General features: G+C 38.5%; 5 protein-coding genes and 2 pseudogenes across 5 annotated transcripts in view; 2 read left to right on the top strand and 5 right to left on the bottom strand.

Annotated features, from left to right (window-relative positions):
* Positions 1 to 5572: 5572 nt before the first annotated feature.
* LOC125245296 lies at positions 5573 to 6270 on the bottom strand (annotated as a pseudogene).
* A 5741-nt stretch (positions 6271 to 12011) lies between these two features.
* LOC125245252 (tripartite motif-containing protein 16-like) lies at positions 12012 to 26044 on the bottom strand. Its single transcript, XM_048155792.1, has 6 exons — positions 25416 to 26044; positions 15344 to 15439; positions 15024 to 15257; positions 14057 to 14240; positions 13879 to 13914; positions 12012 to 12733 (listed from the first exon to the last, which is right to left on the bottom strand). Exons 1-6 carry the CDS (start codon positions 25992 to 25994, stop codon positions 12213 to 12215), a joined length of 1650 nt encoding a protein of 549 aa, XP_048011749.1. The 5' UTR covers positions 25995 to 26044; the 3' UTR covers positions 12012 to 12212.
* Positions 26045 to 35032: 8988 nt separating this feature from the next.
* On the bottom strand, positions 35033 to 37010 carry LOC125245285. The gene is made up of 4 exons (XM_048155822.1): positions 36724 to 37010; positions 36521 to 36608; positions 36013 to 36408; positions 35033 to 35588 (listed from the first exon to the last, which is right to left on the bottom strand). Exons 1-4 carry the CDS (start codon positions 36928 to 36930, stop codon positions 35572 to 35574), a joined length of 708 nt encoding a protein of 235 aa, XP_048011779.1. The 5' UTR covers positions 36931 to 37010; the 3' UTR covers positions 35033 to 35571.
* A 2452-nt stretch (positions 37011 to 39462) lies between these two features.
* On the bottom strand, positions 39463 to 42381 carry LOC125244485 (gremlin-2-like). The gene is made up of 3 exons (XM_048154562.1): positions 42176 to 42381; positions 42045 to 42114; positions 39463 to 39837 (listed from the first exon to the last, which is right to left on the bottom strand). Exons 1-3 carry the CDS (start codon positions 42379 to 42381, stop codon positions 39463 to 39465), a joined length of 651 nt encoding a protein of 216 aa, XP_048010519.1.
* Positions 42382 to 46772: 4391 nt separating this feature from the next.
* LOC125244484 (tripartite motif-containing protein 16-like) lies at positions 46773 to 52770 on the bottom strand. The gene is made up of 6 exons (XM_048154560.1): positions 52133 to 52770; positions 49876 to 49971; positions 49557 to 49790; positions 48644 to 48803; positions 48443 to 48490; positions 46773 to 47299 (listed from the first exon to the last, which is right to left on the bottom strand). The coding sequence occupies exons 1-6, from the start codon at positions 52703 to 52705 to the stop codon at positions 46773 to 46775; spliced, it is 1638 nt and encodes a 545-aa protein (XP_048010517.1). The 5' UTR covers positions 52706 to 52770.
* A 7405-nt stretch (positions 52771 to 60175) lies between these two features.
* On the top strand, positions 60176 to 60997 carry LOC125244483 (annotated as a pseudogene).
* Positions 60998 to 63931: 2934 nt separating this feature from the next.
* Positions 63932 to 72089, top strand: part of LOC125244482 (tripartite motif-containing protein 16-like) — an 8501-nt gene continuing 343 nt past the window's right edge. The window contains exons 1-6 of the mRNA XM_048154559.1: positions 63932 to 64558; positions 66908 to 67003; positions 67090 to 67323; positions 69686 to 69845; positions 69995 to 70042; positions 71912 to 72089. The exon at positions 71912 to 72089 is cut by the window's right edge and continues 343 nt beyond it. Coding sequence (XP_048010516.1) covers positions 63986 to 64558; positions 66908 to 67003; positions 67090 to 67323; positions 69686 to 69845; positions 69995 to 70042; positions 71912 to 72089 — 1289 coding nt within the window. The 5' untranslated portion in view covers positions 63932 to 63985. The remainder of the gene's footprint in view (positions 64559 to 66907; positions 67004 to 67089; positions 67324 to 69685; positions 69846 to 69994; positions 70043 to 71911) is intronic.

Raw genomic sequence — 72089 nt, 5'->3', positions numbered from 1 at the left:
ATGCGTCAGAGGGACACTCTTCAGGGAAGGGCCTTATGACAGCTTATAACATGCATTTGTCTGCAACATTCAGCTTCTTGTGCTTCTTTTTTACTCTCAGCCGGTTGAGCAGCTCAGCATATGCAAGATCATCTTTCTGTCTCATGATCTGTTTAAGAGTTATCATTTGTAAATTATCTTTCCAGAAATCCAGCACATGGTCCTCATACACACAGAGTGGTTTTGCTCTTCCCACAGGCGGTAATTGATTAAAATCACCAACAGCTAATAAAGATAATCCACCAAAAGGTTTCTGGTTTCCTTTAATCTGTTGCAGTCTCCAGTTCACATAGGCAAATAAATCTTTTGACACCATAGATATTTTGTCAATATTTAATGTGTGCATTTGAAAAGTCTGCCCTGATTTCATCCAAGCTGTTTCCCAGGGGTTGGTATGGAGGCTTCAAGCTTCTTGGGAGTTTCATGTTTTACCTGAGATGTTAAAGGCAGCAGTACCAGTGAATGCTGTTAAAAGAACAGTTGGATTGGAAATGTCAGTATGCTCTCGAATGCATGGATGCCTACGCAAAATCTTGGTTGCTTCTGCATAAATATATTTAATAACATGTGATTTACCAACTCCTGCTCCTCCATTCAAGAAATATGAAAACTGTTGTGGGTTTTCACCAGAGACACACCTTTTGCACCAGTGTCGAACTGCATAAAATATGGAAGCTTGTGTTTGATTCAAGCTTTGATACATTTTGTGAATCTGTGCAGGATTCGGTTGGGCAGTTTCCATTACCGGTATAGCTATGTTACTGACAGAGGCAGATGCTGTGTATTCAGGAATATCTTTTTGCTCGTTCACTTCATTATGATCAGTGGGTTCACGTTCCAATATACTTTTCAGTCTGATTAGTTCATTTGCCGGTGCCAGTGTAGTCCATGCATCTTCAACTGGACTATTTTGTTCAAAATCCTCAGTTGCCTTTTCTATAGCCTCGTTATGTTTTTGTGTTGTTGTATTTCTCAATGTTTTCATTTACAATCTTGCACACATGCTGAACTTCATTAGTTCCTGGTAGTTTTGCTGAAGCAAATTAATAAAATGATTCATATGTCTGGAATCTGGCCGACTTCAGCTGCTCATCTGAGTGATATGGCAAGTAAAGTTCCATAGAAGCATTCCATAGAATTTTTCTGGATGTTTTTGCTCTGAGAAACGGGCATATCTAATAACAGCAGGTTTTCCCTTTGTTCTTTTCTGTATGTGTCCCATATCATTTTGGAGTCACAATACATTTTTACCATTTTTCTGTCTTCCATAGACAATCCGGTATTCACTTGCAAATTCAGCCATGCACATGTTCCCAAATTCAGGTCTATTTGGTCTGGCCTTGTACTTGTCTGGCAATCCAGTCATCCACACATTCTCTATGTCATCATCCATGGCCTGCAAGCACTTCATGGGTAAACTCATCTTTACAGCATTGTCATCAGTTGGTATGAATATGACAGCACGTGATGATGATGATTTAAATTCCAGGCTGCATGTGCGAGCGACTGTCTCTTGAGCACTGACTTCTCTGTTCTTTGAATATGCGTTCATGACCGGCTTCATGCTCTCGCGGTCAGACAGGTTATCATTGCTTGAGTCTTTTATCACTAACTTTAGGTAATCTCTCATCTCATGTTCAGCTTTTGAGATGTATGAGAGAATGTACATGATACAGCTGTATGGGTTCAGAATGAACTGAATGTCCATGTTTGCATTCCAAGCTCTTAGTAACAATGGATTATAGCCATTTACCCAGCAGTCCTGTGGTCGTTTCTGCATATTAAGCTTGATGTAGACACAGTGTCAATATAATTTTCATACTGTTCATAAGTCATATTTACGTTATGAAGTAGCTGTGTAATATTATCAAAACTCTGAGTTGAGTCATTCAGTAGATCCCACACTTTCTGTAGCTGTTCTTTTGCAACACTGGCATAATTTCTTTCCTCGGATTCATTCCCTTCATCAGACTGGTCTACAGGAGGCGGCCTGGGGCGGGATATCATTGTCCTGTTAATGAGTGGTTTAGGAAATCCAAACCTGCAGTGCTTCTGTTCTTTCTACAGGATTTGGAGTTACCCAAAAATCAGGAGTTACGACTGTGCATCTGTACTTCACTTACAATTTTATGTAGCTCTGGGTCTTTGTTTGGGTCTGGTAATTTGCATGAGATGTATTTATCAATGAAATCACACACATCCTGGTCTTGATCTTTTTCAGCTGGATATAAATACTAGAGTTCACCATATGAATCTCTGTAACAAATTGGGAAAGGAAGATGTAGCTTGTGTCTCTTGCACAACGATTATCTACAGAGAACAGTCTTGTGTTGAATTATCGGCTCGGGGAAACATCAAATCAAATGTTTTCCTGTTCACATCAAATGTGTTCCTGCCATCGGAAAACTGCACTGGAAATGCCATAGACTCAAGTTTAGGAATTTTAAAAATGCTCACAGAAATACCCAGATGTAATTGCACAGTACATGAAAGGCTCTGTAGATGGTAATCCTGGAGGCTGTCAGGCTGTTAATTAACAGTAATTTGAACAAATTTCTGAATGGTTGTATAGTGTTACCAATAAATATATTTTTTTCTAATAAATCCAGCACACTCTTCTTTTTTTTTTTCTTTTTTACTGTTTATGTAATGTTTTACAATGTCACTTACCTAGATGGACAAGACGTCCTGTCTACTGTATAAAATACCCCAAAACAAACAAAAGACAAATTAGCTTTGTTCACAGTTCACACGAGGTCTGCGTGATCACACACACACACACACACACACACACACATACATATATATAAATACATATTATAATCTTTCTACAACTTTAATCTTGATCTTAATGAAGTGCACACATATACCTGCACTGCAAACAAATTAACAATATTGTAGTACTTACATGCTGAGCTTCAGCAGATATGAATAGCACTGATGAAAAAAAGACAACAAAAACTATCAACATTTTTTCATAACCAAAAAAAGTGTTAAATCTGAAATGTTTAATGTTACATAGATTGACAAGACCAATCTACTGTGAAATAAATAAATTATGAAGACAAATTAGATTTGTTCACAACTCAAACACATAAGCTGTTGTGTGCACCATAACGATGATAGGTTAAAAATGAGATCAGTCACCTGTGATTTTGGAAAAATAACAAGTAAATAATGTTTTTGGAACTTCCAAAATGGCCACTGAACAGTAGTAGTACATGGTCCAAATAACATACAAACAAAACATTTGAATGACTCCAAATAAAAAGTAAAATGACAGCAACAAATATGTACACACCTGTGATGCAGGGTAATATGTACCCCCCCAATATTTGCATATGCCAGCCCATGTTCAAGGCATTACACAAGCCAGTATTAACTTCTGGATCTGTGCACAGCTGAATCATCAGACTAGGTAAGCAAGCAAGAACAACAGCGAAAAATGGCAGATGGAGCAATAATAACTGACATGATTCATGATTACATGATATTTTTAGTGATATTTGTAAATTGTCTTTATAAATGTACTGTACTCTAATGTACTGTTAAATGTGGTTAAAGTTACCATTGTTTATTACTGTATTCACTGAGACAAGACTCGGTATTTTCATTATTAAATACTTTCAGTCTGTATAATGCACAAACACAACTTCATTCTTTATAAATCTCTCCAACAGTGTGTAATGTTAGCTTTAGCCACGGAGCACAGCCTCAAATTCATTCAGAATCAAATGTAAACATCCAAATAAATACTCACATGATCTGAAGCATGCATACAGCATGCATGACGAACATCTTGTAAAGATCCATTTGAGGGTTATATTAGCTGTGTAAACTTTATGCACTGTATTATAGTTGAGAGCTCGGGGGGTGGGGAGCAGGAGAATTTAAAGGGGCTGCAGCCTGAATCGGTGCATAGTTAATGATGCCCCAAAATAGGCAGTTAAAAAAATTAATTAAAAAAATAATTGCCCAATAATTGCAGTTTTTGGAGTTCCTCCTGCTGATGGCTTGTACAACAAGCGTTATGCTGATATTATTACTTTTGCTTCATTGGTAGCCAGAAGACCAATATTGTTAGACTGTTAATCCTCATCACCCCCTCCTAACTTTTCTTGGTTGAAGGACTTCATGTCCTTTCTACACCTGGAAAAAATTAAATACTCCATCAGAGACTCTATTAACTCATTTTATGAAATGTGCAACCCTGTCCTTTCCTTTACTGAGACTGTATGTCATTATACAAATTTGTATCCTGATATGTCACAAAAACGTGCACCTGCCCTAAAGAGAGAGAGCTGTTTCTCTCAGCACATTTAGTTCATATTCACGGTGTCTCAAAATAGCACAGTCGAGTACACTTAGATGTTCCTAAGATTATCTTAAGAGTTACTAAAGAAGAACTTTTAGTATATTAAGTACAATATTACATTCATAATCAGCCTTACAATCATTAAGTGTGTCCCCGGCTTCAAACACTAGTTGTAGCTGAGAATGGAAGAGTTTGTGTAACCCACATTAAAGGGTTAGTTCACCCAAAAATGAAAATTATGTCATTAATGACTCACCCTCATGTCAAACCCGTAAGACCTCCTTTCAACTTCGAAACACAGTTTAAGATATTTTAGATTTAGTCCGAGAGCTTTCTGTCCCTCCATTGAAAATGTATGTACGGTAGACTGTCCATGTCCAGAAAGGTAATAAAAACATCATCAAAGTAGTCCATGTGACATCAGTGGGTTAGTTAGAAGTTTTTGATGCATCGAAAATACATTTTGGTCCAAAAATAACAAAAACTAGGACTTTATTCAGCATTGTCTTCTCTTCCGGGTCTGTTGTTCATCCGGATTCATGACTCGGGTTCAGTGAACCGCAGCGCACTGCTGACGCAAGACGCTGCTGACGTGTTATCTGGTGCGTCAGAGTTTCGTTTACAGTCTGAGGGAGACGCACGCTGTATTCAAGCTATTTTTTAAAATGGTGCGTAAGTGTGCATGTCGCGGATGTCCTAATCACCAAAAACAACGACGTAAAAGTGCATTACCAACGCCGACAGATGAAAGGATTCAATGGAATCAATTCAATGGAAAGGATTCTGGAAGAGAATACAATGCTGAATAAAGTTGCATTTTTTATTATTTTTGTACCAAAATCTATATAAGATGCTTCAAAAACTTCTAACTAACCCACTGATGTCACATGGACTACTTTGATGATGTTTTTATTACCTTTCTGGACATGGACAGTATACAGTACAAACACTTTCAATGGAGGGACAGAAAGCTCTCGGACTAAATCTAAAATATCTTAAACTGTGTTCAGAAGATGAACGGAGGTCTTACGGGTTTGGAACGACATGAGGGTGAGTCATTAATGACATAATTTTCATTTTTGGGTGAACTAACCCTTTAAAATATGGTATAAATAAATAAATAGATAACTGCAATAATTCATAATATTATAAGAGATAATAAATTTTTCATAGTTAATAATTAAATGGATTAAAAATAAACGTTTCATTAATATTTAATGGCAGAAACAAGCTTCCATAGAAACCCCTTCTGGAGCCTTTATTCTTCAGAGGCTCTATTTATGAAAGGCCTGACAGGATCCTTTAAGGTTTTGTATAGGTTTCTTCTAGTGTTTTCTGCATGTTTTCTGTTAACCAGCACTGAAGGTCATGCCTGGATCACGTCTGTCTTTGAAGAGTCTCTCAAACACCATCAGTCTTCCTCTCTCCGTCTGAAGACACTGTGGTGTTTTCAGTCTTTCAGCTCAGATTAGCAGCGGTTGTCTAAGCATCGTCCTCTCACTGTTTCCAGACTTGGACACGCTGACGGACATGCAGTGGCACTGCTTGACGCTCTGGATCTGTCGGTGAGGCTGGTGAAGCGGTTCGGCCGGCAGAAGACACATGACTGGAACGACTCCTGCTCCTTCTTGACGTGTCGAGGGATGAAGAAGAAGTTGCACTGGCCGTAGCAGAAGCGGTTGATGACCGTCCGGCTCCTGCAGTCCTCCTGACTGACCGTCTGCCGCAGTGGCTGGGTCTTGCACCAGTCGCTCTTCAGGTACTTGCACCCCATCACCACCAACACTTCCTGGCTGGAGACCAGCACTTCCTGTTTGTGAACGCACCGGTCCGGAATACAGTTTGGTGAGTCTTGGCTCATTTTGTTGAATTCTTTTGATTGTATATGCTGTTCATTAAAAGATTGAGACACTTAAGCCATGGCTTCAAACGGCTCTTTTTTTAAGAGCCACCAATTAATAATAGTGATAATAATAAAAGATTTCCATAAATTATATATCAAGTGTGACAACACACACTCTCCTCTACATGTGTTCAATATGATATGATAGATTTGTAATAATATAAAACACATATAAACAGAAATGTTGACAATATTTTATTGCCAGTATATCAACTTCAAAATAAAAAATACTTTCAGTGATATGAATGTTTGTGTATGTGAGGAGGAGCTCAAGGTGCAGTTGAACATGAATGAACAAATACTTTCATTTAGAGCAGTTTTGAACTCTGTTTTCATAGCTGCACATTCAGTCCAACATATGCTGCTATGACAAGTCAAGGCTTCTTGTGTGTGAAAGAGAAAGCACGAGGTGCAGCTAACAAGAAGCTTACAAACACCTCACAGACTCATCATCTGCCCCGTTACTCTCTCCCCAGTGTTCAGTGTGTTCAGCCTCCAGACATTTTGCCTCATACATGAGTCTGTACATTTGAAACTTTAAGTCCTGTCTGGTCCTCAAAGACAGTGTCCTGAAATCCTCCAGGACGCTTTTAAAACAAATGTCACTGACCTCCTGAGGAGTGGTAGCTCTTCTCTTTCCTCTGGGGTCAGGGCTTCCCCTACCACATTACTGGCAGTTATTATATCTTCTAGGAAGGAGTTGAGGAAGCCCATCACCCCACTGTGGCGACATGGCCGTATACTGCTCACCCCTGCTCCACTCCTCTTCCTCTCTGCCTCCTTCCTCCTCTCTTTTCTGTAGGTGTCTCTATGAGACTTCCATCTTTTTCTGCCTCATCTGCTAGTGAGTTCAGAAAAAAAGTTTTTTACAGTACAACAGCTCTGTGTCATCTCTGTTTCTGTTAGATATGCCATAAAGAGTGCTGCTTTCTGCCCACTAGTTGCAGAACCATTAATGTCCACAGGAGGGGAGCCTTTGAATACCAATGAATACAAATATTTTATAGAATTCACATATATAAACACTATTACACATATAAAGTCTAAAGATAGAGCTCTAGTTTCCACCCAATCCACAAGTTCCCCTCTCGTGTCATCAAATCAAGGTTAAACCACTGGAGTCACATGGGTTACTTGTATGACGTCTTTACCACCTTCTGTTTTGTTCTGAAGATGAACAAAAGTCTTACAAGTTTGGAGTGACACGAGGGTGAGTGATTGCCAACAGTGGAAAGTCCTTTCAGGTTTTGGCCAAAATAAGAGCTTGATAGTTTAATGTTTAGAAATGAAGAAATTCATAAATAAATATTTTCTAGAATGATTAATTATTCCAAATATAACTATTCAAGTATTTTTTTGAAAAAATTTTCATAGCAAAATATGTGACAGAAAAACAAAATATTGTACTTATGTCATGTATTTTCTAAGGGAACATGGTGGTGTTTGCTCACAAAACCTTTGCATTCCCTAGCAAAACTTTTGTATTCTTTGTGAGTGAAAGCAAAATTTTTGGGGTTAATGTGGGAATCTTGACCATGAGATGCTTTGGCCACACAGTTTGGACTCCTTTATGCTTTGAACATTGATTATCCCAAAGAGCTTTGATACACCTTTGAGCTGAGGCTGGTGGGGAGAGCTGCACTGCAAAGATTCAAGGACTAAAAAAGCAGTTAGGAAACACTGGAGTCAATAACCTCTTTTTTTGTGGTGTTTATTTTCATTGAGGTTGAGCGCTCACACATTGAGTTAAAATGTCGAAGCCAATTCAGAGATGATTAACAATCTTCTCTATCTTTTTGAAAGGAAAGGTCTGAACAAAGAACATTTATATAATGTATATTGTGGGGTAATCTTGTTAATTTTTCACAGCAAATTAATCCAACTTTAAGTGATGATATATGTTGTTATTGTTATATTTAGAAACTAAGGAAGGCATAAGATGTCTTTCTATTGTTTGTATTTTCAATAAATGTAATTGTGTATTGAAATGTGCAAGGAGAAAATGACAACAAACTCCCAAGCACAAGGGAGAAATGCGAAAGAATATTTAAAAGGGCTGATAATACTTTTATTACGTTTACGAGCACTGCAGTCTCATTAAAAACGACACATAGTTTAACACAGAAAGAATAAAGACATAGTTTAATTTTGTCCATTCTCTAAGTCTTTTTGTTCATCAGAATAATCGTGTCATCATGTTCAGATATATGTATCAGTGTCCAGTTTGCACATATATTTAATTTGAAGAAGACTTGATGAAATATGTGTGCATACACCGTGCTGGTTAATGGTTGGTGCAGGAGAATGTGTGAAATATGTCTATAAAAACTTTAAAAATGGATACTTTATTCTGTATATGATCTATAATCCATGTGGCTAGTGTTGTTAAACACAACGCGGAGATCCGTGCTGAAAACGATCATATGCATGTTCGTATTCAAACTCCAGTTCTGACCGCATCGCGGATAAAATACAAACAACACTCATGTGCTGTTGTGCTGAGGGAAACATACACACGGCTCGCGTGTCCGAACGCAGAGGTGAATGAGCCGCACTTTTTTTTACATTTGAATTCTCCGCTGTAATATGATTTTATGCAAACATATTTTCCATTTGTGCTGGTAGATTACAGCAAAACAATCCACCTGCACCCAAATGTCTGCTCTGGTCACGTTGCAGGAAAACACATTTGTGTTGTAGCACTGAGGAAACAAACACAACTATACGACCCATGTCTCTGAATGACAAGAGACAGAGGCAAGAGAGGTGATACTTCCTCATGCATAATACCACAATTATAAACTTATACATACTACAGCGCAGTGATTGGATTGAATGAGCTTTAAGTCATGAATAAATGCAGAAACTGTTGACGTCCGCATGTTCGACCAGCCCATACTTGGAGCCAACCAGCACTCCGGATCTTGCCGGTGGTAAACGATGACGTCAGATTTTGTGACGTTGCTCCGACTTTGCTTTTCAAACCGGAAGACAGAAATTGCTCTGAAAAATGCAAAAATGACTAATTTCAAATTATAAATAAAAATATTAAGTACCTTTTGTGTTTTCAATGATGTGCAGCCTATACAAATCTGTTCACAGCTCAAAAATTGTGTTCTGGGGTTTCATGACCCTTTAAAGCAGCTTTGCAGCTACAAGTTCTTAAAGTTCAGCTAACTAAAGAAATTGTCATAACTCTTCAATTTAAGTTCATCTAACTAAAGTGAAGTTTACAACTAAGTATGCGTTCACACTTGTAGTTTGGTTCGTTTGGTTCATTTGGTCCGGACCAAAAAAGAAAAAAAAAAACATTTAGTCCTGGTCCAATTAGCGTTCAGATTGGCAATTTTATCACAGAACCAAAAGATACCGAACCTAAAGGCATAGGGATACATTCACAATGTGATTGGTCGGATTTTATGATGTATTGCCTATTTTGAAACAGAACTTACCAAACATCCGAAACAATGCTGTTTGCTGAGGTAAATGCAATTGTGGTGTGTGAGTAGCGGTGCCTAGCCTGCATGTGATGGTATTTTGGCCAGCTGGGAACTCGTGAAGAGCTTATAAAATGTGTAAAGGAGTCACAACAGCGGCGGGAATCCATCCGTCACACACAAACGATCTGCTGCGTGGAGACGCACATCTGATGCCTGTCATGGGCAAATTTGCGACTATGACAAGTAAAACCGACGTGCGTGAGGATTCTGTCCTTTTTAGGGTCTCTTCTTCCTGTTTTTGGTTCGTTTACATGTCTTTGGTCCGTGTTGCATTCATATATCATTCGAACCGCACCAGAGTTCATTTGGAAGCGGACCGAGACCCATCTTTTCAGCAGTCTTGGTCCACTTGTTTGGTGCGCACCAGGGTTTGGATGGCAGCGCACTAACAGAGCAATCGCAGCAGGGTTCATTTTAATCGAACAAAACATGACAAGTGTGAATGCACCCTAAATGTAATCAGTCCGGATTGCTTTATACTGAGAATCGCATTTTCAAATGAGTTAAACTAAAATAAGCCAATGCAAAAAGGAACAAAATACAAACCCGATTCCAAAAAAGTTGGGACACTGTACAAATTGTGAATAAAAAAGGAATGCAATAATTTACAAATCTCATAAACTTATATTTTATTCTCAGTAGAATATAGATAACATATCAAATGTTGAAAGTGAGACATTTTGAAATGTCATGCCAAATATTGGCTCATTTTGGATTTCATGAGAGCTACACATTCCAAAAAAGTTGGGACAGGTAGCAATAAGAGGCCGGAAAAGTTAAATGTACATATAAGGAACAGCTGGAGGACCAATTTGCAACTTATTAGGTCAATTGGCAACATGATTGGGTATAAAAAGAGCCTCTCAGAGTGGCAGTGTCTCTCAGAAGTCAAGATGGGCAGAGGATCACCAATTCCCCCCAATGCCTTCCTTAATTCCCCCAAAGAGTTTGAAGTTATCATCTTCTACAGTGCATAATATCATCCAAAGATTCAGAGAATCTGGAACAATCTCTGTGCGTAAGGGTCAAGGCTGGAAAACCATATTGGATGCCCGTGATCTTCAGGCCCTTAGACGGCACTGCATCACATACAGGAATGCTACTGTAATGGAAATCACAACATGGGCTCAAGAATACTTCCAGAAAACATTGTTGGTGAACAAAATCCACTGTGCCATTCGCCGTTGCCGGCTAAAACGCTATAGGTCAAAAAAGAAGCCATATCTAAACATGATCCAGAAGCGCAGGCGTTTTCTCTGGGCCAAGGCTCATTTAAAATGGACTGTGGCAAAGTGGAAAACTGTTCTGTGGTCAGACGAATCAAAATTTGAAGTTCTTTCTGGAAAACTGGAACCCCATGTCATTCGGACTAAAGAGGACAAGGACAACCCGTTGTTATCAGCACTCAATTCAGAAGCCTGCATCTCTGATGGTATGGGGTTGCATGAGTGCGTGTGGCATGGGCAGCTTACACATCTGGAAAGGCACCATCAATGCTGAAAGGTATATCCAAGTTCTAGAACAACATATGCTCCCATCCAGACGTCGTCTTTCAGGGAAGACCTTGCATTTTCCAACATGACAATGCCAGACCACATACTGCATCAATTACAACATCATGGCTGCATAGAAGAAGGATCCGGGTATTGAAATGGCCAGCCTGCTGTCCAGATGTTTCACCCATAGAAAACATTTGGCGCATCATAAAGAGGAAGATGCAACAAAGAAGACCTAAGACAGTTGAGCAAGTAGAAGCCTGTATTAGACAAGAATGGGACAACATTCCTATTTCTAAACTTGAGCAACTTGTCTCCTCAGTCCACAGACGTTTGCAGACTGTTATAAAAAGAAGAGGGGATGCCACACAGTGGTAAACATGGCCTTGTCCCAACTTTTTTGAGATGTGTTGATGCCATGAAATTTAAAATCAACTTATTTTTCCCATAAAATGATACATTTTCTCAGTTTAAACATTTGATATGTCATCTATGTTGTATTCTGAATAAAATATTGAAATTTGAAATTTCCACATCATTGCATTCTGTTTTTATTCACAATTTGTACAGTGTCCCAACTTTTTTGGAATCGGGTTTGTATAATGAGTTGTCAACAAAAGATTTTTTAGTGTTGGATTAGCTCACCTGTAAATATTATTTTAACTTAATTGTAAAATTCTCTCTCTTTACTGCCTTTAAAATTAAGATTATAAACATGGAAACAAATATATTTCTGTTGTAATAATACATTTGTACTGTAAAATTATATAATTAATTTTATTTTTGTGCCCCATGTTTTTATTTTGAATTGAAAATGGGTTTCCTGAAATAAAAGGGAAAACAAGAAAGAGCAAGGGCTCGTAACAGCTAAAATGGGCTACACACACACTAAGTGTTACTGATTCATCATGAGCTCAAAGCATTATGGGTAGAATCTCTCTACAGTCTATTCTGATTCATCAACACAGTTTCACTGATGATTTATAACAAACCCTAAACCCAGGATAAAGCGGTTGAGTGAATGTGGTCTGGACTGTGTGGATGAGGCTCATTGTGTCTCCAGAGACGCTGTAGAAGGACAGAGTTCCTGCACTGTGATCCACATACACTCCTATTCTCCTGCTGATGGACTTTACTGGGAGTTTAGTCTCTTTGTCATTGTGCCAGAATGAGTAACTGGAGGAAGAACAGATCAAACTCCAGGATTGATCACTAGATCCAAACCCACACTCATAACCCCATCCCTTCCTGCTGATGCTCTTATATGACACCGATATATACACATCACCACTCCTCTCAATCTCCCAGTAACAGCGTCCACACACACTCTCTCTACACAACACCTGAATATAACAATCAAATCTGTCTGGATGATCAGGATACGACTGTGCTGTGTTAGTGTTAGTAATCACTCTGTTCCTCTCAGACAGACGGAGGTTTTTATTCACTGTGTTCAGATCCAGATTGAGCTGATGGGAATCTGATGGAGATAAAACACATCAGAATCAAGGAATTATCAATCTGTCTGATATCCTGTGCAAATCATCATTATCCATCATCTAGGTCCTTTACCCAACCCAAGAATATGGTTCTTTAAAATCATAGTGATATTTAACAATATTACTGTTTTTACTGTATTTTGGATCAAATAGCAGAAGAGACTTATTTCAAAAACACAAAAAAACTTACCAACCCCAAATTATCTGTCATGATATATTATATATATATTTGTTTCTTTATAATAATTCATTTTGTGTGATTACTATTATTATTCACCTAAATATCATTTAAAATGAATGTCACTGAATGCCACATAACAGATTTGACTGGATAGTTTAAATATTATCATTAGTTTCCCAAGGATCAAAAAAAGCCAAGTGAATCAAATTATATTTATGAATGTTAAATAAATCCTTTAAAATTTGGCACTGAAACCTTAATTACGTAGATCATCACAAACTGCAGCCAATCAGCAAACAGGAGCATTCATAATTTTTTTTTTTTTTTTTTTCATTGGAAAACAAGAAAAAACATTGAAAAACATATTGTGTTATATTGTGTCTGAATGCTAAACGCAGAAGTTGTTTTCACTGGAAGTTCAGCAGCTGCACTACAGAAAGCTGACAGAAACACTGAAGTAAACAGTCGTGATGGAAATGAAACACTGTCTATTCTGGGTCTGTTCTTTATATGTGGATTACTCCATTAGCTGGATTTCAATGTTGACTTTTAGAAAGTATAATGCATTAAAACACATGACAAACAACCAATTTCAGAATCTGCAAATATTATAATGCATTTTAACTTTGGTTATAATTATTTATGAAAAGATTATATACATTATAAATATATTTATAATGCTTTATACATAAGGGCTTTAAGTATTACCAAAATGTCTTCTGCAAGTAATTACAAGTTTCATCTTGTAAGTATTTGGCATTTATGTGCTTAAACGCCTCAACACCTTTTGAAGATATTGCTTCCAGTGACCGCCGATGTTCTCTGAACGCCCCGTTAAGAAACACTAATTCACATTAAAACTCTTCTGTCATGTTTTCTTTACCTTCTACAGGAAGAACATGAACACATTCAGTGATTTTTCTGCTTGTTTTCTTAGTGACTTACATTGTAGGAAGTCGTTCCTGGTTCTGGGGAACAATGTTGGTTAAAGTGACTGTGGAAATCAACAGACATGAAGAGTGTGATTATCATGTCAAGAGAAAATGATCCCTGCATCCATTCCTTAGACATTTCTAATATGATCTTCTACATGATATGAGATGATGGAGGATCATTTCTGACAGCAGATGAATCTCCAGGACTTTACCTCTGTCAGAGATCTTCTTCAGCTCCTCTTTGCAGAAATCCTCCAGTTTGTCTCTCAGCTGATGGATAGATTCTCTCACAACATCAAAAGAGGAGAGAGAACTGAAGGGATCGTCATTTACGTCTGTAGATTCAGGAGGAGCTGAGAGAGACTGGAAACTCTACAGAAAACAGAAATCAAAGCTCATCACCTCCACACTTCAGCCAATAACCTGCACTACTGTCAGATTTAAGCAGCTCTTGTTGATCTTTAGTAACTTTCCTCAATCCAGCACTATCACAGCATCAGATTCATTCTTCTCATGTTCATTATATCATGTTAGAGCTGTAAGTTCAAGTGTTTGACTCTTAAACTATATGTGAACTTTCTAGGAAAACACTTTGATGATCAAACATCTGCCAATAACATAAATGTAACAGATCAAGTGCATCAATGGAGTCACATGACAGGGTTGAGTAGATTTGATCAGGAAAAGCAGTTGAAAAGCAACGATTAGATTGACCATTATTTATAACTTTTAAGCAGTTAGTGGCTCTGAAATTCACAAGGACTCTTAGGACACGATCCAAAGGTCAGGTTTTGTGGTTTAAATACACTAAAGCAGAGGTAATATACAGCCTCGCTTCCTGTTTGAGGACTAAATATTTAAAATATTAGTGACTGTTGCTGTCTGGAAGCTCAATGTATCTTTCAGGAAAATGTTTCCTAAGAGATTTCCAGAGTTGTCTAAGACATTTCACTGCCTAAGACATAAATCACTGCATTTGTAAGAGCATCTCTTTCAAAAGAAGAAGATCAGATGAGAGTCTGACTGATGATTATATAATAACCGAACACACAGATCAACACTTCAGTCAACGGCTCATTCTGCTCTCATGAAATGTTTCTCTGTGAGTCTCTTGCTCAAGTCCACTATGATCCTGTTCTTCTAGATCTCTGTTACCTGCAGGAAATGGATGTGATCCTGTGTGTGTGAAAGCTGCTCCAGCTCAGCGTCTCTCCTCCTCAGATCATTGATCTCCTGCTCCAGTCGCTCCAGTCGTCCTTCAGCTCGACTCACTGCAGTCTTTTCCTGATCTCTGATCCGCTGTGTGGCCTCAGAGCGGCTTCTCTCAATGGAGCGGATGAGCTCAGTGAAGATCCTCTCACTGTCCTCCACTGCTGTCTGTGCAGAGCGCTGTTAGGACACACATCACAATCACACAGTGGCTTCAGTGAGTCCTGACTGAGACTTCTCAAACTTCTCTTCTTCTCCAGACTCACCTTATGAGACTCCACAGCCTCTCTCAGCTGCTGAAGATCTTTCTCTCTCTGCTGGATCCTCTGCTGGAACGACCTCTGCATCTCCTTCAGCTGGTGCTAAAGGACAAACCAATGACAGGAGAAACATCACATAAATCATCAAATAAACAGATATGAATCCAGTGTCAGTGAAGTGCTAAGATTGAGGGTTAAAGATCTTTCATGATAAGGTTATAGGTTCAGTCATAACTGTCAGCATTATTTCATCAAAGTCTAGTTTTATAGGGATAGTTCACCCAGAAATGTACATTCTTTCATTGTTTACTCATCCTCATGTCTTTCCAAACTTGTATGATTTTCTCTTGCAGAACGCAAATAAGATATTCTGAATAATGTCTCTGTTTCTAGAGCCCAAATCAAATAAGGCAACATGTCAATAACATCAAACCTCACTGGCTCATGTGTTTCACATGACTAAACATGCAAACATATTTGACTTTTCCTATCACTTAAGAAGATTTATGTTTTGTCTCAATTTGCATATTATGGTCCTAAATAATATTCAAAATCCAAATTACTGTGTCCAAAATCGTAATATGATTATTCCAAAGATACCCGGATGATCTACTATTACTGTTTAGATTCCGAAGTGAATATTGCCGCAGACTCTAACGGATAATATTGACCACAACCCACTGTGCGATGGATGAGAATTTGATTATAACTAAAAAACATGAATAAAAAGTGTTAAAAAACTACAATCATGGTGGATGGACGAGTCCGATGGTAGGGCTGGATGATTATGGCCTAAAATCAAAACCTTTAATTTTGATTAATTGAACCTTTCACCTCGATTACGATTAATGAACGATTATTTTGTTTCTGTTTTTTTTTTTTTGCCCTCATAGTTCACTGACAAGGTTTGTACTGTAAATATGACTATTAAAAGGTGGGATATTTTTTTCCTATTTAAAGAGTGATCTAACATAACAGCTCAATTTCAACAGTTATTTTATCTATGCTTCATAACATTTCTTACAGATTTCTGCTCGTTGTAAATCAGATAAAGATGAATTAGCACAGTAGGCTACCAGTACAAGTGGTTGCGTGTGAATTAGTCATACCGTCTCTCTGTTCATTGTGAAGCTGTGGGTTGTTAATGGTTACTCCAAAACTAAGTAGACAAAAGACGTTTTGAGTTTCTAAGCTACTTTAGTGAAATCACTGGACAGAGCTGACTAGTTTCTCCGTTCCTCTCTGTGCGCGCGATCTTTACGTTTTAAGCAGCTACTGTTTGTATGAGTGTTCGTGCAACACTGCAGCTGCGCAAGCGCGGTAGCTCGGAATAATAATACATCTGTTCGTCTAATCACTAGAATGTAGGCTACAAACCTTAAAACAAATACAACTGACAAAGTTTAGTGAAGACGCAAGGCTCACCGCTCACGCGCCATCGCTATGTGTTGAACTGGCGTTCACCTCCGTGTTTTGCTTTTATGCCACCGACTGGACGGGGCGGAGTCATGTGGCTACACACGCGGTAATGTTTTTAAGGGTAAAGTATTAACAGGATTAAAAAAAACGAAATAACCGACATGGTAAAATTACGTTGGTTAGAGGTTCTGAATTTCGGTTTCGGTTGCTTTTCGATTAATCGTCCAGCCCTATCCGATGGTCAAGCAGAAAAGTTTAGATAAATAAGTTTGAGTGATTAAATTACCTGACAAAATTTATTTATCATTTATTCAATGTTATCCACATTATTTTTCATCTACAACAACATTGTGAACTTTGTAATCATACTGTCACAGACACGTCAGGTTCCAACCTCAACCAATCCCAGCGCACACTATCCCCAGAGTACTGATCACCGCCACCTGCACCTCATTACCACACTCATCAGCAGCACCATAAAGAGCACACACACACAGCACTCCATGTCCGGTCTCGTTTGCATATACATCAGTTAATGCTTACCTCAAGGACTCCTCGCTCCATACCTACCTGTCTCCAGCATGTCTCCTTCCCTCTGTGTGCCTCGTCTTCTGTGTGGGTGTGCTCCTATCTACTCCAGTCACCTCCAGCGATCTCCAAGCTCCAGCGTGTACATATCTGAAAGGAAAAGGACAGTAACTACCTCCATCATTATCTTCTAATCATCCATTGACTCTACTCTGCTTACCTGTTTCATGCTCAATGCTCTACTGGTGTCAATAAACGCAAGTTACCTGTTTACATCTGTGTCTGCCTCCTGTGTACCGTAACAGAAGACCGGACCAACACCGCAGACCCAGTATGAGCCAACCGGATCCATTTCAGGCCCTGGTGGATGCGCTTCGGCGAACCCTCACCACCAATCCACCGCCACCATCTCCAGTCACTTCTCCCTCACCTGCACCAGCGAACACCACCGCCAGCACCACAGGATCTTCTTCACCGCCACCGTACGCCAGTCCCATGGCTAAACCGGCGCCCTACTCAGGATCGGCGGAGGATTGCAGCGGTTTCCTGCTGAAGGGGGCGTAACACGCTCCTGGGCATGCGATTGCGGCGTGCCCCACACGACCTCCTCGACCCATGGTGAGTGCCATCATTCCTTCTACTCAAAAGATGAAACCACTCACCACTGTCGTCAATCTTACTGCTGCTGATATCTCCCTTACAGTGGTCGCGCTCCTCGACTCAGGGTCAGCTGGCAACTTCGTCTCCGGCGCCCTCTGCTGGCAGCTACGCCTCAAGACCTCTCCGTCTCCGACGATCTACCAGATCAACTCCATAACTGGCAAGCCTCTCAGCCGTAAGTATGTCCGCACAGTAGCTGGGCCCCTCACGCTTCAAGTCGGTCTTCTTCATCAAGAGGAATTACATCTGCTGGTTCTGGAGGATTCCACCGCTGACGTGGTTCTAGGGCGCCCCTGGTTGGAGCAGCACAACCCGACCATCTCCTGGAAGACGGGCGAAATCCTCAAGTGGGGTGACACCTGTTTCTCTCGCTGTCTAACTGAACTTCCTTTGCCACCTTCTCCATCTTCTGATCTCTCCCTCTGTGCAACATCCATCGAGAGTCCAGTTGAACAACGCTCCATCGACATCCCCAAGTGTTACGCCCCCTTCAGCGACGTCTTCTGCCCACAGAGGGCTTCCAAGCTGCCTCCACACCGGCCATGGGACTGTGCCATCGACCTGCTTCCGGGTGAACCAGTGCCGAAGGGTAAGATCTACCCACTTTCCATCCCGGAGGAGATGGCCATGGAGGATTACATCAAGGAAGCCCTAGCCCAAGGATACATCAGGCAGTCTACTTCCCCTGCTGCTTCCAGTTTCTTCTTTGTGGCAAAAAAGGACGGAGGCTTGCGGCCATGCATTGATTATCGCTCTCTCAACAAAATCACCGTCAAATTCAGGTACCCCCTTCCTCTCGTCCCAGCGGCCCTGGAACATCTCCGTGGTGCCACTGTGTTTACGAAGTTGGACCTCCGCAGCGCGTACAACCTCATCCGGATACGTGAGGGGGACGAGTGGAAGACCGCCTTCATCACTCCTACTGGTCACTATGAGTACCTTGTACCTTGGGCCTGGTCAACGCCCCCTCCGTATTCCAGGATTTCATACACGAGGTGCTCCGGGAGTTCCTCAACCGCTTTGTCCTAGTCTACATCGATGATATACTCATCTACTCCCGGAGCCAGGCCGAACATCGCTGACACGTTGCGGAGGTCCTCACCCGTCTACGCCAGTTCCATCTATTCCTCAAAGCAGAAAAGTGTTCATTCCATCAACCCACCGTCTAATTCCTCAGATACATCATTGACCACAGTGGCATCCGGATGGACGAGAGGAAGGTGGAGTCCATCACCAACTGGCCAGAACCCACTACCATCAAAGAGTTGCAACGCTTCCTTGGATTCTCAAACTTCTGCCGTCGATTCATCAAAGACTACAGCTCCATCACCCATCCACTCACCAGCCTTCTCCGAAACAAGCCCAAGTCTCTGTCCTGGAACCCAGCAGCCACCAACGCCTTTAACCATCTCAAGGAAGCCTTCACCACCGCTCCCTTACTCGTTCACCCCGATCCAGAACAACCCTTCGTCGTAGAGGTGGAAGCCTTCACCACCGCTCCCTTACTCGTTCACCCCGATCCAGAACAACCCTTCGTCGTAGAGGTGGACGCCTCTACCACCGGAGTGGGAGCGGTGTTGTCACAGCAGCAGGGGACGCCAAGTAGACTCCATCCATGCGCCTTCTTCTCCCGCAAGCTCAGCCCGGCGGAAGTCAACTACTCCATCGGTGACAGGGAACTCCTAGCTGTCAAGCTTGCCTTGGAAGAGTGGAGGCATTGGCTGGAGGGAGCCAAACATGCGTTCCTGGTGCTAACAGACCACAAAAACCTGGAGTATCTTCGTTCTGCCAAGAGGTTAAATCCTAGACAAGCCCGCTGGGCCATGTTCTTCTCCCGATTCAACTACACCATCTCCTATCGTCCAGGTTCAAAGAACATCAAAGCCGACGCTCTCTCCCGTCTACATGCTCCTGAAGAAAGGACAGAAGAACCCGAGCCTATCATCCTGAGCTCACTCATTGTAAGCCCCATCACTTGGTCAGAGGAGACCATTCCCTCCTCCAATGCCTCCACAAACCCTCCGCCGGGCTGTCCACCTGGCTTGCTATACATCACCCGGACACGACGCACTCCAACCATCCACTCAGCTCACACGTCACTAGGCACTGGTCACCCGGGGGTCAATGAAACCCTCTCGTTGCTGAAAGAGCGCTTCTGGTGGCCAGGGATGGCATCTGATGTCAGAAGGTACGTGCAGGGCTGTCGGGAGTGCACCATCTCCAAGAGTCCTCGTCATCTGCCAGCTGGGAAACTCCTTCCTCTGCCTGTTCCCAACCGACCATGGTCACATCTAGGAGTGGACTTCACTGATCACTGATCTCCCTGTTTCTGATGGAAATACCTGCATCCTAGTCATCATAGACCGTTTCTCCAAATCTTGTCGTCTCATTCCACTACGAGGATTGCCCACTGCCATGGAGACCTCTTCAACCACGTGTTCAGGTATTTCGGGATACCAGAGGATATTGTATCAGACAGAGGACCCCAGTTCATCTCCAGAGTGTGGAAAGCATTCCATTCCCTCCTAGGTGTGGCTGTCAGCCTAACTTCGGGATACCATCCGCAGTCGAACGGGCAGACGGAAAGGAAGGTCCAGGAGATCGGCCGCTTCCTCCGTACCTTCTGCCATGACCACCAGGACTCTTGGAACCAGTTCCTGGGTTGGGCCGAGTACGCCCAGAACTCTCTCCGGCAGTCGACTACAGGACTCACACCATTCCAGTGCGTACTCGGCTACCAACCCCCACTGTTCCCCTGGACCGGGGAACCCTCTAACGTTCCTGCAGTGGATTACTGGTTCCGAGAGAGCGAGAGGGTCTGGGACTCAGCGCACCATCAGCTGCAACGAGCCCTGCGCAGACGCAGAATGACAGCTGACCTTCGACGTTCCGACACCCCTGTCTTCCAGCCCGGTCAGAAGGTTTGGCTGTCCACCCGGGACATCAGACTGCGTCTGCCCTGCAGAAAGCTGAGTCCCAGGTTCATTGGCCCATTTCCCATCATCAAGCAGGTCAACCCAGTCACTTACCAACTCCAGCTGCCACAAGGTTACCGCATTCACTCCACTTTCCACGTCTCACTCCTCAACCCTTACCATCCCTCTGCTCTCTCCACAAGACCTGACGTGGCTCCCGCCAAACCCCCCCTTCCACTCATCCTGGAGGACGGCGCGGCATATGAGGTTCATGAGATTTTGGACTCCAGTTACCTGTTTACATCTGTGTCTGCCTCCTGTGTACCATAACACTTACGTTTGTCATTAACTTTTAAATGCATCATTATGCACACGAGGAGAGTCTACTTGTGAAAGACCCACTGCTGACAGATCAACCTGCTACTACATTTCTCCCTGAAATGGTTGGAAATTAAATTAAACTAAATGCAGAGGACATTAACTGAGACAAGATGATTGACAGGACAGTTTAAACTGTGACAGGATGTGTGTAACTAAGTGATAGAGATGTCCGTTAAAGGTGTACATAGTGTCCTCCACAAATATTGGCACCCTTAGTAAATATGAGCAAAGGTGGCTGTGAAAATAAATCTGCATTGTTTATCCTTTTGATCTTTCATTAAAAAATTCACAATATTCTAACCTTTCATCGAAGTTAAACAATTGAAAATGGGGGAAAAGCTCATGAAATAAATGTTTTTCTCCAAAACATGTTGGACACAATTATTGGCACCCAATTATTGCAACCTCCTTTTCCCAACATAACAGCATTTGATGTTTGTTTTGGATCATGATTGAAGATCCAACCACAGGCCATTATTGGATTTCTAGCAGAAGTGGTCAGGTTTTGATTTTTTATCTGTTAGTATTTGATAGATTCCATGATGCCATGTATCTAAACAAGATGTCCAGGACCTCCAGCAGAAAAATATGCTCACAACATTAAAGATCCAGCAGTATATTTAACCGTGGGCATGGGGTACTTTTTATCCCTGTGTGCACCAAACCCATCTGGTGGGTTTGCTGCCAAAAAGCTCTTTTTTTTAGTTTCATCTGACCATAGAAGCTGGTCCCGTTTGAAGTTCCAGTCGTGTTTGACACATGAATATGCTGGAGATTGTTTCTGGATGAGAGCAGAGGATTTTACTTGAAACCATCCCAAACAACTTGTGGGGATGTAGGTGCTGTCTGATCATTTGTTTTAGGCTTTCTGAGACTCAAGACTCAACTAATCTCTGTAAATTCTCCAGCTGTGATCCTTGGAGAGTCTTTGACCACTCAAACTTTCCTCCTCACTGCGCATTAGGATGATTTAGACACACGTCCTCTTCCAGGCAGATTTGTAACATCTTTAGTTGATTGGCTTCTTAATTATTGCCCTGATAGTGGAAATGGGGATTTTCAATGCTTTAGCTATTTCCTTACAGCCACTTTCTATTTTGTGAAGCTCAACAATCTTTTGCTGCACATCAGAACGATATTCTTTGGTTTTACTCATTGTGATGAATGATTAACACTCTGAGGTCTAAAAACGCGCCGGCGCGTTTTGCAGGTTTTTTTTCACATTGCAGCAAAACAGACTTAAAATACTCCGTCATTTCTTGTCATAGAGACATAAGTAATATATCAATTGAAACTATAGAATATCTTCTTTTATTTGTATACACTCAGAGTAAAAACACAATGTTGTGCTTTTTGTAAAATAAAGAAAACTAACATGATGCGTGATTTCTCCTCTCCCTCTGAACGAAGTCCAATCTGATAGTTCTCAGAAAATGAACTGTAACTTAGTGAATACTAATCACAGAAAAATTAAACTTATGTCTAAAAAAACGTTAAGATGTCAGGTTTTAAATCATGTAAGTCAAATCGAAAACAAACCTTCTGTGTTTATGTAATCTGTATGAAAAGAGAGCCATGTCAGAAATCCGTGATTCAGCTCATTACCTGCTAATGCGGCCACGCCCACGGAGCCAGCGCTATTCAGACGCAAATTCAGAGGCAATACATGCATTCATCATCTCAATCGTGTATTTATTGTCTTGAAAAGTGTTTATCTGAATGTAAAAGTCATGGTTAGGGAGCTCTAGAAGACATGCAGTTAGTTCCTGTTTTCTTTTCTTCTATTTATGAATTTTAGATGAGTTTTTGTTTCTTTAGCGCCCTCCGGCTGCAGTATGAATTGGAAACTCCATTCATGGAATAGCCTCTTCTTCTTTTAGATGAATTTGTGGACTAAAAATGCACAGAGAGCGCCCTCCGACTTCAAGGATGAATTGAAAACACCAGCGCTCATAGTAATGACAATGAATATTAAATAAATATAACTCCTCTGTATAGAAAATTGACATAAGCATATGAGAATCCAATATTTCTCCAAATGTGCATGCTTTTAAACTAAAAGCCTATATTCAGACTCTTTGCATCACAGAAATACATTATATTTTAAAGTATAATATAAAACCATTACTTTATATTGTAATAATATTTTTCTGTATGTTTCATATATCATGATGAGCTTGAGACATCACAGAAGGTTTTTTTCACAGCCTACCTGACTGAAATGCCTCATTAATATGCAAGTCATTTCAGCTCATTACTATCCAATTCTTTTGTCTTCTCAGGTGAGAATGGCCCATTTTTCAGTGGTGATTCACGCCTCCATGCATACTGTGTTTCTTGACAAAAAGTGTCTTACAAAAACTAAATCAATATATTGTTTTATATGAAGGAGTAGGCAGCATAATTTTTACATAATTTTGAAGCAAAAACTCTAGTCTACAACCTCCAATACCCAAAAGTCTTGTGAACACAGATTTAATATACTTATTTTGGCCTTATTTCAGTGACTTAAGTTTTTTGTTTTTTCAGTAACCACGCATAAACATTATTCCTTCAAAAACACAAACATGTACATACATGTTCCTCACATATTATTGTAGCCTAGTTTGTGCTGAATACAGTGTAATGACACTTTTGTCATTTATATGTTTATGAACAACTGAAAAAAGCACAAATGTCAGGGCATGTCAAAACTTCTCCAGGCCCCAAATCAGCCTCAGACTCCAGAGGGTTAAGGGAATTTGGCCTTTGTGTTTCCTCATGTTTATACTCCTGTGGAACAGGAAGTCATAACTGGACAATTTCATGTTCATGATCACCCTGGTGTGCTAAAAGAAATGTAAATATGAATGGTAATATACTTCAGAGATATTTTACTCATAAAAAATCTAGGGGTGCCAATAATTGTGGCCAACATGTATTAGAGAAAAACATTTATTTCATAATGTGATTTTGCCCCCACTTTCATTTGTTTTACTTTGATGAAAGATTAGATTTTTGTGAATTGTTTTAATAAAAGATCAAAAGGAAAGACAATGCAGATTTATTTTCATAGCCACCTTTGCTCATATTTACTAAGGGTGCCAATAATTGTGGAGGACACTGTATGATATAGTATGTCCAAAAGCGTGCCTATTCTTCTGCTACACATTCAGAAGTCTGTACTGTTTTTTTTTTCTTTCTTAAAAAAAACAGGTCATATTTTAGGGCACAGTGTAAGTAGGTGAATTGGGACACAGCATTAGATTACCCCCCTTGGAGTTATATGGATTTCATTTAATGTGCTTTTTGAAGATGGAAACGTTTGGACCCTAATGACTTTCAGTAAATGGAGAAATGAGATATTCCTTAACCTTTTTAGCGGTACGATCCCACATATGGGATTTAGAACGTTCAGTGACATCACATAACTGCCAGATTCAAACTGTGCTTTCGCGCTTTGGTTGTGAAGCGCGAAAGCACATGATGCGCTCAGTGCTTGTCATTTATCACAACCATGCAGTGTTTTCAACCACATAATGCTTATTTTAGGTTTCAGACCTTTAAATACACAAACACTAGTAAAATAATACATTTAAAGTTTGCAAAATGCACACTGATGTCTATGGAAGCAGTAATAACTATCCATTCAAATATAATCTGCTGATGTCTTTTATTCATAAATGGGCTATGTAACTATAAAGTTTACTCTATTCTTCTCCTAGTACACCGGCCACTTACATGTATTTCAGAAGAAAGTGATGAATTCATCTGCTGTAAATCCGACTGACATAACTCTCTGAACTGTGCCACAAACTAAAGATTATCATTAATAAAGGTTTTTAAATGACAAAACACACTCACACGTATTTGAGAAGTGGAATATCAGATAGTTGATGACATGGTAAGCAAGTTTGTGAATATTTTAAATAAAAAAGGAAAAAAACAAAATAAAAGTGATACATCATATAGTTATTGTGGCTGTGTTGTGTCATGTGACAAGCATGACGCGTCGCTATAGAAACAATAAGGGGAAATGTTCTAAAATATCGGATGCCTTAAAAAAACTAACCTTGGGGGTCAGCTAGAATATTTTAAACTTACGCTTGAAAGGGTTAAAATATCTTATTTTGTGTTCCTCAGAAAAGAAAATCATACCAGTTTGGAATAACATGAGTAATAATGGGACTTCATACCTGTTTCTCTGTCCTCTGTGCTGCAGCTGATACAGTGTCGTGGTTTTTATGTTCATCCATCGTACACAGCACACATATACACTTCTGATCAGTGCGGCAGAAAACCTCAAGGATCTTGTCGTGTTTCAGGCAGATCATCTCCTGCAGTCGTCCAGTGGCTTCAGTCACTTTATGTGGCTTACGTGAGTGAAATTCCTCATGACGATCAAAATGAGTTTGACAGTAAGAGTTCAGACACACCAGACAGGACTTGACAGCTTTGTGTTTTCTTCCAGTACAGACGTCACACTGCACATCTCCAGCTCCAGCGTAACAGTCAGCAGGAAGTTTAATCTTCTTCAGTTTCTCCACCATTTCAGCCAGAATGGTGTTTTTACCTAAAGCAGGTCTTGGACTGAAGGTCTGTCTGCACTGAGGACAGCTGTAGACTCTCATCTGATCCTCCTGATCCCAGCAGCCTGTAATACAGATCTTACAGTAACTGTGTCCACAGGGAATGGCCACTGGATCCTTCAGGAGATCCAGACACACTGGACACCTAAACTCATCCTGATCCACTGAAATTCTGGCTTCTGCCATTTTACAGCATGAACACAGAGACACAAACACACAACAGCTCAACTACACTTCAGATTTAGTTTCTTTGAACTCAGGTGATTCCTGTTTCCTGGTTCTGTGTTTGAGTGACGTGTGTAAAACAGGCGTGTCTGTAAAGCAGCTTGCTCATTCCTGGTCCTGAAGAGCCTCATTCCTGCTAAGTTTCTAGTTTAGTTCCTACACACATTGTTTAATCAGTCTTACAAACACTATAAGTTAGAGAAAAACAAGACAGAAATATTGTTCCTTATAGTCTCCATGAAATCAAAGTTGTCAAATCTTTTTCTTTTTATTATTGAATATTGCAGTATTTATTATATATGATTTATCCATTCACATAATTTTGTTAAATTCATGTGTGCTTGTAATGTTGAATCAAAATAACTTCCCCTCCCTCTTGCAGCGACGTCTCTTCTCTGATGATGTGTTTACTGGCGTGAGGGCGGGGCAACCTGTCACTCATATGAGATCCACCAATAACAAACCACAACCATACAATCAGTTCCCCATGGACAAAATCAAGCCCCGCCCTACATTTGTTCTTGTTCCAGAAGCTGTTTCACTCAGATATGTCACAAGAGCAAATAAATTACTGTCATAACTTATATTTCATTCTGACATTAATACCTCATGAATGTTTTCACTTTATCATCAAATATTTAGTCTTTTAAATGATAAATAGGGATTATTTTTACTGCGAGTCATGTTTTCATACATTTAATCAAAGTTTGGAGTCTCGGATTATCAGAAAATTTACAGTTAATTCAATATACTTGACATATATTTTTAAGTGATGAACAAAGAAAGAAATATGATTCTTTCTGGTTGTCTTTGACAACCAGAAAGAATTCATAATGCCATAATGCAATAAAGAATCATAATGAGAATCATAATGCCATAATGCAATAAAGTAGAGCATACTTTGTGGTGGTGTTATTAATAAATAAACTGTTGCAAATGTCTAAAGGCAGGAACACACCAAGCCAACGCCAACAAACTAGTGGCGCTGAAAGCAGACTGCGGGGTTGGCTCACATCGGTAGTGCCTCTGTGCAAAGTTGCCCTGACACACCAAACCGATGCCCGACACCTGACGGCCAAGTAGCACGTCCGTGCTGCACCTGCATAAGATGAAATGCCTTTCTGTACCAGCAGGTGGCAGTAGCTAAACAGCCGAATGATCAGATGGCCTGACTGACCGATGCCGATTCAACATGTCGCATCGGCTGAAAAAAGCTGATGAAGACCAACTTCATCCCACGGTGCGGAACACACTGAGAAAACTTAGTTGGCCGACAAAAAAAAACTGCCTGATGGCCGACCGTTGGCTTGGTGTGTTCCTGTTCTTATGATGTAACAGTAACCAGGGCCTGCTGGAATATTTTGAAGCTGGGACTTCTGGGGCACATGGTCACTGTCATGGAGGCTGAGCAGAGAAAGGAGATCTAAACAGCTTGTTTTTGTTCAACACTTGCACATTATTATTATGTAGGAACCGTAGACGAACCAGACAAATGAATCATTCTTTCAAAACATAATTCCAGAAACTCATGGTTGGGTTTAGCTCTCAGAGAATCTAATTTTTGGCTCCAGTCCGTCAACAGAAAATAACCCTGCTAGGTACTTTTATGACACCCATGCTTCCTGACTGAAGGAAAGGTGACAAACCAAATGGTTGAAAAGAAGATAAAGAGTCTTTGATCTCCAGATCAAAAGAGACGGAGACAATGCAAGCCTGTTGAGTGACCTAACTTTACAGAAAACCCACAGAGACTCTTTCTACAAATAAAACTGCATCAAATTGTTCCAAACAATTTGAAATGGACTTATCAAACATCTTTCAACTGCCTATATTTTATATCATATCTATAGACCTTATGTAGCCCCGCCCCTTTTCAGCGCTGCGCTCGTTGTCTTTTGACTTCCGGCTTGTATTTCCACAGCGATCTTGTATTTATGAATGAACTGCTCATTTTAAAATCTTCCCGGTCTACTGACATTTGTTAAGACATCTGCTTTAAACATAACAATGCTCATGATAACTTTCATTGACTCTACAACAGGTAAATCCACTTCACCAGTTAATTATTCTTATTCTTATTTCCATAGAAATATACAGGGCTACCGCAAAACCGGAAGTTCAAAGACAATATTCTAAAGATGGCGGTGCGCTTGTTTCTCTGGAAAATAAGGTCTATACATACTACTTGTGACCAGTTATGCTTTAGAACACCCACAATTCATGTAAATGTGATAACTTTTGAATGGTTGAAAGAAAGTATATCATGTTTGTAATGCATTTAAATCTCTAATGTATGGCTAAATCATGGCTTGAATGAAATCTGTGTAAAATGTATCATATTCCATTTAACAGAAATCATGTCTAAATGATACTCTCTGCCAAAGCATAACGCTTATTTTATGATTGGAGGTGGAGAAAAGCCACCTTTTGAAACAAGATGATATCTGATTGGTCAGAACTCCTCAGAGAGGTGGGACAAACACCTAAATTTAAATAGTCACATCAGAACAAAGTAACTAGTAAGAAGAAGAACAAAACGAAGACAAGACTAAGCTAACAAAAAGACAGACAAGCAGCTCATTCAAGCCATCCAACTTTACTCACTTTTCGTTTCTTTTACTTAATTTTCTTTTCCGTTGAGAGTCTCGTGTTCTAGGTTTTGCCACAAAGTTTAACCAACGACTTTTGCCGCCTCAACTTTAACTCCATCCACGACAAAAGACTTCCTTTCATTTTGCCAGCATGCTCAAACGGGATTGGTTTTTACCTAAGCACCGGAAAAGACCCTGCAACAAATCATCGACTCGAGAAAAAAAAAAACCTCTTCCCCAAGCCGAGGACGCCAACAAGGAGTTTTCCCATTTAAGCCTACAAACAAGTACCTCCAGATTGTAACACTGAACTGGTGCATTAAATTAATTCGTTCAGGTCAGATGTGAATGTTTATGTTAAATTAGTTTGTGTTAGAATAAATAAAGTCTCTTGTAGATTTTAAAAGAAAGTGTGTTGTATTATGTGCTTGTAAAATTTATTTATCTTAAACTGTTGATCTTAAATTTACCGCACCCTAATCAGTGTTTTCATGATAGTGGATATTCATATCCGCTACAAGAGCTTATTACAGCCCGATCAGAAGAACGCTGGACGATTCAGTTGCTCAGTTGTAAACTAAATGACTCTTTTAATTCCCTATAAATTAACTAGTTCATTTGAGCTCATTTTCTTTCAGGTTGCAATTATTTCTCTTTAGGAAACGCGGAATCGTCCTTTCAGCCTCCCAAAGCTCATCTCCACTACAGACCTTGCACTGCTTAACCTGTATGTCTGTTGTTGAGGATCAATTTGCCGGTGTCTGAAAAGAGTTTCATTAGTCAATTCTGCCGGGGGTGATCAGGGTCTCCTATTAGGTAGTTTCCAACATCACAGGCAGCAATGTTCACTTTGCTTTGACCCAACAGATGTCCATCAGTTCAAGTCAAGTCATCTTTATTTATACAGCGCTTTTCACAACAGATTGTTTCAAAGCAGCTTCATGGTGATAACAGGAAAATTAATGGACAGAGATTGTTTTGGCTTTACAGCCGCTCTAGGAAAAAGTTATTATCGAGCTAAAGTAGGTTTTTGATTGAATCACTTCCGTTGCAAAATTATTAACTTGAATGACACCTTTTAACCAAAAACAAAGACTTTCAATGCGTTCTTGCCTTTCATTTACACGTTTAGTCTATAGGTATGAGCGTTTGAATGTGTATGTGTGCAGACGCTTAGTCTTTTTTACTTGTCTGGCCCACATAATACAGAATTATTAGTCGTTTCCACAGATCCATGCGAACTGGAATCATTTTGATAATGTTTCATCTATACATAGTGAAAGGAAAGGGAAGGAGGCCTTCACAGGGGATAGTTTAGTTAATCACGTTGACAGTTTTAACTATGTTTTTACTACCTTTCTGGACTAGCTAGTAAGAATGAGTGGATACACCTGTATACCTGCATATAATTTCTTCAAAGGTATAATATTCCGATAATCCCTAAAGAATACTGTATAGTGTTTGATGCTGTACCATCTCTGTCTGTTTAAAGGAAATGTGAATAAGGAAACTGAGTCTCAGACCTGATGTTGTAATTAACAGAGTTACTATTAATGATAGAAGATGGAATAATTGCTTAATCATTAAGTTACTAACAGAAGATACAGTTCAGTATCTTCAAAAAACCCTGGCATTCTAAATTTGAATGCGTTGACTGGAAATATGCAAGTGTGGCAGGGCGGTGAAGGGCAAAAATTGACACTAATTAATCCAACTCACATTCAGTCCAACAACTTGCATTAGAACAAGTTCAAACCATGAAGGAGAACAACAATGGACGATTTACTGGCCACAGGGGTCAGACAGAGAGGTAAAAATACTCAACTAGGTTCGTACCAAGGGCTCATGAACCTAGACATGCCATGGAGCAGCAAGAGGTTAAAGAGAAGAACAAAACCAAAAAGGAGAAATGAAGCAAACAATACAAGTGAAAAACAGAAATAATCAGGCTTCAAATTAAATCACATGAAATACATAAAAAAAAAACTATTTAATAAAGAACAAAAACTTAAAGCTGGAAGGGCTTTCAATAAATACTCAAATCAAACGTTAAACAAAACAAAAACAAAAAGAGAAACACTTAATCTTCCCAGGTACGAGATATTACCTGATTTTTCCACGCCGTCCATAGGACGAGTGCAGATCAAGGAAAACAAAAGAAAAATAAAATCAATTGGATAAAATAAAATTTAAAAAAAAAAATTAATTGGATCAACAGATCAAAGGAGGCATTGGTCATCTGCTCGCAGATCACACCTTCGTCGACAGCTTGTAAAATATTTATTAAAAAACGTAAATATAATCACCTATTTAGCTAGCAAATTCTTAATAAAAAACGTCTGTGAACACCATGACGGGCTGATTTGGAGCAACGAAATAAAGTAATTTGTTATAAATAAATGCAGCTTTGAAGTCAGATTCTGACCATGGCTGGGAAAAAGATACTGAGGTGCTGGTGTTCCTCTACTGGCTGGCCCATGCAGCATCATATAGGGTGGTGTCACTGGCCTTTGACATCCTAAAGTCCTCAGTGCATGACACTGTGTGCAGAATGAGCACGGCAGTCATCTGTATGCTTTCCTCACCCCAGATGACCTGGAGGCAGTGGGAGCAGGTTTTGCCCAGCAGGCAGGGTCTCCAGCTTTCCTCATGGTAGCTGGTGCAATAGACGGTTGTCACATCATGATCAAGCCACAAGTGACGCCCCATGCTATTTAAACAGGAAGCCGTTCCACTCTGTCCAGCTTGCAGGCTATCACTGACCACAAAAGTAAGTTCCTCGACATTTTTATTAGACACAAGGACCTCAAATTTGTGCCGATGTATCTACTGAATCAACGGAGCTTACCTCCAAACCACAGGACGTGCGGATCGGAATTAATGAACTCTGCCCCAAGTGTCACGACCCCCAAAAAACATGGACTTAAAACAGCTACTCCACAGATGTTCAACATGCAGAGTTCTTTGAAACACGAGAAACTACATCACCAAATACCATGGAATTATTGAGGAGTTGTAAAACCTGCCCAAATGGCCCAACGACGGTTTCCAATTTAGCGGGTGAAGGTTTTCTGCATCTTTTCAGTTGCTTTTATCTTACTCCATTTTATGAAGACCTCATATTTAGAATTAGAATGCCGGATTGTATAATAGTTTAGCTGCACATTTGATTACTGTATTTAACTTTTTAATGAAATTACACCCATTCATCCAGATTCCTATAACGCTTTGAGTCTTGCACTGGCTGGGTATACAGTCTCTTCACACTGCAGGTAAATGTAGCCCAAATCCAATTTTTTATTTTTTTTTGCCCACATGTGACTCATATCTGTTTTCCCCATGACAGTGTGAACAGTACAAACCACATGTAATCTGATCTTTTTTTTTTCAGATTTGTGCCACTTCCATATGTAGTACTAAATCCGATACCAGTTAATGTTTTGTGACCGCAGTGTGAACAGTCATATCCGAATTCATGCGATTTTTCTTTTCTTTTTTTTCCTTTTTTTTTTTTTTTTTTTAACATCACTCAAGATCAACATTCATCACGATTCTGTACCCATGAAAGTTTATTCAAAGATTTTACATACACAACATTATCAAGACAGTTGCGAAAGGTAGTCAGAAGAAGGGCAGTGCTTGTAAGAACTCCTGTATTACAGAGACGGCTCTATAATACAAGTAAAACATGAGGGCTTGTATCATAAGTGTTTCAAAACTCTGCTCTCTTTTGTCACATCATTGCCTTTATTTTTCATATTGGCTGTGCATAATTTCGTTGGCTTCTGCGGCGAATCACACTATAATTAAACACGTAACCGCTTACTTGGATCCAGCCTCTTATGAAGACTTCAGATGCCTCAACACCTGTGAAGAGACGACCCTAACCTCTGCGAGGACTTCAGATGACGCAAACTCTGGATCAACATGCACCATTTCAAATTTTGCTATATATCCTAAACATTGTTAACATTTATTCATTACTTCAATGAGCTCATTGTTTCTGTCTTAAATTTATGTATTGCTTAAACAGATTGTTAGCTAACTGTTTGATTTGTTTATGTATATTGAAATTACATAACTTGCACAGTCACCTCTGATAACAGATTACTCTAAATTGTAATGTTGACATGCATTTTCTGTAAAGCTGCTTTGAAATGATATGTATTGTGAAAAGCGCTATACAAATAAATGTGTGAATTGAATTGAATGTCCTCCATGTTACTTCCGTATGACATCACACTGTGTGTGATGCCAAGATCGAAGCGAACACACTAACGTGATATTTAACCCCCGGAATGTGATCGGGATAGGTTTGGACTAGTTTTGAGAACCAATTGAGTGGATTTCGTGGTAACTTTCGTGGTATCGCTAACAAGAAATAACATTTGAAATACTTTTAACTTAGCCTATGTTACCTTTCCTTGTTACCAAGTTTAAAGCTGTTTTATCTGCAAAAGTTGAATGCAGTGTGATGTATGTTAGCATGAAAGTTGGCCTGTGTGAAGCTTGAATTTCTTCTATGTTTGAATGTTTGGCAGGAGCAGGAAAAAATTCACAATATAATGATTAATAACTGCATGTGCAGGTATGGTTATGAATTTTGATGTGATTTTGTAATTGAATTGGTTCATTCATATATCAAATGTTATAAATGTGGGTGATTGAAGAGGTACACTGAGTTGAGTTTGAATAATACACGTGTGATACTTTACATACTTGGTGTCAGTGTATATTTTGATATTTTATTGATATTCAATCACTGTTGACTGCATTAAGTGAAGTCTTTTATATAAACCATTTTCTGCATATGGGTCAAAATCACCACCATACAGTGCCTTTGACAATTCACAATTCACAAAAAGATAAGATTTTCTATTTAACTTCATATTTGTTGTATTAAGGTGACTTTAGAAATGCATGTTGGTCAAGCTCCAGCACTTTTTATAAATTAACTGCAAACCACAAAATATGTCCACCCTGTCATGGACAAATTCAAACTAGAGTAAATACATTTTCAGTGCATACAGTGATTATAACATTTTTCAGAAATATATTTAGTCACTTTCTCAACAATACATTTAAGTTAATGGGAAAAGTTTTTTTGATAATAATGAAATTAATGCAAAATACTTGCTTCCCTATAATATAAGCAATGGTTTCACTTTCCTTTCTAAATATCATCTAACAAATTTATCTGGTCAAACTTTCAAACAAAACTAACTGGCCTCTTATTTATAAAAACACAGCTTTTGCTGATTTGTAAACTTTTTTTTTTTTTGCTTATTTTCATAAAATATAAAGATGACAGGGTAGACAACAAAAGGACAATTGTACATGTAACTGTAAATGATACTCTAAATATATTGATTCATTAAACACAGCGGATTCGTTCAATAAGGAAACCCTGCTGTGTGTTGCTCGGAGATGCACAACAGTTCTGCTGTGGCTTTATTTGGAACTATTTCTGTTGGTGAAATAGAGCAAAAGCAGACAATATTGTGTTGAAAATGTAACACTATATTAACTTAGATATTCAAGAAAACAGCACTTTTGCTAGTTTGATTGCATAACTATATAATATAATGTAAATAGAAGACAAAACCCTATACAGGGGCGTTTTGCCCACATATCTTGAATTTTAGGTGCATCCTAAATGCATTTTTACAGGCTACATCACACAGCGAGTCATTGCCTTGCGTTACGTTTATCACTAGGCGGTTGGTGTGGGGATCGTTAAGTGTGTAAATCATTGCAATATTTTATTTTTTCCCATTATTTCAATAAATTAACGTTAAATTGACAGCCCTAGTAAAAAAAAAAACTATGCACATGTCCTCATATGTTAAACCACCCTGAATGAAATCTCATTTGGCCAATTAATTACGATTGTGTCTGTGTAAACACAGCTAATGACATTGACTGGTTAGAATGTTATGTTTTAAGTCTTTGGATGCTGCAGCACATTTTGCTGTTTTTTTTTTTTGTTTTTTTTTCATCTCCAGTTTGAATCAAGAAAACACAACGATCAATTCCAGCTCTGCGAGTTTTACATGAATATTGTTTAACATATTTTGATAATTTCTGATCTAAAACATAATGAATGAAAAAACAATCACAAAATAACCTTTTATAAATGTAATGATAGTTTTTTTTAAAAAATGGATTAGTTAAATAGGGTAGCTTAATATTTCTGCAACAAAATATATCTTCATAGTTAGTCCCTATTGCAAATGCATGATAAAACAACTATGATTCTTAGAATTTAATGTTTTAGATAGTAATGTGTACAGTCATGAATTCAATGTTTTATCATTACACCATGTTTCATTTTAAGAATGAATTATGTGTATAGTTTTAAAATACATAATGAAAAATGACAATGCAATTTTTTTAAGTATTTATTATTTAATAATAAATGTTTTTTAGTAAATGTTTCCTGCTCCAAGCCATTGGTTTAGTTTACTAAACCCACCACTTATAAAAAGCTCAAGGCAATCAGCTCATGCTTGGTCTAGATCAAAATCATTTGCAAGAGCATTTTATCTGGTTCATTTGGCCTTTTATGAGGGAGGACCAGGCTTGGATTTTATGATTAAAGCATTATGTTGAACGTTCGCTGGTTTCCCGCCTCCTTCTTCTGTGAACTTTAAACTTTAAACAGAAGAAAGGAGGAACGCAACTGTGGGAAATCCGCTGTGCCAGCGAGCGCATCTGAGCAGAGTCTGCTGCAGTGGACGCTCGCGGCGGTGGGCTGGAGTAACTCGCCAGGGGAACGGACGAACTCGCTGCCAGCCGCCTGGGTTGTGGAGGGGCGGCTGTCGTCCGTGAGCGAGTGGAGGAGCCTGAGGCCGTCCGCCATGATGAGGAGGAGCCCGTTTTCATTCATTATTCACCATTTCCAACTGCTTGAGGGGGTCGTTCAACTTGAGCGTACTGGAGCACTTTTACTCAACTCCATTTGCTGTAGAACACATGAATAATCTGTAAATATCAGTGTTTATAAATGTGTATGTATGTGTTTTTTCCATTCTTCTGCTAAAACATGCCATCTTTCTATGTTAATGAGAGTAATGATGGCTCAGTTAATGTGGAATTATTTATGTAACGTTAGACTGTGGCTTTAATACTAGTTACTCTTGACTTGTGGGTGGTTGTGTATTAGGAGAGTATTTTTAGATATCTGTTCTGTAATGTTTTGGATTTTGAAAAGAGCAGCAGATCCCAATAACATATAATCTTTGCAGACATCTTCAAGTGAATACTATAATATTCTAAACTATAGTACAGTAAATCTGCTTTTGAAGCTACACAAGTGTTCAAACGAACTCATGTACCATGTTAAACTAAGTTCAACTAAAAGCATTCATGCATCTATTGCTGTTTACCTTGTTTCCAGTCGTTGTGTCGGTGTACAGCCCTCGCTCGAGCGTTGTGGTGTTGGTTGAAACGGCAAACCATCTCTTGCTCCTGAATCCTCCTCCTCTTCTCTTCCAGAAACTGGTTATGTTTCTGACGCATATGATGGACGTCCTGTTCCAGCTTGGCTCTCTGTAGAGTGAGAGCTTCCTCCATTTCCACCTTTTCACGCCCATGACGCCGACGCACTTCTGTCCTCCGAGCCTCTATGAAATCGTATCTGCGGCCTTTGGCTACTTGATGCTCAATGTGCTGCTCTGATACCTTCTGTGCAAGGTTTCTCTGCAGTCTGGCCTTGTCAAATGATTGATGGCATTGAACTGAAGGCGTTGTCTTTTCCTGAGCAGGTGGATTTGGACACAGTCCTGAAAAAAAAAAAAAAAAACACGTCACATTTATTTCATGTTAAAATGGTTCTCATGAAGGATCTTGTGTTTACTTTATACTCAAGTGATGTTTTGAATTCAGATCGCTCACCTCTAACATAGGAAGTGCCAAAGATGGGAGGAAGCTGGACAGACTGCGGACGACTGGAGACACGAATACTGTTCTGGCGCGTGAGCTCCTGTTGAGGATAAATAATAAGAAAACGCCTCAATACTTAGTTCAACATATGAATGCAGGCTTAATATTAATACTGACGAATTATGGTTGAATAAACACATTGATAAGATTCTTACCGTCATCGTCGCAATGCCTTTTGGGCTCCTTTTCGGTGGTGGTTGTGGCTGCAGTCTTGGCCTGTCTGCAGCAGTCAGAGCAGGACTGACACACGTCGGGAGCCTGAGCGTGCGAAATTTATTGCTATACATTTTCTGATCTGTAATGGTACACTGATCCAAAATCTTACAACCAAGTAAAATTTTATGATCCGAAACCGTACACATATCAGAAAGCTATGATGTGCAATTCAACTGTACTAATACACAGATCTGAACACAGATCGAGATGGATATAGTACACTGAATAGAAAAATGCAGATTCACAATCAAGACGCTGACAGGGAATCGTACACTTAGCATTCAAAATTGCACACTGATCACAGCTGTAGACTGATGCAAATAATCGTATATTGACACTCGCATATAAACTAAAAGCAACGAGTCAAATGCGAGTTTTTCAGCGAGAGCAGCTCCTTTAAAGCCTCCCGCGCTGACTGTGACGTCACGAATAGAACGAATTCTGATGCCGTCAGCGCTTCAGTGCAGGTGACAGGATTATTGTTTTGATTTAAAAATTACAATGACTTGAGTTTATATGCTTCCCACAAGAAGCACAAGAGAACAATGTAGATTAGGCTACTTCTGGTTAATAATGCTATTAATATCTTGTGTCTACACACATAAAAATATGTCCTCAGTTGTCTTCAGTATGCTGAATGACAAGACGAACACAAAAAATTAACGCAGTTTCTCGTTAAATGTTTTTCCTCAGTAAATCATTACAAAGAAAACGCTGAACGATTTAGCGCGTTGAGTCAGTCTGTATAAAATCAGTCAGTCAGTAAGGATAAAATACATTAAAAAAATAACATAAAATAATATAATACTAAGAATAGTTGATATTTCCGATCCTGACCAAATTCCTCACAGACTCTTCCTATCGTCTCTGAAGGCTGAAGGTTTAAAAATAAACCGTTTCAACCGTCACCTCAAATTAACTTATGTAAGAGGGAGCTCAATTTATCTTAAACCAATTTAAAACATAAAATATTTAACATACTTTATACTCTTTAATTAATTACATGACATGGCTGTATTCGGGTCAGGAACATCCACTTTTGGTATGGCAAAATGTCTTAGACCACATTATTATATTACACTTTGACTTTATGAATACACATAAATGACAGCTTAATGATTTTTTTTTTTTTTTTTTTTGTGCATTTATTTAAAGACCGCATGTACAGTTTTTTGTCACTGGCATTACCTTACTTCTCTGGCAATTTTAAACGTTTTTATGAAATACTATTTCTCATTTTTTTTCAGCACATGCAGTCAGAGTTACAGAAAAATAATGATAATGCAAAAAATAATAAGAAGATTGTGTTATTCGTTTTAATCAGGATAGTTAAAAGTGTGATTGAATGATGTTAGTTCATTTGCACAACCATGTATTTGCTATAACAATGAAAATATTTTTTCAAATAGATAACTGCAATGATTTATAATATTGTAGGATATAATATAATATTTCATAGTTAATAAGTAAATGGAAACATTTCATTAAGAGTTCATTATTAATTATTCTTTTGAATTATTCAAAAATGCTTCCCCTTAAGAGATTTTTTTTTCACCCCTTTTTTTTTTAATGGCGGAAACAAACTTCCATAGAAACCCCTTCTGGAACCTTTATTCTTAAAGGTGCCCTAGAACTTTTTTTAAAAAGATGTAATGTAAGTCTAAGGTGTCCCCTGAATGTGTCTGTGAAGTTTCAGCTCAAAATACCCCATAGATCTTTTTTTATTCATTTTTTTAACTACCTATTTTGGGGCATCATTATAAATGAGCCGATTCAGGGCTACTGGCCCTTTAATTGCCCTGAACAGAGCATAAACAAAGTTTACACAGCTAATATAACCCTCAAATGGATCTTTACAAAGCATGCATGCGTCAGATTATGTGAGTATTGTATACTGTTATATTGTTTACATTGATTCTGAATGAATTTGAGGCTGTGCTCTGTGGCTAACGGCTAATGCTACACTGTTGGAGAGATTTATAAAGAATGAAGTTGTGTTTATGCATTATACACACTGCAAGTCTTTAAAAATGAAAATAGCGATGGCTCTTGTCTCCGTGAATACAGTAAGAAACGATGGTAACTTTAACCACATTTAACAGTACATTAGCAACATGCTAACGAAACATTTAGAAAGACAATTTACAAATATCACTAAAAATATCATGATATCATGGATCATGTCAGTTATTATTGCTCCATCTGCCATTTTTCGCTGTTGTTCTTGCTTGCTTACCTAGTCTGATGATTCACCTGTGCAGATCCAGACGTTTATACTGGCTGCCCTTGTCTAATGCCTTTCATAATGTTGGGAACATGGGCTGGCATATGCAAATATTGGGGCGTACACCCCGACTGTTACGTAACAGTCGGTGTTATGTTGAGATTCGCCTGTTCTTCGGAGGTCTTTTAAACAAATGAGATTTATATAAGAAGGAGGAAACAATGGAGTTTGAGACTCACTGTATGTCATTTCCATGTACTGAACTCTTGTTATTTGACTATGCCAAGATAAATTAAATTTTTCATTCGAGGGCACCTTTAAGAGGCTCTATTTATGAAGGGCCTGACAGGATCCTTTAAGGTTTTTTATAGGTTTCTTCTAGTGTTTTCTGCATGTTTTCTGTTAACCAGGACTGAAGGTCATGCCTGGATCACATCTGTCTTTGAAGAGTCTCTCAAACACCATCAGTCTTCCTCTGTTGTCTAAGCATCGTCCTCTCACTGTTTCCAGACTTGGACACACTGACGGACATGCAGTGGCACTGCTTGACACTCTGGATCTTGCGGTAGCAGTCAAGCTCCACGGTGAGGCTGGTGAAGCGGTTTGGCCGGCAGAAGACACATGACTGGAACGACTCCTGCTCCTTCTTGACGTGTCGAGGGATGAAGAAGAAGTTGCACTGGCCGTAGCAGAAGCGGTTAATGACCGTCCGGCTCCTGCAGTCCTCCTGACTGACTGTCTGCCGCAGGGGCTGGGTCTTGCACCAGTCGCTCTTCAGGTACTTGCACCCCATCACCACCAACACTTCCTGGCTGGAGACCAGCACTTCCTGTTTGTGAACACACCAGTCCGGAATACATTTTGGTGAGTCTTGGCTCATTTTGTTGAATTCTTTTGATTGTATATTAAAATATTGTGACACTTAAGCCATGGCTTCAAACGGCTCTTTTTTTAAGAGCGACCAATTAATAATAGTGATAATAATAAAAGATTTCCATAAATTATATATCAATTGTGACAACACACACTCTCCTCTACATGTGTTCAATATGATATGATAGATTTGTAATAATATAAAACACACATAAACAGAAATGTTGACAATATTTTATTGTCAGTATATCAACTTTAAAATAAAAGCGCCATGGCCGGACACTGCTCACCCCTGCTCCACTCCTCTTCCTCTCTGCCTCCTTCCTCCTCTCTTTTCTATAGATGTCTCTATGAGACTCCCACCCCTTTTCTGCACTCATTTGCTACAATTAATGCTTCAAAAAGTTAGTGCATGAAAAATCGTACATACCCACAGCAGCGACATTTGAATCTGCTGCAGTACAGCAAGAGAATGGGGACAAAATACTATATGTGCAGAACCATTAATATCCACAGGATGGGAGCCTTTGAACACCAATGAATACAAACAAATATCTTATAGAATTCACATTTATAAACTCATTGAATTAAATGTTTAACACTGTTACACATATAAAGGCTAGTTCTCAAGTTCCCCTCTCGCGTTATCAAATCAAGGTTAAACCACTGGAGTCACATGGATTACTTTAATGATGTCTTTACTACCTTTCTGGGGCTTGAAATTGTTAGTTGTGTAGCTGTCAAAGGATGGACAGAAAGATCTCAGATTTCATTAAAAACATCTGCATTTGTTTTCTGAAAATGAACAAAAGTCTTACAAGTCTGGAATGACACGAGGGTGAGTGATTGCCAACAATGGTGAAGCTTTAAGAAGTCCCTACAGTTTTCGGCCAAAATAAGAGCTTTATGGTTTAACGTTTATACATGAAGAAATTCAGAAATAAATATTTTCTAGAATTATTAATTCTTTCCAAATAGAACTATTCAAGTATTGTGTTGAAACTTCCAGCATTTTCTTTTTTCATAGCAAAATATGTGACAGAAAAACAAAATATTGTATTATGTCATGTATTTTCTAAGGGAACATGGTGGCGTTTGCTCACAAAACCTTTGTATTCTTTGTGAGTGAAAGCAAAATTTCTCGGGGAATGCAAAACACAAAAGCATCAGCAAATAATTTTTCTTCCCATCTTCACTTCTTTTCCTTCACGTCCCTTTAGGGGATTCGTAATTCTCCAATATCGTTTAGCCCTAGGAAAGATTTGGTTTATGATTTTTATGATGAAAGGTTTATGATTTAATGCAATTAAATGCACGTCAATCCAATAGTGTTTATGTAAACCATTACAGTCAGAATTGTTGTGAACAACAGTCAAGATGGCATTCCAGGGACCAGTTTACGACAGGGCCCCTCTCTAACTGCTGGTGTGTAGGAAGATGTGCCACACCGTGATTGGATCTTTGGTGAATGAACATAAACAAATGTTCAGCAACATCAGATAAAATGTTGGGACAACTACCAGACACCTCTTCCAGAGCAGGAAGGGGGACCTTCTGCACCCACCAAAACCAAGGAGAGGACTTCTCATTGGACGACACATTGACTCTAGCCATTAAACTCATTCCTAAGGTTTAGGCAAGGACTGCCATAAAAAAATCCTTCTGGACCCCCTGGATAGAGCAGCAGGGACTGAAATAAAGAGAGGCCACAGATATCTATCTAAATCTATTCATACCTATGTTTGGAGGCCTTAATTTGATCTAAACTGCTTCACATCCACTCCATCTTCATGCAAAGCACAGTTTATGTTAATGGTTACTGACTGTTAAAACAACAGGTCATGGGACAGACCTGTTAACAGATAAACAGATGTATGGACGATGATTTAACCATTTCATATCGTTTTTGGTGTCTATCTGTTCCCTACGATGCCTTTAATAATTTGAAAGAGGTTTGGTAAAGAAATAATGCATGGGTAAAATGTTAAAGACACTATTTTAACACTGTACTTTATGCTATGCAAATGAGTTCCACACCAGGGTGGGCAACACCGGGGCTGCTTCCGATAACAGTAGCCAATCACACTCCAGGATCGACAAAGCACCACATTTCAATCTCCTCCTCATCAGAAAGGGATAAATATGTCCCCCGGGTAGACACACCCTTTTTCTGCGTTTCCAGCTCGACGGGGAAGGAGACATCAACAGACACTCCACGTCCTGAGTTTCTGACCTGATGAGGAAAGAGACTACAAGACAGTTAATGTGAAGCTTTTGCGAGCAAAACCTTTTACATTGCTTTCAGCTGCACTCTAGCTGCAAAAAGGGCCCCAGCATTGAGGGACTTCATCTGACCCTTACGGCTCCTACAGCAGCGCAGCCCAGTCCGCAAAGGACCTCTGCATCGGCAGACATTGCTTGTACCACACGGCTCCTCAGCGACACAGCCAGCCTGCAAAGGAGCCTGTGAAGATTCATCTGACCCAGCTGCCCAGTCCATCCTAAAGGACCCTCTTGGTGCAACCTAAGTTCAGCATCCTCCAGCCCAGCGTGGCACGACTACTGGATCGCAACTCCGCGGCCTCCCACTCCACGCAGCCTGCATCATCAGTGGAAGACGTCTCTGCTACCGGATTGATCACCCGACTGTGTGGAACGTAAATATAAACTTACCAAACCTCTTTTCTAGAGACCTTGGCATTAGTTTATACACGCAGCATATGTTTTTCTAACCTGTTTAGATAACAGTTACTTGAGGTCAGCTTGTTACAAATAATAGGGATATTATTTGTTGAATGATAAATAATCAATTATTTATCACCATTTTACCAGAGCTATTAGGTGGCTCCCATAAGCATTCCCATACGATTCTCTTCCATCCTACATTCAGTTCAACAGCATTGCATTTATCCATTCTGTGTTCACTTCATTTATTTGTTTCTTTGATTTAATTCAGTATTCTCCTTTGATTATTATTTTACTATCTTTTAGAAGTGCATATTCATTATTTCATTATTAATCGTTGTGGTATTTACTCCTGCATGTCTATTGTTAATACATTTCATTGATTTTATTATAACTCTGTCTTCCTTGCGTTGATGATCAAAGACTCTACTAGTTGACCGGGCTCTCCCAAATCCTTCAGATAAATCAGTTGATCGATTTCCTCCATTTTATATTAATTCTGAATTATTGAACAGCTCTTTTGGAGTGTTCTTAAATTGTTAAGATAGTATTCTTAAAGGAATAGTTCACTTTTAAATAAACTTTTCCTGATAATTTACTCACCCCCATGTCATCCAAGATGTTCATGTCTTTCTTTCTTCAGTTGAAAAGAAATTAAAGTTTTTGATGAAAACATTCCAGGATTTTTCTCCTTATAGTGGACTTGAATGGGCACCAAACGATTGAAGGTCAAAATTAGTAGCTTCAAATTGTTCTACATGATCCTAGATGAGAAATAAGGGTCTTATCTAGTGAAACCATCGCTCATTTTCTTAAAAAAATTGAAAATTATATAAGTTTTAACCTTAAATGCTCATCTTGAACTAGCTCTCTTCTTCTTCTTCTCTATTTGAATTCCAGCAGTGTAGATACTGCTAAGTGTATTACTGCCCTCCACAGGTCAAAGTTTGAACTAATTTTTATATGCAATATGCTAGTTCAATAGTATATAACAATTAGTTCAAACTTTTAGGGCAGTAATACACTTAGCAGTTTCTACACTGCTGGAATTCAAATAAAGAAGAAGAGAGCTAGTTCAAGATGAGCATTTAAGGTTAAAACTTATATAATTTTCAATTTTTTTAAGAAAATGAGCGATGGTTTCACTAGATAAGACCCTTATTTCTCATCTGGGATCATGTAGAACAATTTGAAGCTACTAATTTTGACCTTCAATCGTTTGGTGCCCATTCAAGTCCACTATAAGGAGAAAAATCCTGGAATGTTTTCATCAAAAACTTTAATTTCTTTTCGACTGAAGAAAGAAAGACATGGACATCTTGAATGACATGGGGGTGAGTAAAGTATCAGGAAAAGTTTATTTAAAAGTGAACTAATCCTTTAACTGGTGCCCCGTGTTACAAAAGGGGGAAGGGGTCATCTGATACACTCATAACCACACCTTAAGTGACACGTGATCAAAAATCACTACGTCACAGGTGAATGGAGTAAAAATCACTACAGAATGATTATGTGACCACCTGCATAATCTGCGTCACAAAAATATTAAATTAATTGTATGTTTTATTATATATGTATGTGTGTGTGTGTGTTTTTATTACTTTTATTATTTTTTTATATTTAATTATAATGAGTTTGCAAGGAACAGCTGCATTTTTTGAATTCGGAGTGGCAGTTGATAGTTGAGAGTTTTGTTTCTCTCATGACGACTGTGTGGCATCCTCAAACAACACAGAGGACCACTTGAATAACACCAAGTTTTGTCTCTCTCACTCTCACTTATTGATAAAGGAAGTACTACATTCATAATAATATAAACTGTTGCACGAACGATACAATTCAGTATTTACTCCTGAAAATAAGTGCAGTGAAAATGCCAATGAATTCTTGAAATGTTTTGGTACTGTACATTTAATGCAGTAATGAAAGCTATAGTCCACCCCTGAGTTTCTTCAGCCCATTGATGATGACAAAAACGGGGTTAATGTGGGCATCTTGACCGTGAGTGAGGACACCAGACGCGATATTGTCTTCCCACATGATGTCATGGACGTGGCTGTGATACTGGATGAGATTGTGGATCTCCAAGATATTCCAAATGCTTTGGCCACACAGTTTGGACTCCTTTATGCTTTGAACATTGATTTTCCCAAAGAGCTGTGATACACCTTTGAGCTGAGGCTGGTGGGGAGAGCTAGACTGCAAAGATTCAAGGACTAAAAGAGCAGTTAGGAAACACTGGAGTCTATAACCTTTTTTTTTGTGGTGTTTATTTTCATTGAGCTTGAGAGCTCACACATCGAGTTAAAGTGTCAAAGCCAATTCAGAGATGATTAACAATCTTCACCGTTTATTTTTAAAAGGAAAAGTCTGAACAAAGAACATTTCTATAATGTATGTTGTGGGTTAATCTTGTTAAATTTAATTTTTTACAGCCATTTAATCCAACTTTAATTGATGATATATGTTGTTGTTATTGTTTTATTTAGAAACTGAGGCATGCATAAGATGTCTTTCTATTGTTTGTCATTTCAATAAATGTAATTGTGTATTGAAATGTGTTTGTGATTTATTATTTTTCCTTTATTTTAGTCTAAATAAGTTCATATTTATTAAAGCAGTTCTTAAAGTTCATCTAACTAAAGTGAAGTTTTCAACTAAATATAATCAGTCCAGAAATACTTTGTCAGACACACATTTTCAAATGAGTAAAACTAAAATAAGCCAATGCAAAAATGAACAAAATATAAAGAGATTTTTTCCAGTGTTGGATTAGCTCAACTGTAAATACTGCCTTTAAAGGTGCCCTCGAATGAAAAATTGAATTTATCTTGGCATAGTTAAATAACAAGAGTTCAGTACATGGAAAAGACATACATTGAGTTTCAAACCCCATTGCTTCCTCTTTCTTACGTAAATCTCATTTGTTTAAAAGACTTTCGGAAAACACGCGGATCTCAACATAACACTGACTGTTACGTAACAGTCGGGGTGTACGCCCCTAATATTTGCAAATATGCCAGCCCATGTTCAAGCATTAGACAAGGAAAGGCAGTATTAACGTCTGGATCTGTGCACAGACAAGGTAAGCAAGCAAGAACAACAGCGAAAAATGGCAGATGGAGCAATAATAACTGACATGATCCATGATAACATGATATTTTTAGTGATATTTGTAAACTGTCTTTCTAAATGTTTCATTAGCATGTTGCTAATGTACTGTTAAATGAGGTTAAAGTTACCATCGTTTATTACTGTATTCACGGAGACAAGAGAGCGTCGCTATTTTCATTTTTAAACACTTGCAGTCTGTATAATTCATAAACACAACTTCATTCTTTATAAATCTCTCCAACAGTGTGTAATGTTAGCTTTAGCCACAGAGCATAGCCTCAAACTCATTCAGAATCAAATGTGAACATCAAAATAAATACTTTACTCACATGATTCGATGTATGCACACAGCATGCATGACAAACATCTTGTAAAGATCCATTTGAGGGTTATATTAGCTGTGTGAACTTTGTAAATGTGCTGTAATTTAGTCGAGAGCTCGTGAGGCAGGGGGCACGCGATTTAAAGGGGCGGCGACTGAAAAAATCAGTGCATAGTTAATGATGCCCCAAAATAGGCAGTTAAAAAAATTAATTTAAAAAAATCTATGGGGTATTTTGAGCTTAAACTTCACAGACACATTCAGGAGACACCTTAGACTTATATTACATCTTGTGAAAAAGCATTCTTGGCATCCTTTAAAGTTAAGATTATGAAAACAAATATATTTCTGTTGTAATAATACATTTGTACTGTAAAATTATATAATTAATTTTATTTAACACCATACTAATATTTGTTTAAAATTTTACACTTTGAAATCTTTAGACATTTGTGCCTCATGTTTTTATTTTGAATTGAAAATGGGTTTCCTGAAAGAAAAGGGAAAACGAGAAAGAGGGCTCCAGTGAAAACAAGGGCTCGTAACAGCTAAAATGGGCTACACACACACACACACACACACACACACTGATCTCACTGTCTATATGAGGATTCATTACACACATTTATTCTTCATGTTATTTCACTGACAGAAGTTCAGCTGTAGTATTAATGTAATGAAGAGAAAATAAGAGACTCTATAACATCTCACTGTTACTGATTCATCATGAGCTCAAAGCATTATGGGTAGAGTCTCTCTATTCTGATTCTTCAACACAGTTTCACTGATCCAGAATAAATCCTAAACCCAGGATAGAGCGGTTGAGTGAATGTGGTCTGGACTGTGTGGATGAGGCTCATTGTGTCTCCAGAGACGCTGTAGAAGGACAGAGTTCCTGCACTGTGATCCACATACACTCCCATTCTCCTGCTGATGGACTTTACTGGGAGTTTAGTCTCTATGTTATTGTGTCTGAATGAGTAACTGGAGGAAGAGCAGATCAAACTCCAGGACTGATTATTACCTCCAAACAAACACTCATAACCCGATCCCTTCCTGCTGATGCTCTTATATGACACTGATATAAACCCACCATTAATCCCATTCCTCTCAATCTCCCAGTAACAGCGTCCACACACACTCTCTCTACACAACACCTGCTCCCACTGATCAAATCTGTCTGGATGATCAGGATACGACTGAATCGTTGGGTAAGTGAATGTAATCACTCTGTTCCTCTCAGACAGATGAAGGTGTTTATTCACTGTGTTCAGATCCAGATTGAGTTGATGGGAATCTGATGGAGATAAAATACATCAGAATCAGGAATTATTAATCTGTCTGATATCCTGTACAAATCATTATCATTATCCATCATCTAGGTCCTTTACCCAACCCAAGAATATGGTTCTTTAAAATCATTGTGATATTTCACAATATTACTGTTTTTATGTATTTTGGATCAAATAGCAGAAGAGACTTATTTCAAAAACATTAAAAAAAAACGTACCAACCCCAAATTATCTGTCATGATATTATATATATATTTTTTTCTTTATAATATTTCATTTTGTGTGATTACTATTATTATTCACCTATTTATCATGAATTTTATATTATATATGAATGTCACTGAATGCCACATAACAGATTTGACTGGATAGTTTAAATATTATCATTAGTTTCCCAAGAATCAAAAAAGCCAAGTGAATAAAATTATATTTATGAATGTTAAATAAATGCTTTAGAAATTTGGCACTGAAACTTTAATTACGTAGATCATCACAAACTGCAGCCAATCAGCAAACAGGAAGCATTCATAATATTTTTTTCCAATGGAAAACAAGTTGAAAAACATATTTATATAATGTGTCTGAATGCTAAACGCAGAAGTTGTTTTCACTGGAAGTTCAGCAGCTGCACTACAGAAAGCTGACAGAAACACTGAAGTAAACAGTCGTGATGGAAATGAAACACCGTCTGTTCTTTATATGTGGATTACTCCATTAGCTGGATTTCATTGGTGACTTTTAGAAAGTATAATGCATTAAAACACATGACAAACAACCAATTTCAGAATTTGCAAATATTATAATGCATTTTAACTTTGGTTATAATTATATTTTATCATAAATAATGTATAATAAACATTATAAATACCTTTTATAATGCTATATACATAAGGGCTTTAAGTGTTACCAAAATTTATTTTACAAGTAATTACAAGTTTCATTTTGTAAGTATTTGGCATTTATGTGCTTAAACTCCTCAACACCTTTTGAAGATATTGATTTCAGTGACCGCTGATGTTCTCTGAACGACCCGTTAAGAAACACTAATTTACATGAAAACTCAAAACTCTTCTGTCATGTTTTCTTTCTCCTTCTACAGGAAGAACATGAACACAGTGAGTTTTCTGCTTGTTTTCTTAGTGACTTACATTGTAGGAAGTCGTTCCTGGTTCTGGGAACAATGTTGGTGAAAGTGACTGTGGAAATCAACAGACATGAAGAGTGTGATTATCATGTCAAGAGAAAATGATCCCTGCATCCGTTCCTAAGACATTTCTAATATGATCTTCCACATTATATGAGATGATGGAGGATCATTTCTGAGAGCAGATGAATCTCCAGGACTTTACCTCTGTCAGAGATCTTCTTCAGCTCCTCTTTGCAGAAATCCTCCAGTTTGTCTCTCAGCTGACGGACAGATTCTTTCACAACATCAAAAGAGGAGAGAGAACTGAAGGGATCATCATTTACGTCTGTAGATTCAGGAGGAGCTGAGAGAGACTGGAAACTCTACAGAAAACAGAAATCAAAGCTCATCACCTCCACACTTCAGACAATAACCTGCACTACTGTCAGATTTGAGCAGCTCTTGTTGATCTTTAGTAACTCTCCTCAATCCAGCACTTTCACAGCATCAGATTCATTCTTCTCATATTCATTATATCACGTTAGAGCTGTAAGTGTTTGACACTTAAACTATATGTGAAGTTTCTAGGAAAACACTTGGATGATCAAACATCTGCCAATAACATAAATGTAACAGATCAAGAGCATCAATGGAGTCACATGACAGGGTTGAGTAGATTTGATCAGGAAAAGCAGTTGAAAAGCAACGAGTAGATTGATCATTATTTATAACTTTTGATCAGTTGGTGGCTCTGAAATTCACAAAGACTCTTAGGACATGATCTCAAGGTCAGGTTTTGTGGTTTAAATACACTAAAGCATCACTAATATACAGCCTCACTTCCTGTTTGAGGACTAAATATTTAAAATATTAGTGAAGTTTTGAACTGTTGTCATCTGGAAGCTCAATATCTTTCAGAAAAATGTTTCCTAAGAGATTTCCAGAGCTGAACTGCATTTGTAAGTGTGTCTCTTTCAAAAGAAGAAGATCAGATGAGAGTCTGACTGATGATTATATAATAACCGAACACACAGATCAACACTTCAGTCAACGGCTCATTCTGCTCTCATGAAATGTTTCTCTGTGAGTCTCTTGCTCAAGTCCACTATGATCCTGTTCTTCTAGATCTCTGTTACCTGCAGGAAATGGATGTGATCCTGTGTGTGTGAAAGTTGCTCCAGCTCAGCGTCTCTCCTCCTCAGATCATTGATCTCCTGCTCCAGTCGCTCCAGTCGTCCTTCAGCTCGACTCACTGCAGTCTTTTCCTGATCTCTGATCCGCTGTGTGGCCTCAGAGCGGCTTCTCTCAATGGAGCGGATGAGCTCAGTGAAGATCCTCTCACTGTCCTCCACTGCTGTCTGTGCAGAGCGCTGTTAGGACACACATCACAATCACACAGTGGCTTCAGTGAGTCTGACTGAGACTTCTCAAACTTCTCTTCTTCTCCAGACTCACCTTATGAGACTCCACAGCCTCTCTCAGCTGCTGAAGATCTTTCTCTCTCTGCTGGATCCTCTGCTGGAACCACCTCTGCGTCTCCTTCAGCTGGTGCTAAAGGACAAACCAATAACAGGAGAAACATCACATAAATCATCAAGTAAACAGATATGAATCCAGTATCAGTGAAGTGCTGAGATTGAGGGGTTAAAGGTCTTTCATGATAAGGTTATAGGTTCATTCATAAGTTCGAGCATTATTTCATCAAAGTCTAGTTTTATAGGGATAGTTCACCCAGAAATGTAAATTATTTCATTTTTCTTTCATTTTCTTTTCATGTAAATTCTTTCATTGTTTACTCATCCTCATGTCTTTACAAACTTGTATGATTTTCTCTTGCCAAACACAAAAGAAGATGTTCTGAATAATGTCTCTGTTTCTAGAGCCCAAATCAAATATGGCAACATGTCAATAACATCAAACCTCACTGGCTCATGCATGTCACATGACTAAACATGCAAACATATTTGACTTTTCCTATCACTTAAGAAGATTTATGTTATGTCTCAATTTGCATACTATGGTCCTAAATAATATTCAAAAGTAGAATTACTGTGTCCCAAATCATAGTATGATTATTCCAAAGATGTCCGGATGATCTACTATTACTGTTTAGAGTCTGAAGTGAAGATCGGCGCTACTCGTGAAAGACCCTCTGCTGGCAGATCAACCTGCTACTACATTTCTCCCTGAAATGGTAGGAAATTAAATTAAATTAAATGCAGAGGACGTTAACTGTGACAAGATGATTGACAGGACAGTTTAAACTGTGACAGGATGTGTGTAATTAAGTGATAGAGATGTCCGTTACAGGTGTACATACTGCCCTACCCTTGGTGCCAATAATTGTGGAGGACACTGTATGACATAGTGTGTCCCAAAGCTTGCCTATTCTTCTGCTTCACATTCAGAAGTCTGTACAGTTTTGTTTCTTCAAAAACAGTAAATACTTTTAGGGCACAGTGTAAGTAGGTGAATTGGGACACAGCATTAGATTACCCCCCTTGGTGTTGTATGGATTTCATTTAATGTGCTCTATGAAGATGGAAACTTTTGGACCCTAATGACTTTCAATAAATGAAGAAATGAGATATTCCTTAACCTTTTGAGTGGTACGGTCCCACATATGGGATTTAGAACGTTCAGTGACGTCACATGACTGCCGGATTCAAACTGTGCTTTCGCGTTTTGGCTGTGAGACCATGCGCTCAGTGCTTGTCATTTATCACAACTATGCAGTGTTTTCAACCACATAATGCTCATTTTAGATTTCAGACATTTAAATACACAAACTCTGAACTGCGCCGCAAACTAAAGATGGTGACACCCATCTCGCGTTAGATCAAGATCATTAATAAAGGTTTTTAAATGACAAAACACACTCATACGTATTTGAGAAGCGAAATATCAGATAATTGATGACACGGTAAGCAAGTTTGTGAATATTTTAAATAAAAAAGGAAACAACAAAATAAAAGCGATACCTGTCATACAGTTATTGTGATTGTGGCTGTGATGTGTCACGTGACAAGCATGACATGTCGCCATAGAAGCAATAAGGGGAAACATTCTAAAATATCGGACGCCTTAAAAAAAAACTCACCTTGGGGGTCAGCTAGAATATTTCAAACTTACACTTGAAAAGGTTAAAATACCTTCTTTTGTGTTCCTCAGAAAAGAAAGTCACTCCAGTTTGGAATAACATGAGTAAATGATGAATGTGAACTTCTGGTTTAAAGGGGTCCTATTAAGAAGCCTAATCATTCAGTCCTGTCAATCATCATTAAGAGCGTACATAAAGGTGCGTTCACGTGGCCTCGTAATTCCTGTTGTTATGAGATTCTAGCTTGTAAAAAGCGTTCACGTCCTCGTAGAGCTCATTATTACAGCTTGTAAGCTGGGAGTTTTCTGAAAGCTCCCACATGTACCACATGGCCGCTGTACCATTTTTATGGTAAAGTGTGTTACAACATTCCTGACACAAAAGCTAAGCAGTAGATCAATCACAATAGACTGGGACCAGCTGACCAATCAGAGCAGACTGTGATTTTAAGCAGACTTAGTGATTTTCAGAAGGTCGGTTTAAAGAAACTGAAACAGTGTTCAGACAGAGGGTGTAAACAGACATTAAATGATTTAAATGTATTCTAGTAGACACCATAAACATAATCATGAGCCTGTAAATAATCATAATGGGACCTCTTAAAGTTCATACCTGTTTCTCTGTCCTCTGTGCTGCAGCTGATACAGTGTCGTGGTTTCTATGTTCATCCATCGTACACAGCACACATATACACTTCTGATCAGTGCGGCAGAAAACCTCAAGGATCTTGTCGTGTTTCGGGCAGATCATCTCCTGCAGTCGTCCAGTGGCTTCAGTCACTTTATGTGGCTTACGTGAGTGAAATTCCTCATGACGATCAAAATGAGTTTGACAGTAAGACTCCAGACACACCAGACAGGATTTGACAGCTTTGTGTTTTCTTCCAGTACAGACGTCACACTGCACATCTCCAGCTCCAGCGTAACAGTCAGCAGGAAGTTTAATCTTCTTCAGTTTCTCCACCATTTCAGCCAGAATGGTGTTTTTACCTAAAGCAGGTCTTGGACTGAAGGTCTGTCTGCACTGAGGGCAGCTGTAGACTCTCTTCTCATCCTCCTGATCCCAGCAGCCTGTAATACAGATCTTACAGTAACTGTGTCCACAGGGAATGGTCACTGGATCCTTCAGGAGATCCAGACACACTGGACACATGAACTCATCCTGAGAAATTTTGGCTTCTGCCATTTTACTGCATGAATACACAGACACATAAACACACAACAGCTCAACTACACTTCAGTTTCTCTGAACTCATGTGATTCTTGTTTCCTGGTTCTGTGTTTGAGTGATGTGTGCAAAACAGGCGTGTCTGTAAAGCAGCTTCCTCATTCCTGGTCCTGAAGAGCCTCATTGCTGCTAAGTTTCTGGTTTTCATGGGTGTTCCCACACACATTGTGTTTAATCATTCTCAGAAACCCTATAAGTTAGAGCGAAGCAAGACAGAATTATTGTTCCTTAAAGTCACAATGAAATCAAATTTGCCAAATCTTTTTTTTATTTCTGAATATCGCAGTATTTATTATAAATGATTTATCCATTCACATTATTTTGTTAAATTCATGTGTGCTTGTAATCTTGCATCCAAATACTTCCCCTCCCTCTTGCAGTGACATCTCTTCTTTTCTCTGGAGTCTCAGATTATCAGAAAATTTACAGTAAAATCAATATACTTGACATACATTTTTAAGTGATGAACAAGGAAAGAAATATGATTCTTTCTGGTTGTCTTTGACAACTTGCCATAATGCCATAAAGTAGAGCATACCTTGTGGTGGTGTTATTAAAAAATAAACTGTTGCAAATGTCTAAAGGCAGGAACACACCAAGCCGACGCCGATGAACTAGTGGCGATGAAAGCAGACTGTGTGGTTGGCTCACTTCGGCAGCGTCTGGGTCCAAAGTTGCCCTGACACACCAAATCGACGCTCGACAGCCGATGGCCAAGTAGCACGTCCGTGCTGCACCTGCGTAAGATGAAATGCCTTTTCATACCAGCAGGTGGCAGTTCCTGAACAGCCAATCAGAATGATCAGATGGCCTGATTGACCGACGCCGATCAACATGTCGAATCATCTGAAATAAAGCTGACGAGGACCAACTTCAGCCGATGGTGAGAAACACACTGAGAAAACTTATTTAAGGCAGGAACACACCAAGCTGACGGTCAGCCATCGGGCAGTTTTTGTTCGTTGGCCGACCGTTAGCTTGGTGTTTCTGCCTTAAATGACAAACAAGTTGATTAAGATTTTTTGGAGTTTGCCTGTTCCCAGCAGCTAGTTTTTTTAAGTACACAGTCAAGCCAGAAGGACCACGTGCTGTAATGGTTGGACTCAGAGAGGTTGTACAGGTGATTTGGTCAGATCAACCACTTCACTGGTGTACCCACAACACTCTAGACTTTGAATCTGGTAAGCTTTGGCGGCAAAGAATATTTTTAAAAGAGGAACGTATTGAGGAACTGATAGCCTTGTCTCTACCTGTTCCCTGAATTGCAAAACCTCTGGGAGTGAGTGCAAGAACCATACGTCGGAGAGTGTCAGTGTGGCAAGCAGGACAGTGGCGTGATTGATAATGAGTGTCACCTGAGTGCCACACCGGTCTCGTATCTATGAACTGCTCCATTGTGAATGTACAGAGCTTTCTGAATCACTGTCAGCAGGTAATTAAACAGGAAGTGTTTGTCAGATCTCACAATGGGTTTTGCGAGAGAACGCAAATAGCTTTGCAAGAGAACACAAAAGCTTTAAAAAATATTTTTTTACTCCCATCCCAAGTTTGAACATTTTTCAATAAATTTATATTTGAATACAGTAGTAAGATTAACATCTTCACCCTTTATTCAAATATTATAAAAATGTCAAAGATAAATATACTGCTTAGTTGTGTTTGTAGTCAATTATTTTATTCATGATAATACGTGCCAAATTGTGTGGACATAATTTATTGCCAGGATCTCATACAAATAAATTAAAAACACATGCAAATTGAGAACCATTGTGTTATGTGTGTTACGACACTAGTTTACAGTAAATTGTGCATTTTAATTTGTTTCTGTTCTCTTATGATGTAACAGTAACCAGGGCCTGCCTCCAGTCCGTCTACAGAAAATAACCCTGCTAGGTACTTTTATGACACCCATGCTTCCTGACTGAAGGAGAGGTGACAAACCAAATGGTTGAAAAGAAGATAAAGAGTCTTTGATCTCCAGATAAAAAGAGACGGAGACAACGCAAGCCTGTTTCTCTGAGTGACCGAACTTTACAGAAAACCCACAGAGACTCTTTCTACAACTAAAACTACACCGAATTGTTCCAAACAATTTGAAATGGATTTATCAAATATCTTTCAACTGCATATATTTTATATCATGTCTATACATGCTACTTGTGACCAGTTATGCTTTAGAACACCCACAATTCATTAAATGTGATCACTTATTATTGCGAGGACAATATTAAATGCTCCTCTTGTAGCTGCTCTCTTGGAGGCCATTTTGCTGCCCGAGAAGGTGGCTATCTGTAAATGTGCAGGACATGCTAATGATACCAGCTCCATCTAAACAGGAAACAGACTGGCTGACGCAAAAGCGAAGGCCGTGGCATTGTCTGGCGAGACAAAGGAAGCAGAGTGTTCTTTGTTATCTGAAAGTGACAATAATGATATTAATTCTCCTTCCCTACAGAGCATGCAAAGCATCGGAGCATAAATGAATCAGTGTGTCGAATCTGCTGTTCGGAGCGCCAAAGTCACGTGATTTCAGCAGTTTGCCCTGAGTTTGCCAGTTTGACACGCGATCCGAATCATGATTCGATTCGCTGATTCATTATGCTCAGATGCTTCCTGAAGCACTGATCACAGCTGTAGACTGATGCAAATAATCATATATTGAAACTAAATCGCATATACACTAAAGGCAACGAGTCAAATGTGAGTTTTTCAGCGAGAGCAGCACTTTAAAGCCTCCAGTGCTGTGACGTCACGAATAGAACGCATTCCGATGTCGTCAGCGCAAGTGACAGGATTATTGTTTTGATTTAAAAACTGCAATGACTTGTGTTTATGTGCTTCTCACAAGAAGCACAAGAGAATAATGTACATTAGGCTACTTGTAGTTAATAGTGCTATTAATATCTTGTCTACACACTCATAAAAATACACGTAGTTTGTACTTTGTACATGAATAATTAATAAAAACAGCAATCAAAAGGCATGAACGACATTTTAAAAGAGCATCGATCACAAGTTTCTTAACAGCCCTAACGACAGCCTAGTGTATTATTCATATATGTTGAGACCAAAAATCATTTAGTTGAACTGAGAATTTATAAACCAGCAACAAAACTTTAAAATCAATTCTGTAACGAACGGAGCCAATGCAAAGATATCAGTACTAGGGTAATATGCTCCTGTTTGTGCCCACCAGTAAGGAGCCTAGCAGCAGCATTTTGTACCATTTGGAGGCGGTTAAGAGATGCTTGGTTAATACCCATATAAAGGGAATTACAATAATCAAGCCTTGTTGAAATAAAAAAGCATGAATGACCCTTACAAAGTCCTTAAAAGAAAGAAATGGTTTTACTCTAGGTTACTTTACTTTTTACGTAAGACTCTGGTCTTAAGAAGAAAACTATGGTTTAGCTAAGAAAAAACTGGTTTTGACTACCGTATTAATCTGTTTGTCAAATTTTAGACCGATATCAAAATACACACCCAAGTTCTTCACTAGTGGTTTCACACATGAAGACAAATTACCAAAATTTAGACGAGGTAGCAGCTTGCAAAGGCCTTCTGAAGCGAAGCGATGCGTTTGTGTAAAAATAAATAAATAAATAAATAAATAGATAAAATATATATTTAACAAGTTAATAATTAAAACGTCTAGCTTCTGCCAGACCGCCCTCATATTTGTTACAAAGAAAGTGTTAAACTCTTGCAGTTCAAAAATCTTACACTACATCCTATGCCTTCTCTATTTAACTTACGGAAAAAGTTTCTGACGCGACACCAGTTTACACTTTCTTTGTAACTTAAATACGGAAAGTGGTCTGGTGGAAGCTAGATATTTTACTTCAAAACTTGTTAAATATGGATATTTCTTTTACATAAACCCATTACTTCGCTTCAGCAGGTTTAAAAAATAAAAGTTTAAACTTTTATGGTGCCTCATAGGGGTGTAACGATATGCTCAGGTCACGATACGGTACGTATCACGATATTTTGAACAAAATGAAACTGAAATTCAAATAACAGATTTAAAAAATATTAACAAATTTCAATAACTTTCTTTATTGTACATACAAGATCACATTTCAAGGTTTAATAAAAACCTTCTGTATTCAAATTAACAGCTTAATAGGTCTGTCTGTGACTGAAAAAAATTTGTTAAATTTAACATGAACTTAGAATTAAGAATCCTAAGGGACCGTTCACATATCACGTCTAAAAATATTGATGTCTGTCATATTGTGGTATTCTAAAAAGTTGAGAATCTCGATGCGCCTGGAAAATGCACCGCATGTGTGACCGTGTTGCTTCCATTATGAGCTTGTCCAGCAAACTATGGGTTTTCTCATATACTATTATGAAAGAAATGGGGGGCAAGAGGGGCAACTGCCCCCCCATATTTTTCCCGATGTGATCCGTCAGCTCCAGTCCACTACAATTTGGAGCGGTTAAGGCCCGGGTATGCTTCATTTCCCCTCCGTGTCGTGCACAGTTGAGCGTGCAAGTCTTTCTAAGATACTCCTTTACCCATGAACGCTCGAGCCTTTCAAAGATACTCCTTTGCCCCCTGAGCGCAGAAAGACGTGTTTTTCGGTGCATGCAAACGCACCGTCCGTGGTCATAAAAATTCAGCTGCGCGGAGAGTCAAAGCTAGTCCACAGTGTAGTAAGCGTTTCTTGCTTGCGCCGACTGAAAACACATGAGAAACATCTTGAGACAGGAGACATTGCAGTACTGAACGGTCCATGCATGTGGATTTGGATAAAACAGTTAACCAATTTGATGCCGTGCCTGAACGCCGTTTATCCCTTCACAGTGGCGTATAGTTGATGGGCATGCAGGGCTATTGAATTATTTTTCTTATTATCATGCTACTTTTATTATTAAATTAATATTGCAATTCATTTGCCCCGTGATATCATAGCGCATCACTGCATAACCGACGTGCTGCGAGGACAATAAAGTATTAGTTAGCTTACTCCTCATTTAAAGAACAACTTGTTTAACACGAAATACTTCTCGACTCACGAAACATACTTTTTTTTCTCGCTATGGACCACAAGAGAAATATTAAGAAAATAAATTAGATTAATCTCTCATCGTCTCTAAGAGAATATGCGCCGTTATTGCAGCGTCGGACACCAAAAGCTCAGACCGTTTTTACTTTGTTTCTGTAGTGAATAACTGACTGGAGTTTGAGACTTCTTCACCCGCATAACTCTCACGCAAAGTTTGCACATTGTTTGTGTGAAATCAACTGGCTTGCCTTCATGGTTTAAAATGGAAATATTTTCAATATTGCGACGTGGCGTTTTTCTTTATCATCAGTTGCTCGCAAAATGATGGACACTGATTCACATATCGTCCATGTCATTTTTCCGTGATAATAAAATTAAGTGAATTATTAAATAAATGAGTAAATAAACAAGCAAACTTAAACTTGTTTGCTTAAAATTTCTGTGAATAATTTGCTCATGCAGGTACAAAAAAACGTTTTGTAAAAAAACTTGCCCCCCATCTGGAGAGTCAAATGTCACCCATGAATACACAAATATAGAAAACGAAAGTAAAGTCAAGAAAACAAAACAAAACAGGTGATCAGAAGAGTGGCAAATTACAAACAGTTAAACTTTGAGAGCCAGCAAGGAAACTCAGTTAGCACAAAACTTAAAGAAATGGTTACTTGCTGTAATTGCTGTTCAGGTGCTGTAGTTCGTAGAGTTTCAACGTGCTTGGTTTGGTAATAGGTCCTTGGGTGAAACAGCCAATGATAAGGGTGCAATATTGGCGGGCAGACTTTTTCTTTGTCTCCATTTATGACCTCATTTGCATGAATTATGAAGTGTCAGATCGGAGTGTATTTTCCCCATATTACCATTAAAAATAGAACAATGCATTTTACAGTAATGTGACATACATTGTTGAATAAGGCATAAAGAGAGCTTTACAAAGAAACCAAACTTGCCAGGTAGCAAAAACAGTTTATACTTGAATTTTATCGTTTAGAATGAAAACACAACTACAGTCATAGCTAAGCTTATACACTAGGGATACATACATGCAACCTGAAAGAGAATGACAGGTACACTTTGGCACAGTCATATTTTGAGAATAACTGTACATACAATCTCTAGGCATGTTTGTGTGTGTGTATGTGTGTTTATTGGGTTTTGGCTGGTGTCTGGAATGTGGCCGCATGGAATGTGTCTGGAATGTGGCCAACCCACATGGGGTGATTCTTTTGAAGTCCCCAGAGCTGGGGACTGGGGCCTTCTGCGTAGCCTCTGATGGTCCATAAAGATGCCAAAGTCACAGTCTCTCCTAGATGGCTAAAACTGATCTTATCCAGATGTTACATAGTGAAACCAATACCAATTAATTCAGAAAATAATTATTTACATAAATTTACAAATTATATACATTCGTTAACCAAGCCAAAAATAATTCACAAAAGAACGGGGAAAAGAGAAAAGAACAAGACCGTGCCAAATCAAAGAAATAAACAAAATATAACCAATCTTACTAAGCAGAAAACAAAACTTAATCTAACTCAACCATTAATATTCACATTAAAAAACCTTACATTAAACAAAAAGAAAAATCTTCAGCGTCAAGGACACCCTAAATACACTACCCTTACTAAAACCAAAAATACAAAAAGTGGCACGTGTCACTAAACTAGTGTTCTAGACAAAAATTGATAGCTCAGTGTGGCACATGTATATCACGTGATATCTTACCTGTTCTTTATCTCTTTCCCAGTTTAGTAATGTTGTTTTTTTCAACCAGATAACAGAAACAGCAAGAAACACCTAACAGTGCACAAAACACTTACTGAACTAGAGAGCTGATTGAGACACACCCTTAATACGTGGTGACAACCCGGCTTCACTCACTGCCACCTCCATGTTGCAGAGTAGGTCACGTCGGCAGCTCAACCAATAAGATTAGACTGCTGTCATATCGTAAAAGTATCGCCATTACTCTACGATACATATCGTAACATTTTTGCATCGCGAAATATCATAGTGCGATATATCGTTACACCCCTAGTGCCTCATCTTCTGACTCTCAGAATGTTCTATCAGGTAGAACTGCTTCAGATATCGGCAATGCATTTAAAATCATATAACCATTATTGAAACTAATTATATTGCGATATATCGATATTAAATTATTGTCCAGACCTCGTTAATATACAATCAGATGGCAAGATCAGATCATTTGTAACTGTCATTTGTCACTTGTAATTTTTTTTTTTTTTGTCTTTTTTCACTTTAGATCTGATGGCACTGAAAGAGGAGAGTGAAGTACAGAATTAAATGGAATAGAAAGATCAATATAACAATCATTGTGATTTTATTACTGAAGAAAAATACTTTATTTGCTTGCAGACTAAAGAAACTTTATCAGGAAAAAAAGGGGCAAAAGATGGGGACTAGAAGTAATTTCATCTGCCAACAATGTGGAAAGAGTTTCAAAAAAGAAGGAAACTTAAAAGTCCACATGAAAAATCACACTGAGAAGCATTACACATGCCCTCAGTGTGGAAAGAGTTTCAAACAGAAAGGACACTTTGAAGACTACATAAGAATTCACACTGGAGAGAAGCCTTTCTCCTGCCAACAATGTGGAAAAGGTTTCAACCAAATAGGAATCCTTAACAGGCACAGGAGAACTCACAATGGAGAGAAGCCTTACACATGCCTTCAGTGTGGAAAGAGTTTCAATGAACATGGAAAACTTGTAGTCCACATAAGAGTTCACACTGGAGAGAAGCCTTACACCTGTCTTCAGTGTGGAAACGGATTCACTTATAAAGGAAGCCTTAATAGGCACATGAGATTTCACAATAGAGAGAAGCCTTTTCACCTGCCAACAGTGTGGAAGGAGTTTCAATCAGAAAAGACACTTTAAAGACCACTTGAGAATTCACACTGGCGAGAAGCCATTTATATATGGTCAGTGTGGAAAAACTTTCAGATATGAAGAAACCTTAAAGGGGACCTATTATGCCCCATTTTACAAGATGCAAAATAAGTCTCTGATGTCCCCAGAGTGTGTATGTGAAGTTTTAGCTCAAAAGACCTCAAAGATAATTTTTTATAGCATGTTAAATTTTAGTGGTTGAGCAAAAATGAGTTGTTTCAGCGTGGCCCTTTAAATGCAAATGAGCTGCTGTGATCGGCCTAAGAGGGCGGAGCTTCAAGAGCTCATTCTCCCCTGTCAGGAGTCAGTCAGGACGAACTATAATGTCAGAAACTGCGAATATATGCTGCATGGAGATAGAACAGGTATAGTTCAATTACGGTTATAACTTATATTGTCTTCTTTTTTATCCACTATATTACTACAAGCCTGTTGTACCGTCCAAATGATGGCCAAAACTATACTGATGAGTGTTATGACGTTTATTGTACTTAAAACAAAAGATGAAGCGTCTGTTTTCACTCTAGAAAATCACTGTAAGAGCTTAATAAAACACTGCAAGTGTGCATTAACATATTATCCATAAACTCTCTCTCTTATCCTTGTATTATCACCAACACAGAAACACTCGTTACAACTGTAAACAAATGCCTTTTCGGGTGGTGCTTAAACTGGTACATTTTACATCTGTAAATAAGCTCAGATGAACTGTAATAAAGTGCCCTCACCTTCATTACTGCCGTATCCAGTATCACTCTGGAGACTGTAAGCTGGATCACGAACAGTTTTTACTTGTATATCCTTGAGTAGCATATTTCTAGCACAGTCTCTGTTTTGTATTGTATATTCGTTCACAAAGCAGTCCGGTGTGAAATGATTCATTAAACACATAAACGAATTTCGAAATTAGAACTGAGGGAGCATTTTCCTGGAAAACCAAGTTAATCCACCTCGTTTAGAGAGTGAATGGAGAGAGCTCTGTGGATTAATCCATCCAGCTACAGAACACCTAAAACGCTTGGGAGACGTTCTCGTCAGTGCAGCAATGGTGGACTCATTGTGAATGCGCTCAGGGCGGTTCTATGTTCAAACGTAAGGGTCTGTCAACATTCATGGGCGGGGCCTGTGGCTTTTGTGATGTCACACTGCCAGGGATCTGGAAACAGCTTGTTCTGAGACACTGCTTATGATTTATGAGGATTAAAAAAAAAGTGGGTGAATTTTTATCACTATAGGGTGGTTGTGTAGACACACTGCCACCACAAATTTATGTCCAAACACAATGCAAAAGTGAATTTTGCATAATAGGTCCCCTTTAATCTACCACAATGTATGAGAGAACTGTTTGTGGAGTCAGTTTCACAGACATGAATCAGCTTAGGAATTATAATAACTCACAGCAGAGAGAAGCCTTTCATGTGTCATCACTGTGGAAAGATTATACCAAATAATAATAATTAATAAAGAAAACCTTGAGGTTCACATAAGCGTCCCTGAATATATTTCTATAGGCAGAGTTGTTTTTGGTTCTTCGCTTAAGGGTAAAAAAGGTTCAAAATATTTGAGCACTGGATTTAGCAAACATCCCAAGTGGCATTTAGATGAATATGTAAATATGTGCTGCTAAGTTTTTCAATAATAAAAACCCAATGAGAAAACAATATTTGTGTAAGCATCTGATCATAGCGGATTTAATTCATTGTGGAATTAATTTAATTTAATCATTGTGGATTTTTACACCAGCTCTGCAATTCAACACAACAGTCAAGTTCTGTTTATTTATAAATTAATTTATACAATTGATTTCTTAAATGCAAGTAGCTTTACAGTAAAAAAATCAAAAAGATCAAAATTCAAAGAGATCAAAAATCGTCTCAGGTTACGTATGTAACCAACCTATTAATGGGCTGCTTTTTTTCTGAAATCACATGACACGAGTTTGTTCTTTGATTCCTCTTGAAGTATACATACCTGCAGATTAGTTATGAATTCTCTTTGCCAGGGTGAAATTGCAAGCAGAATAAACCTCACAAGAATTGAAAAGGGGCTACTTTCCCATTGACTGGAGTGAGACCATGGACGTCTCTCCAGGTGTCGCAGTTTTTCTTGGTACTCTGTGACAGATCACTGTAGAGGTTCAGTACATGCAGAGTGCACATGAACCGACCATCTCTTCTGCTTTACTAGTTATAACATGAAATAAACATTAATGAACATCTGAAGGTATGTTAAAAGATACAGTACAACTTACCAAAATCATCATCATGTCACATAATTGATCAGTCAGTGTTTCAATTGCAGAAATGCGTCAATAAAACAGCTTGTTTTAACAAATATCATATTTGCTGTCATATTTAGCTCATAAAAGGCCTATATAAAAAATGAGTAGAAATATAATTCTGTGTTATTATAAAAATGTCCCATGTGTAATTTGTTAAGAATCAATTTTAACCTTTAATATTATAATGATGTACCAACTGTGGTTCCCTCTAAAGTTTATAACATTTGTCATGTAATGTAACTTACCTGATAGGCCCCAAATGAATAAATATTGAATTGAAGGTAATCAAATCAAAACGCATTGTAAAAAGAGCTGTATAAATAAAGGTGACATGACAAGTCCAATGTTCAGAATACAGCCATTTATCTCTAGACAAACAACTTTTTGACATGACCTGCAAATTACCACAATACATAAATAATTAGGCGTACCTTAGTGGGAAACAACTGACCTTGTTTAACTGACCTGATTGATCGTATATTGTACAGAGCTCAAAATTATTGTACAAATATGATAATTATCGTACGTCTGGCAACACTGAAGTTAATTAACCAAATATTTTATGTCAATTGCTATCAAATTGTATGAGTTAGTTAACTCAGTACTTCAAGTTAAGAGCAATTAACATGCATGAGTACTACAAACTCAAAACTTAGTAGTTCATACTTAAAACTGGGAACATCATAACTCAAAAATATTGTTCTAACTGATTACCTCAGATGTTTTTGAGTTAGTCTAACTTATTTAGGTTTACAGTGTAACCCTGTCGTAAGATGAATTCTGCGCTTGTTTCTAAGATAGATTGATAAATGAGGCCCAATATGTGTGGGAACACACATGAAAACTAAAAACTTAGCAGGAATGAGGCTCTTCAGGACCAGGAATGAGGAAGCTGCTTTACAGACACACCTGATTTACACACGTCACTCAAACACAGAACCAGGAAACAGGAATCACCTGAGTTCAGTGAAATAGAAACTGAAGTGTAGTTGAGCTGTTGTGTGTTTGTGTCTCTGTATTCATGCTGTAAAATGGCAGAAGCCAGAATTTCTCAGGAGGAGTTCATGTGTCCAGTGTGTCTGGATCTCCTGAAGGATCCAGTGACCATTCCCTGTGGACACAGTTACTGTAAGATCTGTATTACAGGCTGCTGGGATCAGGAGGATGAGAAGAGAGTCTACAGCTGCCCTCAGTGCAGACAGACCTTCAGTCCAAGACCTGCTTTAGCTAAAAACACCATTCTGGCTGAAATGGTGGAGAAACTGAAGAAGATTAAACTTTCTGCTGACTGTTACGCTGAAGCTGGAGATGTGCAGTGTGATGTCTGTACTGGAAGAAAACACAAAGCCGTCAAGTCCTGTCTGGTGTGTCTGAACTCTTACTGTCAGAATCACCTTGAACAACATGAGAGTTGGTTTAAAGGAAAGAGACACAATCTGACTGAAGCCACTGGACGACTGCAGGAGATGATCTGCCCGAAACACGACAAGATCCTTGAGGTTTTCTGCTGCACTGATCAGAAGTGTATATGTGTGCTGTGTACGATGGATGAACATAAAAACCACGACACTGTATCAGCTGCAGCACAGAGGACAAAGAAACAGGTATGAACTTTAAGTGGTCCCATTATGCTCATTTACAGGCTCATGATTATGTTTATAGTGTCTACTAGAATACATTTAAATAATTTAATGTCTGTTTACACCCTCTGTCTGAACACTGTTTTTGTTTCAGTTTCTTTAAACCCACCTTCTGAAAATCACTAAATCTGCTTAAAATCACAGTCTGCTCTGATTGGTCAGCTGGTCCCAGTCTATAGTGATTGATCTACTGCTTAGCTTTTGTGTCAGGAATGTTGTAACACACTTTACCATAAAAATGGTACAGTGGCCATGTGGTACATGTGGGAGCTTTCAGAAAACTCCCAGCTTACAAGCTGTAATTACGAGCTCTACGAGGACGTGAATGCTTTTTACAAGCTAGAATCTCATAACAACAGGAATTACGAGGCCACGTGAACGCACCTTTATGTACACTCTTAATGATGATTGACAGGACTGAATGATTAGTCTTCTTAATATGAACTTTGTACTGGCTTCATAACCAGGAAGCTAAACACTTCTCATAACAAGTCTTGACAAAAGGAAGGCATCATTCAGATGATTTTCTGAGTAAAATGTGTAAAACTATAAAGTAAAAAGATTAAATAAACATGAAAAATGTTGGTAACACTTTACTTGAAGGGGTGTGCATAAGACTGACATGACACCTTCAGAATCATGACATGACACATGTCATGAATATGAAGGAGGTTTTATGAATGTTTATGACAACTGTCATTAAGTGTCATTCACTCAATTATGTCATTTTTAATGCAAAGATGACATTGTTTGAGATGTCCGAGTTATGACAACTTGACATAAACCAACACATCATAACCTGTCAGTGTCTTTGTCATGACAACTTGACATCATTTAGCTTTATGGGTTAACATTACATTAAACTGTCATGTCGTTGGTTTTGACATTGGTTGTCATGAGGCCATTATAATAGTGTCATGAATATGTATCTTGAGCTCAAGTACAGTGGTACAAATTGAACTTGTCATTAAGTGACAATACTCTGACAAATAATTTTATAACAGCGTCATGACTATTTTTCATTTCATGTTTTGTTTTTGTTTTTGTTTTTTTTAAGTTTCCTCCACCAGAAGCTCAGATAATAGACAATTTAAAATTTCGTAAAAAAGATGACACTGTTATAAAATAATGGTAACACTTTATTTTAGGGTCTTTTAACTAGTTGCTTATTACTATCAGCATTCATATGGCTAAAATATTGGCTATTTATTAGTACTTATAAAGCACATATTAATGCCTTATTCTGCATGACCTTATTCTAGATTCTTAATCCTACCCAATACCTAAACCTAACAATTAACTATAATAAGCAGTAAATTAAGAGTTTATTGAGGGAAAGTCATAGTTAATCGTTTATATATGTGTTCCCTATACTGAAATGTTACCAAAATAATGTAATGTAATGTTAACCCATAAAGCTAATTAGTTTTTTTAAGTTTGATAATTAATCTGCTATGTCATGTTTATGACAGGTTATGATGTTTTGCTAATGTCAAGTTGTCATGACAAAGACACTGACGGGTTATGATGTGTTGGTTTATGTCAAGTTGTCGTAACAAAGACATCTCAAACAATGTCATCTTTGCATTAAAAATGACATAATTGAGCGAATGACATTTAATGACAGTTGTCATAAACATGCATAAAACCTCCTTCATATTCATGACACGTGTCATGTCAAGATTATGAAGGTGTCATGTCAGTCTTATGCACACCCCTTCAAGTAAAGTGTTACCAAAATGTTAAATCCACTTATTATTCAACATGAGATAATCATGCAAAATGTTTACATAATATACATACTGTATACTGAGAGATAAATGTTTAATAAGACCTTAAGCAGTACAAATATTTTATAATATGAACAGAACTATGAATTTCACAATTATGTATTATGAAATCGATTATAATCGAAGTAATCTAAGTCTTCTGAAGCAAAATCAAGGTGGCATGTTAAGTCATGTGACATGCATGAACCAGTGAGGTTTGACGTTATTGACGTTTCTCCATATTTGATTTGTGCTCTAGAAACAGAGACATTATTCAGAATATCTTCATTTGTGTCCTGCAAGAGAAAATCATACAAGTTTGTAAAGACATGAGGATGAGTAACAATGAAATAATTTACATTTCTGGGTGAACTATCCCTATAAAACTAGACTTTGATGAAATAATGTCAATTATGACTGAACCTATAACCTTATCATGAAAGATCTTTCACCCCTCAATCTCAGCACTTTACTGATACTGGATTCATATCTGTTTACTTGATGATTTATGTGACGTTTCTCCTGTCATTGGTTTGTCCTTTAGCACCAGCTGAAGGAGACGCAGAGGTGGTTCCAGCAGAGGATCCAGCAGAGAGAGAAAGATCTTCAGCAGCTGAGAGAGGCTGTGGAGTCTCATAAGGTGAGTCTGGAGAAGAAGAGAAGTTTGACAAGTCTCAGTCAGGACTCACTGAAGCCACTGTGTGATTGTGATGTGTGTCCTAACAGCGCTCTGCACAGACAGCAGTGGAGGACAGTGAGAGGATCTTCACTGAGCTCATCCGCTCCATTGAGAGAAGCCGCTCTGAGGCCACACAGCGGATCAGAGATCAGGAAAAGACTGCAGTGAGTCGAGCTGAAGGACGACTGGAGCGACTGGAGCAGGAGATCAATGATCTGAGGAGGAGAGACGCTGAGCTGGAGCAGCTTTCACACACAAAGGATCACATCCATTTCCTGCAGGTAACAGAGATCTAGAAGAACAGGATCATGGTGGACTTGAGCAAGAGACTCACAGAGAAACATTTCATGAGAGCAGAATGAGCCGTTGACTGAAGTGTTGATCTGTGTGTTCGGTTATTATATAATCATCAGTCAGACTCTCATCTGATCTTCTTCTTTTGAGAGAGACACACTTACAAATGCAGTTCAGCTCTGGAAATAGGAAAGATATATTCCAGACAGCAACAGTTCAAAACTTTACTAATATTTTAAATATTTAGTCCTCAAACAGGAAGTTGGGCTGTATTTTACCCCTGCTTTAGTGTATTTAAACCACACAAAACCTGACCTTGTGCTCTGAGACTCAGCGGGTAAGATCCACTTGCAATATTTATTTAAGGGAAATCCAAATTCGTAGTCATCCAGGCAAGAGTCAAAAAAACATCAATACAGTCCATACATGAAACAAGAAAACAAAAACAAAACAGAATGCTCAGTACACCAAGTGACAATAACTTTAATAATAATAAAAAAATCTCAACAAACAAAGGCAGAAACAAACTCAGTATAAATAGACAGACACTAATAACAAAACTCAAGACAGCTGGGAGTGATAATGAGTCCAGGAAGTGGGTTATGGGAAATGAAGTCCGAAATGGTGAGGCAATAGTGCGGGGTGGAGTGCCCTCTGGTTGCTAACCAGGGAACTCCAACTGGTGATCATGACATCTGATTTCAGTTAAGGAAACCCCCCAGCCATCTCCAGAATTATGAATGCCCCCCCAGTTTGTGCGTCCTGGCGCCGGCCCTGGTTGCTTGTCAGACTGTACGAACATGATCCTCATGTCACACTGTAGGATCTCTCAGCTGTCATTAATGTCAGACTGTACGACAGTCAAGACGCATTACAAACGGACCTGCGCATGAAAAATTGTCCGGAGTTTTACATCATCAACCCACACGCGTTCGGTGACTGAGCTGCATTACACGCTACTAAAATAGTAGCTAACAAAGACATCTCTAGTGTTAAGCCGGGTTCACACTGTGCGATTTATAATAGTCCTAACGATGGTTACTTGTCAGACTGTACGAACATGATCCTCATGTCACACTGTGAGATCTCAGCTGTCATTTATGTCAGATTGTATGACAGTCAAAATGCGTTAAAAACGGATGCGCGCATGAAAACTTGTCCGGAGTTTTACATCATCAAAACATACACATTCGATGACAGTGAGCTGCGTTACACACGGGACTGAAATGGTGGCTAACAACGACATCTCTATCATTAATTTTGATCACGGCTTGTCTTGAAAAACGAAGACAATTTGATGTTCGTCGTAGGAGAAGTCACACTGGAGGATTGTGCGCCAAAACTTCTGACACTGCCAGAATTCCGTCGGAGGTAAAATTTGATCGCAACGGTCATTACTGTCGGTGTCAAACTAACGATCAAAGACAACAGATTTTAGGCTAGGATTATAGAAATCTTTTAGGATTTGCAAAATTTGTCTCAGACGACCAAATCGTGGCCAAAATCGCACAGTGTGAACCAGCCTTTAATTTTGATCACGGCTTGTGTTGAAAAACGAAGACAATTTGATGTTTGTCGTAGGAGAAGTCACACTGGAGGATTGTGCGCCAAATCTTCTGACACTGCCAGAATTTCGTCTGAGGTAGCCTAAAATTTGATTTGGCTGTCGGTGAACATGTCAAACTAGAGATCAAAGACTAAAGATTTCAGGCTCGGATTATAGGAATCTTTTAGGATTTGCAAAATTGGTTAAATGTTTGCTCAACGTACTGGGCAGTTTTATTTAACCCAACTCTTGTTTAAAAATGATTATATGGCTGGCTTAAAATGAAATTAAAATAGGTTGGACATGAAAAATCAGACAAATAATTACTAGAGACAACAATAATAAAAGGTGAACATGTATTAATAAGCAAATTAATAAATGTTTATCAGTTAATTATTATTCATTAGACTTATTAATAAATGTTTATTTATTAAACATTTTAATAAATGTTACTCTCCAACATATTTTGGGTTCATTTTAAGCAAACAATAAAGTAATTTTTAAACAATAGTCGAGTTAAATAAAACCTTTTCATTGCCACTAGAGTGAAATTATTGACCCTAAACATACAAGCTTAATAAAAATGCTCATTTTAGAAGAACATTTCAGATGGCACTTAGAGGCTTTTGCATCTGAAGTCTTCAATATGATATAATGAACATGAGAAGAATGAAGCTGATGCTGTGAAAGTGCTGGATTGAGGAAAGTTACTAAAGATCAACAAGAACTGCTCAAATCTGACAGTAGTGCAGGTTATTGGCTGAAGTGTGGAGGTGATGAGCTTTGATTTCTGTTTTCTGTAGATTTTCCAGTCTCTCTCAGCTCCTCCTGAATCTACAGATGTAAATGACGATCCCTTCAGTTCTCTCTCCTCTTTTGATGTTGTGAGAGAATCTGTCCGTCAGCTGAGAGACAAACTGGAGGATTTCTGCAAAGAGGAGCTGAAGAAGATCTCTGACAGAAGTCCTGGAGATTTCATCTGCTCTCAGAAATGATCCTCCATCATCTCATATCATGTAGAAGATCATATTAGAAATGTCTTAGGAACGGATGCAGGGATCATTTTCTCTTGACATGATAATCACACTCTTCATGTCTGTTGATTTCCACAGTCACTTTCACCAACATTGTTCCCAGAACCAGGAACGACTTCCTACAATGTAAGTCACTGAGAAAACAAGCAGGAAAACTCACTGAGTGTGTTCATGTTCTTCCTGTAGAAGGAGAAAGAAAACATGACAGAAGAGTTTTAGAGTTGATCATGTTTGAGTGTTTCTCAACGGGGCGTTGTTGGGGATGTTGAGGTGTTCTTGGGAGGTGTTTGTTATAAAGGAATGTAAATGTCAAAGATTTACAAACTTGAAATTACTTGCAAAAATCGTCTGTAACATAAATACGTTCTAAGTGCTCGGATCAATTGCATCAGAAATTGAACGTATCATCCGTTTACAGTTGGTGCGCGTCTATTGTAGACAGAATCATTGATTATAATGGGTTGTATGTGCTTTTGTGGTGACACGACATGTAACGCCGTTCACGTCAGAGTGGGACCTGCCAGTTTACTCCAATGCGACCAGAATAGACTTTTTCATTTCTACTTCAACTATTTACTTCAGTGTTTCTGTCAGCTTTCTGTAGTGCAGCTGCTGAACTTCCAGTGAAAACAACTTCTGTGTTTAGCATTCAGACACAATATAACACACGTCGGAAGTGCCGTTACACAAGGAATGCTAAAGGTAAAGATATAGAAGTGTGTACTGGCACTGGAAGTATGAAATAAAAAGATTTGAAATGGAATGAACTTTAACAAAAATGTGAATCAGGACACTAAACTGGGGATTCAATATATTCTTCCAAAATAGGAAATCTTCTAAAACTAATGAATAAATATCATTATTTTTCACTGAAAGCCAATTAAAAACATTTAATATTAGAGATAAAATCACAGTAGAAAAAAAGCTCCTCTAGAGTTTCAGAAAAGTAAGAAACTGAAAGATCTTCTGGGAAAATTCCACTATGGATTTATGCTAAACTGGATTTTGTATCAAGTCTCTTTAATCTTTGGGGAAAATTTAAAGAAAGCTCAAAATGGCCAATAATAGACCTACAATGATTAAAACTTGTAAATCACATTATTACACTCATTATTGAATCTATTTAATGGCGAATTAAACTATCAGTTAAAAAAAAAAAAGAATCACACTGACCTCAAACATTTGAATGGTGTAAATATAATAATAGGCCTTTAAATTATAATAAACACAGAATAATAACCAACATTAATATTCAGGGAAGACTGATTAGACCGGCCCAAAAAATGTTGAGATCCACTGATGTAAATGATGATTTTCACAGGATATCTGATAAACTGTACTGAGACACTGATGATATATTGAACTAGATTGGGTAAACCCAGCCTGATCTGCCGGCGATTTGATTTCGCTCGGCAACTCAGTCTGGAAACCTGTACATTCATTTCTACTGCTTCTGTTACACTTTTGCGGGAACCAATCACAGACTGGCTTATCCACCTTGCTCGCTATTGACGGGTATAACACGATGACGATAGAGAAGTGACGGCAAGCAGCTTTTAAACTCTCGACGATGCTGAATGACTTCTTTAGTTCGACAAATCGCTCGACTGGGTGTGAATACCACTCACTTTCATTTTTTTTTTTTTTGCACAACCTGCAAAAATTGCTCAATGCCATTGCTGTTTCTGCAAACTGCTGATCAATGCTACAAACCAATACAAACTAAACCTGTCTGGAGTTTTCGCGTCGCTCTGCAAAGTACGTCAACCGGATCATTGATCTGATTGGTTGAAGGATTATCCAATTGCGTGAATAATGCTCGTTGATCACGCCTCTTGTGCAGCAGAAAATACATACAGACTCCCCAGAACAATGTTCAATTTTAAATTGAGCTTGGTCTGGTGATAGCCATACAAATATTGAACATGAAGAGTTCAGAAACATTAAAAGATCAGATTGATAATTCCTGATTCTGATGTGTTTTCTCTCCATCAGATTCCCATCAGCTCAACCTGGATCTGAACACAGTGAATAAATACCTCCGTCTGTCTGAGAGGAACAGAGTGATTACATTCACTAACACAAAGCAGCCGTATCCTGTTCATCCAGACAGATTTAATCAGTGGTTTCAGGTGTTGTGTAGAGAGAGTGTGTGTGGACGCTGTTACTGGGA

The sequence above is a fragment of the Megalobrama amblycephala genome, linkage group LG14 (genome assembly GCF_018812025.1).
Source record: "Megalobrama amblycephala isolate DHTTF-2021 linkage group LG14, ASM1881202v1, whole genome shotgun sequence".
NCBI classification, from domain to species: Eukaryota; Metazoa; Chordata; class Actinopteri; order Cypriniformes; family Xenocyprididae; genus Megalobrama; species Megalobrama amblycephala.
The sequence above is the reverse complement of the archived record's forward strand: the minus strand, read 5'-3'. Positions and strand labels throughout refer to the sequence as shown.

Coding starts and splice junctions, on each gene's coding strand:
- LOC125245252 (XM_048155792.1), bottom strand. CDS start 25,994: ATGGCAGAAGCCAGAATTTCAGTGGATCAGGATGAGTTTAGGTGTCCA. Junction 15,440..25,415: donor CACAGAGGACAGAGAAACAG/GTATGAAGTCCC, acceptor TTTGTCCTTTAG/CACCAGCTGAAGGAGATGCA. Junction 14,241..15,023: donor ATCACATCCATTTCCTGCAG/GTAACAGAGATC, acceptor TGTTTTCTGTAG/AGTTTCCAGTCTCTCTCAGC.
- LOC125245285 (XM_048155822.1), bottom strand. CDS start 36,930: ATGTGTACGGTTTCGGATCATAAAATTTTACTTGGTTGTAAGATTTTG. Junction 36,609..36,723: donor AAGGCATTGCGACGATGACG/GTAAGAATCTTA, acceptor TATCCTCAACAG/GAGCTCACGCGCCAGAACAG. Junction 36,409..36,520: donor TGGCACTTCCTATGTTAGAG/GTGAGCGATCTG, acceptor TTTTTTTTTCAG/GACTGTGTCCAAATCCACCT.
- LOC125244485 (XM_048154562.1), bottom strand. CDS start 42,381: ATGGACTGGGCAGCTGGGTCAGATGAATCTTCACAGGCTCCTTTGCAG. Junction 42,115..42,175: donor AGAGTGCAGCTGAAAGCAAT/GTAAAAGGTTTT, acceptor TTTCCTCATCAG/GTCAGAAACTCAGGACGTGG. Junction 39,838..42,044: donor GCTGGAAACGCAGAAAAAGG/GTGTGTCTACCC, acceptor GTTCACAAACAG/GAAGTGCTGGTCTCCAGCCA.
- LOC125244484 (XM_048154560.1), bottom strand. CDS start 52,705: ATGGCAGAAGCCAAAATTTCTCAGGATGAGTTCATGTGTCCAGTGTGT. Junction 49,972..52,132: donor CACAGAGGACAGAGAAACAG/GTATGAACTTTA, acceptor TTTGTCCTTTAG/CACCAGCTGAAGGAGACGCA. Junction 48,491..48,643: donor GAAGAAGATCTCTGACAGAG/GTAAAGTCCTGG, acceptor TGATTTCCACAG/TCACTTTCACCAACATTGTT.